Source organism: Schistocerca serialis, chromosome 3, assembly GCF_023864345.2.
Source record: "Schistocerca serialis cubense isolate TAMUIC-IGC-003099 chromosome 3, iqSchSeri2.2, whole genome shotgun sequence".
NCBI classification, from domain to species: Eukaryota; Metazoa; Arthropoda; class Insecta; order Orthoptera; family Acrididae; genus Schistocerca; species Schistocerca serialis.
In genome coordinates, this window is record NC_064640.1 from 137,762,972 (window position 1) to 137,835,060 (window position 72,089).

General features: G+C 39.2%; 1 protein-coding gene across 1 annotated transcript; it reads right to left on the reverse strand.

The window, feature by feature from the left end:
• Positions 1-23,590: 23,590 nt before the first annotated feature.
• On the reverse strand, positions 23,591-55,374 carry LOC126469845 (omega-amidase NIT2). The gene is made up of 6 exons (XM_050097141.1): positions 55,074-55,374; positions 48,012-48,158; positions 46,069-46,253; positions 28,171-28,339; positions 27,858-28,091; positions 23,591-23,962 (listed from the first exon to the last, which is right to left on the reverse strand). The coding sequence occupies exons 1-6, from the start codon at positions 55,084-55,086 to the stop codon at positions 23,874-23,876; spliced, it is 837 nt and encodes a 278-aa protein (XP_049953098.1). The 5' UTR covers positions 55,087-55,374; the 3' UTR covers positions 23,591-23,873.
• Positions 55,375-72,089: the final 16,715 nt, after the last annotated feature.

A 72,089-nucleotide genomic window follows, 5' to 3' on the forward strand; every position in this document is an offset into this window, starting at 1 on the left:
GAGCAAAAAAAAACGTGTCCGGTGAGGCCCAAGACAAGAATAACGACCGCTGCAGAGAGTCATCCGACACCTGAAAGGCCGTGAAATGTTGTTTCAGATGATGTAGGCATGTTTCCCAATCCTCTTTTGCGTCGTTGAATGGTGGGAAAGACGGTGGACGTGGGAACGTGTCTGAAAGCGAGGCACCTGGGAGATGAGGTGGGAGGGAATCCCGCTTATTGACCCCGTCCGAGAGCAAGTGCACCGACGTCTGTAAGACCTCCAACTGCTGCTGCAACTGTCGCATGAGCTGCTGCTGTTGCTCTAAGAGAGTGAGTAATTTCTCTTCCATACTCCTATGTGCCGTTTACCTCGTCACCAATGTAGGAACCAAACCCAACCATGGGAACGCCTTGGGGTGCGGATCGGAGCCGCCAGGCGGGGAAGCCACCAGCGGTGGAGCATGCACCACCGGGTAAACACAAGGACGAGCCGGACGACAGACCAACGACAACCGACAACAATCGACAATGACCGACTATGACCGACACAACAAGGAAGAGATAAACAGCGGAGGCTTGTAGAAACCACAACACCAAACACCAACAGTAAATCCACTCGGAACCAGAGACAGGCAAATGTCAACAACAAGCTACTGCCAGAACGCAGTACCGCCGAGATAGAGACACAATCCAGAGCAAGTACCAGACTGACTGGACTAGGGCAGAGCAGGTCCCTATATACGAAACCGGAGGGAGCGGCTATTGGCTGCGGTCTGCACATGGTGTAGTGGTGGCACCCTCGTTGCGTGAGAGCCGCTGCGCAGACGACCCGCCGCGGACACGGAGCCCTCTATGGGCTGGCCACGTCCATTTGTTCTGGCACGTGTTCGACTTCCACGGCAGGAGGTACTAGATATTCAACAGTACAGACATGTACCAAGTGTAGAGATTACTGATGTAGAGCTTAATTCTGTATGGCTACAGAAAAGGTGTGCTCACATGGCAGGGAGAAGAGTCCTATGAAAATGGGCTGCAAGAAGATTGCAGCTTGTCCAGTTTTTATTCCTTGCATTTTAAGACAAAAGGAATGTATGAAACAGGGAAAAGAATTTAGTACATCTACATCTGCATCTACATCTACATCCATACTCCACAAATGACTGTATGTTGCATGGTGGAAGATATCAGATCCCAGTAGTAGTCATTTTCTTCCTATTCCTTATCTTTACAGCTCTTACATGAAATTTACATTGGCAGCAGTACTGTCATTCTAGTCTATTCCAAATGCTGGTTTTCATCCAGGGTTTCCCATTTGAGTTCATGAAGTACCTCCTTAATACTTGTGTGCTGATCAAGCCTACTGGTTCAAATGGTTCAAATGACTCTGAGCACTATGCGACTTAACTTCTGAGGTCATCAGTCGCCTAGAACTTAGAACTAATTAAACCTAACTAACCTAAGGACATCACACACATCCATGCCCGAGGCAGGATTCGAACCTGCGACCGTAGCGGTCACGCGGTTCCAGACTGAAGCGCCTTTAACCGCACGGCCACACCGGCCGGCAAGCCTACTGGTAACAAATCTAGAAGCCCACCTCCGAATTGATTGGATGTCTTGCCTTAATCCTAGCTGGCAGAGATCCCAAACGCTAAAGCAATACTCAAGAATGGGTTGCTCTAGTGTTCTATACTTGGTCACCTTCACAAATGAACTGCACATCCCTAAAATTTCCCCAATAAACCAAAGTCAGCTATCGTCTTCCCTACTACTGTCATTACGTGCTTGTTCCATTTCATATTGCTTTGCAACTTTATGTCTAGATATTTAGTCATGTCAAGCAGCATACTACTAACAATGTATTGAAAATTACAGAGTTTTTTCCCTACTCATCTACATTTACTTACATATTTTTACATTCAGAGCAAGCTGCCATTCATCACAACAACTAGAAATTTTATCTAAGTCATCTTGTATCCTCCTACAGTAACTGAATGATAATACCTTCCTGAACACCACAATGTCATCAGAAAATGGCTGCAGATTGCATCACGATCTGTCCATCAGATCATCTATGCATATAGAAAATAAGATTGGTCTTATTGCACTTCCCTGGGGTAGTCCTGACAATATTCTTGTGTCTTATGAATACTTGCCATCAAGGACAGTGTACTGGGTTCTATTACCCAAAAAGTCTTTGAGCTACTCACGTATCTGGGAACCTATTCCATATGCTTGTGCCTTCATTAACAGTCTGCAGTGGGCACCATGACAAACACTTTCCAGAAATGTAGGAATACGGAATCTGCCTGTTGCCCTTCATACATGGTTTGCAGTATTTGTGTGAGGAAGGAGTAAGCTGAGTTTTGCAGGAGTGATACTTTCTAAACCTGTGCTCATTTGTGGACAGAATCTTTTCCATCTCAAGGATATTTATTATATTTAGACTGCAAATATGTTCAAGAATTCTGTACCAAACCTATTTTAATGATATTGGTCTGTAATTTTGTGAGTCCGTTCTTTTACCCTTCTTATATACAGGAGTCACCTGCACTTTTTTCCCAATTGCTTGGGACTTTGTACTATATGACAGGCTCACAATAAATGTAAGTTGTGTAAGGGGTCATTGTTGTAGAGTATTCACTGTAAAATCAAACTGGGATTCCATTCAGACCTAATGACCTATTTATTTTCAACTCTTTCAGTTGCTTCTCTAGACCAGGGATGCCTATTATTATGTCCTCTACAAGGGAGTCTGTGTGATGGTCAAATGATGGTATGTTTTTTATGATCATCCTGTGTGAATGATTTCTTAAATGCAAAATTTAAAACTTCAGCTTTCCTTTTGCTGTCTTCCATAGCCACACCAGACTGTTTGGTGAGTGGCTGGATAGAAACCTACAAATCACTTAGTGATTTTATATAGGACCAGAATTTTCTCAGATTCTTGGCAAGATGTTTTGCTAAGGTATGATGGTGGTGGAGATGGTGTGTACAGTGCTCACTAGTAGTGGTACGGGGTAACCACTACCATGCAGTGTACAGTGGTTTGTAGAGTGTATGTAAATGTAGTAATTGTTGTGTGCTTTGTGCATCAATCTTTTTACAGATGCATGAAGTTCTATTGACCTGCACCTTTCATCATTCATACATTTTTTCTTGAACAGTACAACACCCTCCTACCTCAGGATTTTCTGAATATTGTTATTAAACCACAGTGGGTCTTTCCATCCTTAATCCACTTACCTGGCACATATTCCTCCAGGGCATGATTTACGATCTGTCTGAACTTTGCCCATAATTTCCTATCAAGCACTGCTAAACACAGAAATATTGTTACTGAATTATGGGTGAGACACACAGCAATGAGTCTTGTGTGGCTGTACAAAGATAGGCAGTAGTGCAAATTGATGATAGCAGATTAGATAGGTTACTTCAAGATTAATGTAATTTAAATGTTAATCAGTGTAATAAAAAGAAAAATCTGAAGCAAGGAAGCAAAGCAATCAGTTAAGAGTGATGGCACTAAGAAATAAAATAAAATTATATCTTTTGTACAAAAATGAGTTGGACAAGACATGTATAAAAGAGAGTAGGAAGAAAAAGAAACCAATATATGAAACTGGGAGAAACTTTGAGAAGTCACAAGAATGGAAGCAAACATAGCATATGTAGATTAGTGTAGAACTGCAAACAGCTTACCCACAGCTCAACACCACAGGTGAATGTATTATTGAATGTACAGAAGTAGGTTGTCAGACAGCAGACTGGGAGGAGAAAATAAAAATCAGGAGAGCAGGTGGAACACAATCAGCTTGTGGATTTATAAAAATAAGTTGCTGCAAGAACCAAAGCAAGATATCATAATTCAAGAGAGTGATTTGCACACACAACAAAAGGTGATGATTTAGATCTAATGAAAAGCAGCTACAGATGATATACCCAAATCTAGCATTTAGTAAAATAAAGAATGTTTTAGAGTTTCCCCTAAAGGTAAAACCTGACTATTTTGAAAACAATATTCACGAGACTTCACAAGAACATGTGAATCCAAATAAAATTTGAAATAAATCTTAGGACACCATGACGATAGCAACTATAGAGGAAATGAAAAATGTCCTCATTGCTCTTAGATATGTGGTGAGGAGGTGAGCTAAGGTTGTCCTCAATGGTCAGTCAGTTATGGTTCCAGTACTGGAGGTGTTATGGAGAAGAAACATTTCTCAAAATGTGAAATAGTTTCTTGATCTTACATGAAAAGTCCTCACAAGGCAAAAGGCTACAGTCAATCTGGATAGTGTCTGCAGAAATCTTGTACAGACTCATTGATGTTTAACATATAAAATCTCTTTAACTAATTACAGAGGGGAAAGATTGTCAAAACACTGCTAAAATGGTTAGCAATCCAAAGCAGATGCTGTTTACAGTGCAGGAAAAGGCCAAGTAGTTTTATGGTTATGAGTGAATTACTCAGATTAGCAGAATAGAAGGGGATCAATGTAGCAAAATTATAATTCTATTAATATAGCAAGGGAAATAGTTGATCAGGAGCCTGAAGGCTGCCATTATTGTCTTTAATAAGAATTTGATGCTTTCAAAGTTGGGTCAGATTTGCAATGAACACAGGCTCAATGTGTAAGTTATTGGAACATCTGCAGAATAGGTGATAACAAATAATTATTTTCAATATACGGATGATGATGCTGAATATTTAGACCATATGGAGACTGCACTTCATGTGGCTGGCATAAAAAAAAGTAATATCATGACTATGGGTCCCAATTTGCACTCTACATTATGAAACAGCAACTGCACTGAGGCTAGGGGACTAAACCTAATGGATGCATTCAATGAATTAGATTTAATGTCTGTGAGCAGGTCTAAGAATTCACTGATGTATCAAAACAGAAGACATAATACTTGCCTCAAGAGAAGCTTTTGAGGGTACAGTATTATAGAATGGTGGGTAGATTATAGTCAACTATAAGCAATCACGAGCAGTATGCATAGTTGTGAAGTGAGTCCATCATCCAAGCTGCCTTTTACATGTAGAGAAGATCCCCAACACTCAATTTCCTGGCAGACTGTGTGGATATAGAGCCATACTGAAGGGACTGGAATGAGAAAAAATCCCAGCTCCTGCCCAGGGTTGAAACCAGGACCTCAAGTGCTGGTGTCTAGCTCTCTAGCCGTTTTTTCCCCTGAGGAGTAGAAAAGGGATTCAAAAACAGAAGCAAAATTGCCACCATCACATTTCCCCTTAAAAAAAAAATATATATATATATATCCACTTGTGGTGTTGGCCCCTATCTAATCCTACTACCAAGAGAAAGGATAAAGGGATGGAAACTGCAGGGGAACCATGAAAATTAAACATAATTTTTTTAAATTTATGAACACCTTGAGTAGTGGGGCCGACAGAGTAGCAGGTCCTGCGTTACAAGGCATGACCAAATTTGTGTTCTCATAGAGTGAGTATAGATTCTGTTATCAGTTATGTTCAGTTTGGGTAGGTTCAGATCAGTTTTCAGCTTCTCATGGCTTGGACATTCCAGCTGCGAGGCTGGCCATTAAAGATGGTCCCTAAGAAATTGAAGAAGTATTGCTGATAGTGTGGGTTGCATGTTAGGACACGGTGTCATTCATTGAGATAATGGCAAGATTTAGCACTGATTTATTGCCAGAATTAAAAAGCTAACAGATTGTGTGGCCACAGATCCAGTTCACAGAGTGAGATTTGGTGGTGGGGTAAAAAGTCCCCTCAGGGAATAAAAGTGTGTTGATCTGAGTGGGTGTTTGGTTTGTAAAACATGCCAAAATATGCCATGCAAGTGTTCAGATATCGGACGCTGAACCACAGAAGAATCAGTGGTCATCTGTGTTGTCTATTCCACAGTGCGTGCTGAGGGGCGAGTTAGCTAGATGGGTGCAATGCAGCTGATGTCGATTGACTTGTTTGCCATTCACTGTGATATACCATGCTGATTGGACATCTCATTAGAGAAACTGTGCATGGACTGCTTTCCATATATGCTGCCACATATACAGGGGATACTTAATTTCGGTGAGGTTGGGTGGGTTGCACTGTTGCAACACTTTGTAAACTGTTTAAAGACCAGTACACATAATTGAAGTCCATGAAAAATTGTCGGATATGATGAAAGGGTGAATGGATTGGTCAATACCAAAATTGGGTCAGGCAAAGAGACTGGCATAAAGTCTTGGAATAGGAGTCCAATGAGAGAGATGCTGTGGGCAATGGTGCCAGAGTTTTAGTTAGAAGCTGATGTACAGCACTGTGACTCTGGTCAGCACATGTATTAGTTCTACCCCACCACGGTCATGTGGGAGTCATACTGCACTTTGAATAACATCCTTGAGTTGACAAAAGAGCCCACTGCCATCAACAAACATCAGACAAGAAGGGTTGGGAATATAAATAACTGAGCCACGTATGGTATATGGGAGGCATGATAAATATTCACATATTGTGCACATTGGTCAATGTTGGGGCTCATAGCTGGTGATTTGCAAGGCTTGCTCTGATGGTCTGTAGCAAACACCTACCATTAATAGCCATTGAGAGACAGAGATGGCTGTGAATTCAATTCCAAGACATTGAATGATGGCGGCGATGCTAAGGGGGCTGACGCTTCTCTCTGGTAGGCCCTCACCAATGAACAAAACCTTGGCTTTGGACACATTGAGAGAGCTGCCTGATACCTCACTGTAAGTTGCCACCCAGGTCAGGGCTGCTCAAACTTCATTCTCACTGTGCAAATAAAGTACTAGGTCATTTGCATAGGTGTTGCAACAGAAATGGTGCCCATGCAACATCCCAAATATTGGCGCAGTCCCTTAAGCATATAAAATCATGGAAAGGGAGCAGCCTTGCCACACAAATCATGGTACGACCAGGGGTGGCATGAGGCGACTGCTGTACATGATTTTGGAGGTCGTGCTGGTCAAAAGGCGCAAAACTATCATGACAATAGCGCTGGAGGAACATGTATGCTGAAGGACTGTCAGCAAATGGGAGTGGTCAACATGGTCGAAGGCCTGGCTAAAGTCCACCAATGCCAAGGCAACGGGGAGATGTTGATGATGAGCAAATGCTATCATGTCTCAGTAATGGCAAAGGGCTGTATGAATATTGTTGTTGCCTCCTAGGGAAGTCTAGTCACAGGATGTGATGTAATGTGCGGCCTTCTTGATTCATTATGCCAGCAGCCATCTAAATATTTTTATATAGTTGTGATTGGTTAATAATCATGGCCCCTCAATCACTCATGCAGTTTGTGAATGGACATAATGAAGCCATTGAGAAAGGCATTAGGGACTATGGTCATCAGGGACATCAGTTCTTGTGCCATGGTTGTCCATGTGGAAGCCAGCAAAGAATTTAAACTTTTGTAAAGTTTGATCAGGGACCCGCCAGTTCCAGGGGATCTGTTATCAGATCCCATAGCATTGAGTACTTCATCTGTGGTCATGTCTTTCTGGAGTTCATGCACTACCTCCACTGGAAAGTGCTCATAGTAAGTTGTGCAATCTCTGTGATCAGTTCCGCAGAATGCGATACAGCTGCATACAATCTGGTGAATTGGTTGTGAAGAGCACAACTGATGGTTTCTTGTATCTCATGCTGGTCGCCTTCTGAATCAGTGAGGGCATGGATCAAAGCCCTGCATTGTCATTGTCTTTCCTGGAGGATGTGGTACATTAACAGATGTTCTTGAGATGTACGATTAGAGGTTCAAGATCAGACTACAGTTCCTTCTAGATGACAGTGCATAATCAAGGAGAACTGTACCTTTGTTTGATGTACCATCATCTCCTGAGCTGTTGAGAAAGACATTGTCTCACAGACATAAAGAATGGAGTATTGAAAGTGCAAGGTACCAGTTCACCATGCCTTGACTTTCTTACCATAACTCATCAATGTTTGACGGAGGGTCAGCTTTGCACAGGAGAGCCATCAAGATAAGGGGAGTCATAGGCATTGGGATGACTGTGGCATAGTGCCCATGCATCCTCGACTATACGGTGACAGTCTGGGATCGTCATGTTGGCGACACTGAATTTCCACAAACCAAGACTATGCCAGACACACTGTTGGAGGAGAGTGACATTGCAGATGTATACTTCATGGTCTGAAAAGGCCATGGGCCAGACTTCTACATGGTGGATGCCATCAGAAAGCGAGCTGGTAAGGTAGATGTGTCCAGGTGTCAATGAGTTGTGGGTGATCGATGACCACCGAGAGAGCCGCACAAGATGAATACTGCAGGAGTTGGCCAGTAGTTCCTTGTTTCAAGTTGGAGTCCTTGAGCACCAAATTGGCTTGTGGGCCTGTAAAGAGTGGTGTGACCTTCTTGACAAAAATGTATGTTGGTTATGACAGCGGCTAGAGCCAAATAGGGCAAGTGCCATACCCCAGGCAGTGGGTAGGTATACGAAGCCCTCAGCAGGGAGCCCAATGTGTAGGAGGATGGAGACGCCACTACCAGTGTCAGAGGCATGAGAAATATGGGCAGTGTGCCCAGTGGGCACTTCGAAGCCAGTGACCAACACTTCCTGTAGGAGTGCAATATCAACATCTGCATTGTATAAGGTGTCTCAGAACATGACCAGTTTGTCAGGAGCACAGATGGTGGCAAGATTCATTGTGGTGACACAATATTGCTGTGTGCAGTCCATTGCAGTTGATGCAGAATTTCTTATGGAAGCCGCTGGGTCCTCTGCAGTGGCTATGGTTACTGGCAGGGCACCAGGTCAGGCATCTCCATGGGGTGCACCCACTCTGACACGCTGGCAAACTGATCCATTCCGTCTTCAATGTCATGGGCCCAGGATGCTGAAGTTGAATACATTTGACGCTCATGTACTCTTGGAATGGGTGAAGTGAGTGCCGCGACAAAAGCTGTGGGGGGATCAATTTTACTCATATACTGCCTACACTGAGTACATGTTCTGGATTGAGAGAGGATCTGTCACAGAAGGTGTGCCAGGACTGGCCGCACTGTTTCATTGGACACAATATGGGAGGTCTTTGTCAGACATCCGGTTGTCATCTCACGAGGACATCTGAAGGAGGGCATTGTCGGAGGGTGTTCGAGATTATTCCTTGCTCTTCTGTGGCTACTACTTTTTCCTAATGTGTTGTTCCAAATCAGAATGTGGTCACCCATCATCTGATGCCGTACTCGTCTGGATAAAGGCAGAAGTCAGCACGACATTTGTCTTCTGTCATGGTCCTCAGATTGGATGATCCTGATAAGAGCACTGGAAGTGACCCAGAGGTGATCTCATCAGTGTGTTGTGATGCAGTGAGTGGTGTCGAAGAGTCTTCATGCATGTACTGGAGTGGTATGGCAGGGTTCCATGCCACCACTGCGCAGGTAATGGTGAGGGACATGAGCGTCAATGCCAGGGTCGCTTCACTCAATGGTATCTGTATCGGACATCGGTGTACACATTCAGACCAGACATGTCCTTCCCGGCCACATCCTTTGCATGGTTGTGGTTGGCTATCGCACATTATGATGGCACAACACTTAGAAGGTGGAACGGGTCTACTAAAGAGACTGCTTACACCACACTTGTCAGCCCTATTCTGGAGTATTGCTGTGCAGTATGGGATCTGCATCAGATGGGACTCACAGATGAAATTGCAAAAGTTCAAAGAATGGCAGCTTATTTTGTACTATTGTGAAATAGGAGAGATAGTGCCACACACATGATACATGAAATGGAGTGGAAAGCATGAAAACAAAGGCGTTTTTCACTGCGATGGGATCTTCACACGAAATTTCAATCACCAGTTTTCTCCTATGATTGTGAAAACATTCTGTTGGAACCCACCTACATAGGGAGAAATGATAACCACAATAAAGTAAGAGAAATCAGAGCTCGCTCAGAAAAATTTAAGTGCTCGTTTTTCCTGCATGCTGTGCAAGAGTGGAACAGTAGAGAGACAGCTTGAAGGTGGTTCATTGAACCCTCTGATTATTATGAATAGGAGAGTAATCACGTAAATGTAGATGTAGAGGAATCATAAAGGATAATGGAATGTGTTTCGTCAGCTCAATTTTGATCTGCTGGGTGCCACTTAACACTGGGTAGGTTGTAATTGTTTACCACTTCTCTACAAGATGGCAGTGACCACTTCTTGAGGTACTTTGAATGGGATCTCAAACACCTGCAAGGTCGGGTGAACGAATCTCTCATAGTCCACTGTCATTGCACCTACATATCCATCAGAGTGTTCAAATTTTAGTCTAGTGACATGTTGTTTGACAACTTCAGCACATAGAGCACACAGAGACAGCAAACAGCTTGGATGAACAGTTGACAGAATGGATAGTGCCTTGAAAAGAGGTTATAAGATTAATATCAACAGAAGTAAAACAAGGGTACTAAATCAGGTGATGCTGAGGGAATTAGATTAGGAAATGAGACAAAGTAGTAGATGAGTTTTGCTGTTTGGACAGCAAAGTAACTGATGATAGCAGCAGTAAAGAGGATATAAAATGTAGACTGGCTATAGTAAGAAAAGTATTTCTGAAAAAGAGCAATTTTCTGACATCAAATACAAATTTAAGTGTTAGGGAGTCTTTTCTGAAAGTGTTTGTCTGGAGTGGAGCCCTGTAAAAAAGCGAAAATTGGATGCTTAGCAGTTAAGGCAAGAAGAGAATAAAAACTTTTTAAATGTGGTGCTGTAGAAGAATGCTAAGTAGATTGTGTAATTAATGAGGAGGTATTCAATCAAATGGGAGGAAAAGAAATTTTACGACACACCTTGATTAAAAGAAAGGTGTGGTATTGTCCAGAGATCATGGTGCCACACCAAAGTCGGCAACGCAATTCAATACCACAGACATTAGTGAGGACTCACTGCAATCTATGGTAGTATCCAGTAGACCACACCTCCCTCTTAGCATCAACAGCACTCTCGCACTGAGGTCAACACAGTATTGAGCATTCAAGAGCTTCCCAGTTTGAGACCTCAACCCTAGCAGTCATCATCATCATCGAGTAGGACAGTTACAGTTAAAATTTCAGACAAACTTGTAGTGCTCCTAATGTTGAAAATTGAACTGCAAGAGAACAGTTTGTTAATGAGTGCATCAAGTGATGTTTTGTTAGTCAATGACAGTTTTAAATTATCCAGTACTCCCATGGCAAAAAGAAGTGTGTCAAAGTTAAATAAATCTTTTATTCTTTAATGTGAACTAATATCTCATGTGTTCTAGTGTAATGAACCTTCTTCCAGAGCAATCAAAGAACCCACAGTTGTGGCCAGACAAAGTAGTTTCACCTGGTTGCAGCAAATAGTGACAATGACCAGCATTTAACTGACTCGTAATACACGTCAGCTGTCCTGCCTGTTGCGCATATCATTTTTTTGTAAATTTTGTTGCTTTGCCTCTGTTCACTAGTATTGTGTGTCCTATGCCATTTCAACATGTCTGAGCTGCCACAGAAAATGTCTCTAACCAAAACTGCACAGTTTCAGGTGCAGCAGATAGAATGCCTGCTGCTCACTGTCAGCCAATTGGTGTAACTACTCAAAAAACAAGCAGCAGTGCCATCGGCAGCTGCTCCAGAATTGTACCCATACCACAGCCAGAACAAAGAATGGTTGGACTTCAGGGTGTAATTAGAGGCACACTTCACCATCTACAAAATAACAGTTATAGAACACAATGCTTTTGTCCAGTGTGGGTCCTGCGGGGTGTAACCTCTGAGCTAATTTGTATGCCAAAACTGTTCCCAAGAAAGCCACATATAATGGTTTATGAATTGCTAGATGAATATGATGACAGTCAAATCCATGTAACAGCTGCATGGTATAAATTTTTTTTTCTGAAGCAACCATATGGTAAGACAGTCAAACAGTGGACCGCGAAACTCAAAGGTTTCACCAGGCATTTCAAGCTTAAATATTTGTGTGAAATTAACTATAGTAAAGTAATGTTGCATGATGGCATTACACAGAATGAATCTGATGCATGCTTTCATGCTTGACTCTAATTTAAAAACAGTACTGTCCAGAGTGGAATCTCAAACAATTGTGGAGTCAACAGAGGTTGATTTTGAGGCTCCAAGTATTTTCTTTGTTCATAGTGCACCAGATACTCAGTCTCATGTAACTCAGTCTCATGTACAGAATAGTGTTCAGGTGACTCAGAATTGAGCTCAGACAAGCAGTAAAAACAGTAAGAACAGAAGACGTAAAACTTTCAGGCTTGTAGTACACAGAGTGTGTTAGAAATCTCTGAAAGAAAACTGTGCCCTCAGTGTTTTTTGAGGCATGATTAGAAAGGTTGTCTGAGGCATAAAGCTAGTTGCTTTCAGTGTGTATGTGAAGATCATATTCAGATTTTGTGCTTACATAGCAGGCAAGGAAAAAACAACAGCTGCCATCGTGCTATCAGATGCTCTGGTGCAAGCCAACCCAAGTACTATGATATCGTTTGACTCTTGTTTTGCAATATGCAGGCAGGGGAACAAACTTTTTGTTCATGTAAAAGTGGGAAATAAGAGAATTAAATTGGAATTCTATACTTGTGCTTCTGTTTCCCTGATAAATAAAGAAACTTATGTCAGAATCGGTAGCTCACTGCTAAAGCTGCCTACTTCTATTTTGTCTGACTACAATGGACAAGAAATTCCAGTCCTTGGTTAGTGTAGCTTTCCAGCAACTTTTCAGAGAGTGACAAAGTGGGTTTCTTTTCATGATATTGTCATCACAGGTCATACATCTACTGAATATTTAAGAAATTTAGTCTGTCTGTTTCAAGTTCTTTCTACAGCTGGCTTAAAATGCAAGAAGGAAAAGTGTTCCTTCTTTCAGGAAAAATTTAACTTTTTGGTCATGTAATAAATGCACAGGGTATACATCAAACTACATTGCCCTTGGCTGCGATCAGAGATCTGCCAGTACTCCATAATATTAAGGAGCTACAGTCAGTTATTGGTATGTTTACCTATTATTTCAAATTTATTCTTAACACTGTGCCAATTGCTGCACTGTTTAACCAGCTTCATTGAAAGATTGTTCCTTTTGTGTGATCCAAAGAGTACCAGAATACATTTCATCAACTGAAAGAGGCATTTTTGAGTCGTATATTTTTTATTCACTTCGACCCAGCTTAGCCTCTCATGTTAGCTGTGGAGCATCTTCTTGTGGGATCAGAGCAGCACTCCCCAATAAAATTGGTTCTTCTGACAGTCCTATTGCTTCTGCTCCCAAAACTGTTAACAAATCATGGAGTAACTACAGTCAGCTTGAAAAAGAGATGCTCACCATTATCTATGGTGTTATGAAATTCCATCAGTATTTGTACAGTCAGAAGTTCTATTTGCTAGCAAGATCATCAGCCTTTGACTGCCTTGTTCAAGCCTGTCCCCCTCAGACAATGCAAAAATCACAACATTGGGCTCTGACACTGTCTAATTATCACTATGAGTCATTATACAGCCTCAATACCCAACATCTGAATGCTGACATGTCTTAGTTACTGATCAGTACTGACACAGCATTTGTTTCATCTGAGGAATCATGTTTTCAGATCAATTCTCAGGATATTGAATGTCTTCAAATTTTTCCACTCAACTTTCAGTGTGTTACTGAGGCAACTGCTTCTGATGCAGCTCTTCAGGTTGTTTTGCAATATATTCACCATGGATGGCCATGCAGTTTGAAAGAAATTCCCCGCCCAGTGGCATAATGTTATTTTTTGCCTTGTCACACACTTTCCATGCAGTTTGAAAGAAATTCCCCACCCAGTGGCATAATGTTATTTTTTGCCTTGTCACACACTTTCCATGTGATCAGGTGTTGTACTATTGAATACAGAGAATGATGATGCATGGGCTGTCATTTCTCAGTCCCTATCTTTATTGTACCAAGATCATTAGGGAGTAGTTTGCATGAAGCAACTTGCCTGTCATCATTGTACTTGGCGGGGCATGGACACTCAGATTGAGCAAATGATCCCTCATTGCAGAGTTTATGAGGAAAATCAGTCAGCTTCACAACATTTTATGAGTGGCCATTTCCATACAGATTGTGGTAGCATTCATAATGATTTCACAGGTCCATTCTGGAACACATCATGGTTGTTGGTGGTAGATGTTTACAGTAAGTTTCCTTTTGTTATCCCCATGACAATCACCTCTACTGCAAGTACAGTATCTGCTTTGTCTTCTATTTTTTGTCTTGAAGGTCTCCCTGAGGTCATTGTCTTGGACAATGATCCATAATTCATGCCAGCCAATTTCCAACAGTTTTGTGCCGTCAATGGAATACACAATGTGACCTATGCACCTTTTCATCCACCGTCTAATGATGGAGCTGAATGGTTCATTTGAACATTTAAAAGTCAAATGGAAAAACTCTGTTACTCCAACGCACAGGACCAGGCATTGATAGCTTTCCTGTCCTCCTATCGCTCCTTGCCATGTGACAGGGCATTGCTGGTAGAATTGTTACATGGTCAAAGGCACCATTCTCTGTTACATCCTGTTGGCCGCCATGGAAACAATTCATTCTGCCAGCCTGGGCAAAGTTTCAGCTGCAGGATGCAGTCTTTTACAAAGTCCTTGGCAAGAAACTGTCTTGGGTGTGTGGAGTGATTACCAAAGCTATCACACACATGTCTTATGTCTTCCCTGCTTCTGCTGGGCTACTGTGGCACCAACTGCACCATGCATATGAGTATGTCACAGGTTCTGCTGTAGAATATTTGTCCACAGACCCAGCATCTCACTGGGGTCCTCATCTGCAGTCGCAGCCATCTCTGTGCTGGCTGCAGCTTATACCATTCATTGTGGTGCCCATGGACGTGCACACTCCATTGCTGCTGCCACTGATATCACCAGTGCCGGCACCCACCCAACTGCCCAAACTGAATCTGTGGACGAGCTGGCACCAGAAGGGCACCCCAGTAGATCCCCTTTCTGTCCAGCCACTCATAGTGTCTACATTTCTGGATGCAGTCACCCTGCATCTGGTTTTTCGGTTGGTGTTCCTGGATGCCCTCACGGTGGATACCTGGATCCAGGCAGTGAGGCACCATCAGCCACAGTTACCCTCCCTGCCTCCTCATCTGTATCCACATTCAGTCCTCCCATCACTGTCATCACGTGCATCCACACTACACAATGACAGAGCAGAGGTTTGGGAGGGGGAGGGGGGTGGGGGTGGGGGGAGGGAGGAATGTGCTATCGTCCAGAGACTGCAGTGCCACATCAAAGTCAGCAATGCAAATCGATACCACAGACATTAACAAAAACTCACTGCAATCCACAATGACATATGGGAGGCACTCTAGGAGACCACCACTTCCTCTCAGCAACAGCAGCATCCAAACACTGACGACCGTACAGTATTAAGCATGCAAGAGCTCGTCCAATTCGAGACCTCAGCCACAGCAGCCAACATCATCACATAGGACAGTGACAGTTAAAGTTTTAGTTGAACTTGTAGTGTTGTTAATGTTGAAAACTGTACTGCAAGAGAACAGTTTGTTAATTAGTGCATCAAGTGATATTTGCTAGTCCATGACAATTTTTAACTATCCAGTACTCCTGTGGCAACAAAGTGTGTCAAAGTTACATAAATCTTTTATTCATTAATTTGGACGAATATTTCATGTGTTCTAGTGTGATAAGCCTTCTCCCAGAGCAATCAAAGAACCCACAGTTTTGGTCAGATGAAAGCAGTGTCACCTGATCACAACAATGGGATTATTCAGTAGGACTCATCCTGAGGCATCAAGAAATCATCAGTTCAGTAACAGAGGGAAGTGGGAGGGTGGGGGGAGGGTAAAAATTGTAGAGGGAGACGAGCAGATGAATACAGTAAGCATGTACAAATGGATGTAGGTTGCAGTAGTTATTCAGAGGCAAAAAGACTTGCACAGAATAGGACGAGTGTGGTGAGCTCCTTCAAACCAGTCTTCAGGCAGAAGACCACAAAATCTGGAAGCAGATCAGTGAAATATTATGCTGCAATTTATGTAACAACACAAACTGTGATCTGGAATTATAGTGGACCTCTAATTTTTCTTTAGTAGTTAGCATGGTTTTTCATTGCCACTTGATGGCAAACCTTACATATGATGGCAAATAAATGAATAATATAAATGTAATGACTCACTGTGGTGATTCTCTTTTGGATAGTGCACTATCTGATATATGAACCCAAACAGCAAACTGGTTGACCAGACTAAGTAATAGCGGCAAGGACAGGAACATGTAATGAGAAGGTTTACTTTGTTGGATGACAAGACAATATAATTACTTCAGCCAAAAGTAACTTATAATTACTGAAGTAGGGGAGGCAAAGGTACAGCCCTGCATCAAAATTTGTGTAGTAAGGTCCATGGGGAGGAGAAATAAGTGGGATGCTTTTGCACAGTCTCTGTACTGAACTTTGCATGTCAAACACTAAGGGAGACACCCCCCCCCCCCCAAAAAAAAAAAAAAAAAAAAAAAAAAAAAAAAAAAAAAAAAAAATAAGAGCATGCTATTTGCTTCTTATTTCCTTTGTACCTAGGTGGTTGCCCCAAATGATTGAGTTGCAAGTTGAGAGTTGCCCTTTCGACATATCTCACTGTTTATGGACTTGTAGGGGGCGTCTGTAACATCAGAGAAGCCCATTGTAATGTACTTTGAAAGTTTAAGATCTCTTTATTGGGCTTATAAAATTTTCACTGTATCATTCCAGATCACAGTTTATTTATTTTTGATAACAGGTTTTAGCCACTATAGTCCATCATTGAATCTAAAAAGCTGTTGCAACAACTGTTGTTTACCATCAAGTGAGCTGACAACATGCAACAGCTGCTACACAGCTTTCTGGATACGAAGATGCTTATTTTCATTTGCCTGTGACATACAGTAATTCTTCCCATTTAAAAAGAGTATTTTTGATTCAGAAATGGGCAGTTGGAGCAATATGTGGTGTAAGATTGCAAAGCTCAGGTGTTGACCCCTGTTCATGAGTCTAGAGAATTCTGACATTTGCATCCCATATCTATTTCCCTTAACGTCATTAGTAGTTAACAATATGAGCTTATTTCCAAGAATTAACTGCTTTCACTCAATTAATATGCGGCAGCAATCCAATCTGCATTTGGAGTGCACCTCCTTGACTCTTGTGCAGAAAGGCATGCAGTATTCTGCTGTATCCATTTTTAGAAAGCTACCATGGTTCAGAAAATCTTAGCAGTATTCCTCATACATTCAAGTCCAAACGGAAGAATTTGCTCATGGATCAGTCCTTCTATTCTGATGGGGAGTTCTCATTAAAAAAAAGCTAATTGCTGTGTTAATTGTGAATTATGGTAATATCCAGGGCTATTACAAATGATTGAAGCGATTTCATAAATTCACTGTAGCTCCATTCATTGACATATGGTCACGACACACTACAGATACGTAGAAAAATTCATAAAGTTTTGTTCGGCTGAAGCCGCACTTCAGGTTTCTGCCACCAGAGCGCTCGAGAGTGCAGTGAGACAAAATGGCGACAGGAGCCGAGAAAGCGTATGTCGTGCTTGAAATGCACTCACATCAGTCAGTCAGTGCAACGACACTTCAGGACGAAGTGCAACAAAGATCCGCCAACTGCTAACTCCATTCGGCGATGGTATGCGCAGTTTAAAGCTTCTGGATGTTTCTGTAAGGGGAAATCAACGGGTCGGCCTGCAGTGAGCGAAGAAACGGTTGAACGCGTGCGGGCAAGTTTCACGCGTAGCCCGCGGAAGTCGACGAATAAAGCAAGCAGGGAGCTAAACGTACCACAGGCGACGGTTTGGAAAATCTTACAGAAAAGGCTAAAGCAGAAGCCTTACCGTTTACAACTGCTACAAGCCCTGACACCCGATGACAATGTCAAACGCTTTGAATTTTCGGCGCGGTTGCAACAGCTCATGGAAGAGGATGCGTTCAGTGCGAAACTTGGTTTCAGTGGTGAAGCAACATTTTTTCTGAATGGTGAAGTGAACAGACACAATGTGCGAATCCTCACGCATTCGTGCAGCAAATTCGCAATTCACCAAAAGTTAACGTGTTTCGTGCAATCTCACGGTTTAAAGTTTACGGCTCTTTTTCTTTCTATCTGGACATGCTGGAAAATTGGCTCATGCCACAACTGGAGACCGACAGCGCCAACTTCATCTTTCAACTGGATGGTGCTCCACCGCACTTCAATCATGATGTTCGGCATTTCTTAAACAGGAGATTGGAAAACCGATGGATCGGATGTGGTGGGGATCATGATCAGCAATTCATGTCATGGCCTCCACGCTCTCCCGACTTAACCCCATGCGATTTCTTTCTGTGGGGTTATGTGAAAGATTCAGTGTTTAAACCTCCTCTACCAAGAAACGTGCCAGAACTGCGAGCTCGCATCAACGATGCTTTCGAACTCATCGATGGGGACATGCTGCGCCGAGTGTGGGAGGAACTTGATTATCGGCTTGATGTCTGCCGAATCACTAAAGGGGCACATATCGAACATTTGTGAATGCCTAAAAAAACTTTTTGAATTTTTGTATGTGTGTGCAAAGCATTGTGAAAATATCTCAAATAATAAAGTTATTGTAGAGCTGTGAAATCGCTTCAATCATTCGTAATAACCCTGTACACACACAGTTTGTCATCTGCAAAAGGATTCATCTACATTTTATTTTATCTATGTCAATTTCCTGTACTGACTTGTACTATGACCATGGAGATATGCTCCTCAGTTTGGACCTACAGAACTAGATATGTAACAAAAATAAAAAAATAAAAAAGAATCTATACTTCCTGAAACCCATCATCAAAAATAAATAAATTGTGTTGTAGACTGTGTTACTCAGACAACTTTAATATCAAGGCACGGTTCACCTGCTGACTGTGTATGATCCTTATCCTGAGAACCTCTTCAGAATCATGAAAGAGTATGTGAATGTAGAATTGATGGATTCGCAGATTATGTAGTATTCTACTGTCCCCTGTAAAACAGATACAAACAAGAGATGGAATGAAAGTATCGATTAAAATATTATAGTCAAATATCCAGAATTACGAGAAGTTGTAAATAACACAGTAGATGCCATTTCTAATCAACTGCAAAGAAAGTACTTCTTTGGATGTCACACCAACCTGTAAGACAGATTTTGAAGGCATCACATTCCCAATTTCAGTGTCAGACAAACTGAAAGAGTGAATTATGATGTAATTAAAGGAATGGCACTTGCAGAAATGCTAGGGGATACAACACATTGTGCTGGAGTGCCTGCTTTGCTTGCATCAAACACAATTTCATGACCATCCATGGCCATTGTCATCATCTACTGAAATGCCAACAGCCGCAGGCAAGTGCAGTGGATGACCCCTGAACATTTACCTCAGAACTGAGCAATGGATTCGAATTTAGTATCTTTACAGTATCTTGATAGCTTTATTTATTTCTAAAATGCAAGCAGTATTTACTGTGTGATATTAACCTATCACAGACTTTACTACTGGAACCATGCATGAATTTCACAGATTTGGTGAAGTATGCCAGTAGCAGTAGGTCTAGTTCCTACTGCAAAAAACACTATACGTGTATGAGTAGATCTGAAAGTTTCCAAGACATTCTCACAATTGGCAAACAGGTGGTGGGAAACAGTGGGTGAAGATAACTTTTTCTTTTTTTAGTAGAGTAGACTTATTCATAATTAGTTATTGTATATAGTGTTCCTTGTTTGTCTTTAATACTGTAAATTTCTAAAGCCTAATTAACTGTACATCATATAAGATGATGAAATAATTTTGGTCTTGTAATTTCGAAACTTTAGTGAGCACAATGAAAACAATTTTTGAATACAAGGTAATGGGTTTAATACATGCAACAATTCAAATGTAGACCAATAAAAACTCCTGAGACGACAGGTCAGCCATTACCCCAAATGATTGTAGCAAATAAGAATTATTAGCACTGATCGAAAAGTAGTTCTGTTCGTGGGATGCTTTGTTCAGAACATCAGTTGTGTCAAATACTCTCAGTATCTGTCACTCAAGGAGTAGCTGGATTTCATATTCTGAGGAGGAGGTATTCACACTCCAAAAATGTTTGTTTCAGTTTATGTCTAAAATTCTAGAAAAGCAAAGCATTAAATATAAAAACTACTTAATGGTGGGTTGTGGATGATACTTTGTATACCCCTATAATTTCTCCTTCATTGTTCCAGTCACAAATGGTGCACAGGGACAATTGTTGGTAAGCCTGTGAGTGAGCTTGAATCTGTCTAATTTTACCTCTGTGATCTTCTTGTGAGATATACATAGGAGGAGGCAATATACTGGTTGACTCTTCCAAGAAAGTACACTCACAGAATATGCCTGAAGATTTTCTCTCTGTTGAGAATTAAATGCCATGTTCTAATTGCTAGCAACTGTTCACTCCAGCCACAAAGTTGTTCTTATTTTCTAAATGCTGGTATGTTCTTAGTTGGGCAACTGTGAATACTTTTGATGTCCATCATTCTGACATTCATGTTACACAGAGATTTCTTTATTATTGTGTACATGGTTTTGTGGACCATAAGCAAAAATTACCATCAGATCATACAAACAAAAGTCTAGGTGATTGAAAAAAGGCTGATGTTTCTGGACATTTATGATCAAATAAATATGTATGTCCACTCCTGCTAAATTTGTCTACGCTCTTATGTCCATTTGAAATCTGACTTCCTGGTTGAAAATGAAAATTAACAAGTATAGTTTTGTCAATGACTGAGAATCTGGAAAACAGTAATAATAATGTTGATGTTCGTGCCTATAGACCTGTATTTCTGAGCTTGTTTTCCTTTGTGACTGTCATACAGTGGCTATATGACCTTTCATCTTGCAGTAACGGTGCATCACTTCGCAGAATGGACAAGAGGTAGTACTATGACTTAATATAGTCAGAGCATGGTGGATTTTGTAGCAAAACTGCATCTTATTTGTGCCATAGCAAAACTGCATCTTATTTGTGCCATAGTGGACACAATGCTGAGTCGCATTTTTCCTGCTCATGAGAGTCTGGCTGCTTCTCAGTGTTCGGCTGCTGTCACCTTGTGCTAAACATACTATCCATTTACTGTCCTGACTAGTAAAAGGAACACTATGTTATTCCTGGTTTTACATATTCTGATGAACTAGAAAGCAGATTTCTGATTTTTTGCAGTTTCTAAACTGTACATTATCTGTCAATTACTATTTCAAATGACTTAAAATTGTTGAGAGCTTCTGAATATGTAATTTAGGGAAGAGTCTATAGATTTCAATGCCTCTTGCTGTATTTCCTTTCCTAGAGCTAGGCATAGTACTACAACTTGGATTAATGTATTCGTATCAGATTCTTGATAATGCTGAACTGCAATCAATAATGGTAAAGTCTGTGCTGGTTGCTGTGAAAGCTAGTGGAATTTCATTCAAGAGATGACAACATTGCTTAACTACATAAGTATGTGCTTAACTTGTTACATATTTCATTTAAAGACAAATTTACAGTATCAGCTAAGGGTGCTTGTTTGTAAAGAAGACTAAAGATCTCTCGGTTTGGCTTATATGAAGAAAACGATTTTTGAACTTCATCATGCGTTAGCTTGAAGGTGGCAAAATGTTGCCACAGATGGTGCAACTATGAATCCCAACCTTCTTTAAGAGTGGTCAAGACATGCAAACACTAGAAGTGGCACGTGAGATAGTGAAGTAAATGTCTAAGTTTGCTGTAGCTTGACAAATAGGTCTACCTGCTGCTGTTGGGATTGTCACTGTTGTGACATGTGCTGTTGTTACAGTTTATAGTGTTTTCCTTGACATGCCAGTTGCTGTCGATGTTCTAAGAATGTGAGAAATGCCTGATGTATTGTTTGGCACTTTTTTATCCAGGGGGGACTACATGAGCTTTACACTGTTCTGCACATGAAAACCCATGACGTTACTGTCCTTGTTGATCACAGGTGAATATTGAAAGCCCTTAACACATCTGATGTTACTGTAGTAACAGTTAATCAGTATCATATGATTGGCAGCTACACTGAATACTCATACATAGAGAAAACTGTGTGTAGTACAGTGCTGGAAGTACACTGATAAAATCACTGAATAAGTGTTATCAAAAGAGAACCCATTAAGGTATCTGGTCATCATAAGTAGTGCACAGAGAAAAATACGAATGAACATCTAAATCATAAACAAATGGTGCACAGAAGCTGTCATAGAATAACAAGCCACGACAATGCTACATCTTAAACGCTAGTGAGGCCCAAGCGAGGCCAGCTAAGGTGGCGCATGCTTATTTATGTGCATACAATGGTGGGTGGCTCTGCCCAGAGGACACACCTCCTGTGAAGCAACTGGTGGTGATGTATTTGCCCTTTACAGCAAAACTGTTTCCATTAGCTCTGTTTCTGTGTCAGCACTGATGTTACTGGTCGCACTAGTACACCCATAGACTATCCACAGACGCAGCAACAGAACACTGGTGGCACTGAACCTATTTCTCTATAAAATGTTAGTTCGGAAATATTTTGTTGCAACAGTTGGCATTTGTCCCGAATTCAGTCCGTGTTTTTGCTGATTACTTGTTCATGATGTTTCAATGATGGAAAAAGTATTGTTACATGGTAAAAATGCACTTGACCATGATGTGCAGGGAGTAAATTACTGAACAACAAATACTTTAGTACATGTTCTTCCACTGTATCCAAACAACACAAATTTTATTTACATCTCGATATTTGCAAAGTCCCTCTACGTTTTAGTAGTCAGCAGTACAACAGCATAAATATGGAATCCTACACTATTTAAGAAAGAACTAAATCCACTAAATAATGAGACAGAATTTCTGACTAGTACTTACCTTAAGGAGTGAAATATTTACATACAAAAGTAAAAAATATATGATGGTATCAAAGCTTTCAGAACTATTTATTCCTTCCTTGGGGAGGAGAGAAGGTTGAATTGGTAAGTCACACAGATCCAGGGTGAGGCACACACCTGAAGTGAGGATGTGGGTGGGGTCTGAGTGACCTGCCCCTCCTTTTTAATGAAACGTGTTGCCCTTCTTTGGAAATTCTCTATTTATAAATTCTGTCTGGTAAGAGTCAAAGACTATCATTTTCACTCTAGAATATCAAAGCTCCATGCTTTACTGTACTTTTTTAATTAAGTTAATAACATGTAATAGCATAGTCTATGACCTTACACCATTCACACTGAGATCTAACTCAATAAAAATCAAATAAATGAATGATAGCAGACTACATGAAAATTGTGACTTTGTTGATAGATAAATCCACAGTTAAGAATTTAATCATGATCTTTAAGATCCATAGATAATTTCTTCAAGAAGCTTCATGCCTAATTTTACAATTTAGAGGACATTTTCTTTCTAACAATAACCAAAATTAATTTTCTGGTGGAAACTGGGATTTTCATAAAATCACCAAAACCAGTTTGTTTTGAGTTGACACAAACAAAAAACTGAAAATCTCTTCAGAAACACCAGAGGAATTACAGCTGATGACTTTTAGGAGGGAATGTAATTGGTGACATCATCAAAGTCTAGAAAATACAAATTTTTTGTTCCTGATAAGGCATCCCAACAGAAACATTTATTTTCAAATCAAAATTCATTCACAATGACACCATCCCTTAGATACATCATATCAAAAATATTATTTTAGATTGTTTTCATATCAGTAGATCAATGGCAGTTACAGGTGTAGTAGGCCAGTTGAACAGCAGAGATTCCGAATACATAGTACAGATTTTCCATTTCATTACAAATTATTTGTAACTACACAAAAGCATGGCACCAAACAAATAATTTTACACGGCAAAAATCAGTCAGATTTAACCTTTTTTAACAGTGTCATACAAATCAGTTCGTCTCTGCATAGAAATTGGTATCTGTTGCCTTACTTCTTTCACAGTGGATAAATCTGAAAAGAATTTTGTGTTTAAATTAATGAACATAATCAGTTCAAAAGCAACAACAATAAATAAATTAGAGACTATTGCAGTCAAACTGGAAAAACAATAAGGATGTTTCTTTCATGTATGGTATATTCATTCACGAGTTGTTAAATTAGCAGTGTATACAAATCTATGGAGAAAGCAGAGGAGAAAGGAGGATAAAAACAATGAATTCTAATGGTTGAATGAGTGCAAGCGATATGATGGATGGTGAAAAGTAACAAGAACCACACACAAAAACTGGAAAAAATTTTAGGGTAAACCAGAAAAATGAAGGTTCAGGAATAACAACATACAGCCGTTACATTAAGTTCAATTTAGATCACATTTTTCTTTTGTTAGTCACTGTTCATTTTGTGTATTGGAAAAGTAGCATTTTCTGGTTGTGGAGTAAAGGTTACTTATGTTCATCATCTGATAACATGACAGGTGAATTTTATGGAACAATAACTGAGAAAGTGCTTGCTTTTCAATGGAAACTAGTCACACACCTATTTTTCAAATGCAAGTTAAATAATTATAGATAAAGGAATCTTTTATATGTGTGCATATGTATTCAACGCAGTGTTAGAGAATATTAAATGTCTTGTCGGATGGTAGAGTTCAAGAGTGAATTAAAGAACTCTGCCTTAGGCTGCTACTACTACTCTGCTCAAGAATATTTTCACATGAACGTGATGTAATCTAATTTAAAACGGTTATAACATACTTAATATTATTATTGTAATACTACTATATTTGATAAAGTTAAGTTTAGCTATTGTATTGTACTTGAAGAGTATCTTCACAGGGATTCTTAAAATTAGTATTTATGTTATAATTCAAATTATGTAAATACTCTAGGAGTAAAGGAGACCATTCATGAAATAGCAGAGGTGGTGAGACAGGCACACGCAAAAGAGAAAGAAAATCATGTTTGGTGCATGCATTAATGCAATACCTGTCTTATGTTCCCAACAGAACTGGAAAGTGATGTTAATTCACTTGCTATTATTCTACTCTTCTTAAATAACTATTTTTTTCACTTTCATCTGACTGTGTTTGTACACAGAACACTGTACATACAATATTTCTCATTAATTTATTTTTCAGGTGGTACTGATTACAATGATATAGTTAATTTTGCTGGAAAGCATGTTAATAAAGAAACTGACAGTTGAAATTATTACTACATTGTGTAATGGTCAAAGTATTAGAAGTTCTGAAAGAATTGACATCACTCATTAGAAAGCCCTCAATTCATTCTTTCTGGCAATCTCTTTCAGTTTTCCAAAAACTAATTTAATTAGAAACTAACTACCTGTAATTAGAGATCAGTCACACTCAACTTTACTTTTGTGAATTGAGCCACTGTACTTGTTAAATTCCACGACTGTACTTTATATCTGTGTTGCTGTAATTTTTCTAAACCAGATAACACTCTTCATTATTTAGTTAAGTCATTAATTAGTACAAATTAACATAATTCAAATATAGTAACTTTACTTGTAAATTGGTAATTCACAGTGGAGGCACACAATTTAGTTCTAAAATCTTTATTTACTTTGTTAACTACCCATGTGTTGCTAAAGAAAGTACTTGTTTTTAAAGAAAGTACTTGTTGAAACCTATACCGCACCTTCTCCAGTAAATTTTCACCTTATAGTTTTATAAACAAATATGTAAGTTCCGAAATCATAGAACATCATTATGTTAGTCTTTATATACTTTGCCCCATATCAAAAATAGTCATTCAGAGGCTAGCATTCAGTATGTTAACAATATATAGTTACTGATGTTGTATGTTTGGGAAACTCTATGATAAAAATGCAGTTGTGCATAAACATCAATCATACAGTACTTCAAGATTACTATCTGGTGGAATTACAGTGTTAATTTCTCTGTGTCAACTATATGCATTTCTTTGCAGTTTTATTAGTTATCGCAAAGCCTACTGAGTCCAGTGACTGTGTGATTTGACACTAACTTTGTGATGTCTACCTGTCAGAGTACATATGTGAAATTGCCCTGTATACACTTAACCATGGTCAGTCTGATTTGGAGGTGAGAGTTGACTGACACTGGTCACCATGTTGCTATGAATGTTAATAAATGTGGAAAGCAGTTATGGTAATTATATTGAGAAATCATCATAAAACTAGTTTACAGCAATTTGGTGAACTTCTGCTGATGGGACACTGAGAGCAATTCAGTGATCACAGGATAGTACACTTACAAACTCATGTGGTGTGATAAAGTTCACAAGCCACTATATTCACCTGTGAGCAACTGAAGTGGAGAAATGTTCTGTGTTTCAGAAAGAGCAATCCCATCACCACAGTGAAGGGAATAGTTAAACACGTCATATGACTCACATGCCACAATTATTCAGCAAGGCATTCAAATACAGTTAGATCATGTAGTCATGTTGTATGGGATATCTGATCTCTGATGACATGAAGGCTCTGGATTTTTTGCTTGTTACAATGTCAATGGCATACCCTGGGTACATTGATTTGTGCTAAATGGACACAGCCAGAGGCAACTGCCACGGGCTACAACAATATGTTTCCAACTATCGCAGTTTGTAACAGCAGATACCTAAGCCACTGTACAAGAGATCATTCACAAATTCAGTGTTGAATAGCAACAGATGAACAGCAATGCCATCCAGAACCAGCACTTTGCTCCAGGGCACAGAAATCACCATCACATAGGTATAGCTCCATTTACTGCATGTTATAGGATACAGAGATTAACAGTGACTCAGAAGTATAACCACTTGATACTTAAAGCATGGAAAAAGGTTGTCTGTAGTCACAAGTTGTGGTACATGTGAGTACACACCGAGAGCTGAGAGGAATAGGAGTTCATCAAAAACTATTTAGGGTGACACATGCTGTTTACTGCAGGGCAGGTGGTGGAGGTATTCCCATGTGGAGGATGTTTACATGGGATGATTGGAGCCCCTGATATCTGTGCCATCATCTCTCATCAGTTATCAACACAAGAATGTACTTTTTGATCACGTGAATCCTCACATCATCTTACAGGTGATCTGTAGCTTCAGCAAGTCAACACTGTGTTCATCACCATCAAGTTGGATCAGAATGGTCTGAAGAACACTCCACAGACAGAAGGGCGCTTTGGTGATCCCCAGGTTATCTGACTATTATCTTATTGAATGCAAATAGCATGCCATTGAGCAAGAATCTCCAATGAATCTCTGTGAGTTGTGGATGGTGGCTGAGCAGTTATGAATCAGGATAATGCCCCAAAACTTAGATGTCTCCTGGAGTCTGTACCAAGATGCCTTGCCATTGCATTCCAAATGAAATGGCTTGGTATATGCCACTAATTAACAGTCTTTAATTCAGTTGCTCCTAAGTGTATTCTCTGTAAAGTCACTGAAAAATTTAAATTTCATCTCATAAACCTTAGTTTGCAGTTGTACATTTTAAGAAGTTAAGGTAAGAATTTAATGAGGCAATCAAAGCAGTCTTCATCTGGTTACTTTAGCCTCCTTGCTGAAATTCTACTTTACAGTTATAGTTAATTTTAGTTTTCTCTTGCTTCATAGAATGAAACATCAGTGACTGAAATAACAAAACTTCAGAGAAAAGGATATAGGATTAGTGTGAATTGTATCAATGATATTTATGGACGTCTATATCTTATGGTCAGTGTATCTTTGTTGAATATGACTTTATAAGTGTATGTCTTACGAATTATCTACAGATAAACATTTAGGGTAAACCACAGGAAAATGTTGTCAACTTATTTAAGACTGAGTTTCAAAAATTGTGAAGTAACTTAATGTAGACAGAACATTTAGAAGATACTTGACTACATAAGACATCACATTTTTCTTGTAAAACGTACCAATATCACCATACAGAATTTCTTCTGAAAATTCTCCTTCAACTACTACTTTGCCCCAGGGATCAACAAGAGTAGAATGGCCCCATGAAGTATAATCTGAACCTTTCTCAGTCAATGGTGCAACGCCAGCAACATACACCTGGTTGTCCACAGCTCTAGCTCTCTGTAGCAGCTGCCAATGTAAAGGTCCCGTTGTCATGTTAAATGCTCCTGGATACACCAATAGCTGACAACCTAAAATATAGGAATACTTTTTTACAAATGTAACTTGATGAATATAAGTATACTACCAAAACTGCAAAACAAAACATACCCATGTTTCTATAGATGCGAGCCATTTCTTCAAATCTAATGTCATAGCATATTCCAACACCTATTTTACACATCTCTGTTTCAAATACAGTTAGCTGGTTTCCTGGTGATAGTGTCTCAGATTCCTTGAATGTTATTCCACCAGGTATATCAATATCAAAGAGGTGGACCTTAGAAACAGAAAACAAAAATATTCATTAAACATTGAGGAGAAGGAGTAATTCAGCAGTACACATTGATTGTGATTATTATTACAATTAATTATACATGACAGGTGCATTCAACAATCAACGTGCCCAACCATACAGTTGAAGAGAGAACTTTTACACAGCAAAAAATGAATAAGATGAAGAATTCTCATTTCCTTTTTTATTCAAAACATAGATACGTGTTACTAATTCATATCAAATAAGCAAAACAAAATGTTACTGCTTACTCATTGTCCCACCACTATAAATGATAAAAACATTTTCAGAGATCAGCTCAAATCCATATATTAACTCAATATTAAAAATTACACAACCATAAAAATCTTAAAATCATGAAGTCTAATATGCACCAGACAATACACAAATGCAGAATGCTCAGTGGAAACAATGGCAGTGATGATCTGTGGTACAAACTGTTACTTACAGACTAGTTCTGTACCTATTTTAATGCATGAAAGGAATACAAAGAAGGTAATCCTTCAGTCTGAAAAGTATCCTGTACTGACAATAAAAAAGTGACATAAACTCTTTTGAGGGAAAGGTTAACAATAACTCAAATACACTACTCTTTGAGTACTTTAAGTTGAGTCTTGCATGTGTGTAGGATATCTAGCTATTGAGCCATGTGTATATGTAGAATACTTGGCTATTAAAAGGAGGTAAGGGATAGGATGTTAATGTAATGGCATGTCAAGTAACAGGCTTGAAAATGTTGTTCCTAATGATGCATAAAACAGCCACAACTACAAAAAAAGTTATGGTATGCCTGACCAACAAAATTGCACATAATGCATCTTGAGATTTTAAACAAACAAAAAATAAATAAAAAATTGGTCAGTAGGAGCAGCAACAATATATTGCTGGCAGTAAAGGCAAAGAATAAATGGGAGGTGTTGTAACCCTATATAGTGAGCATGCACAATCAATCAGCACACGCCTCTGCAGCCAGCCTACAGTCCTTATGTATTTTTACTGCTCCTCGAAGCCTAGGAGCTGACAGCTTCATTGGTACCAGTGTTCTCTTGGTATATACATTAGGAAATACTTTTGTGGTCATGAGAATTTTCCTAATATTTGCTGCATATTTGGCTGTTAAGTCAAACATCCTTTTATGTATATTGTTCTCATCTAGAAACTGATGAGATAAAGAATTCTCATTTCCTTTTTTATTCAAAACATAGATAAGTGTTACCAATTCATATCAAATAAGTAAAATAAAATGCTACTACCTACTCATTGTCCCATTGTCCTCGATGGTGAGTGTTCATCAGAGGTGAGGGTATCATCTGGAGTGCCCCTAGGGAAGTGTGGTAGGTCCGCTGTTGTTTTCTATCTACATAAATGATCTTTTGGATAGGGTGGATAGCAATGTGCGGCTGTTTACTGATGATGCTGTGGTGTACGGGAAGGTGTCGTCGTTGAGTGACTGTAGGACGATACAAGATGACTAGGACAGGATTTGTGATTGGTGTAAAGAATGGCAGCTAACTCTAAATATAGATAAATGTAAATTAATGCAGATGAATAGGAAAAAGAATCCCGTAATGTTTGAATACTCCATTAGTAGTGTAGCGCTTGACACAGTCACGTCGATTAAATATTAGGGCGTAACATTTCAGAGCGATATGAAGTGGGACAAGCATGTAATGGCAGTTGTGGGGAAGGCGGATAGTCGTCTTCGGTTCATTGGTAGAATTTTGGGAAGATGTGGTTCATCTGTAAAGGAGACCGCTTATAAAACACTAATACGACCTATTCTTGAGTACTGCTCGAGTGTTTGGGATCCCTATCAGGTCGGATTGAGGGAGGACATAGAAGCAATTCAGAGGCAGGCTGCTAGATTTGTTACTGGTAGGTTTGATCATCATGCAAGTGTTACTAAAATGCTTCAGGAACTCAGGTGAGAGTGTCTGGAGGAAAGGAGGCATTCTTTTCGTGAATCACTACTGAGGAAATTTAGAGAACCAGCATTTGAGGCTGACTGCAGTACAATTTTACTGCCGCCAACTTACATTTCGCGGAAAGACCACAAAGATAAGACAAGAGAGATTAGGGCTCGTACAGAGGCATATAGGCAGTCATTTTTCCCTCATTCTATTTGGGAGTGGAACAGGGAGAGAAGATGCTAGTTGTGGTACGAGGTACTCTCCACCACGCACCGTATGGTGGATTGCGGAGTATGTATGTAGATGTAGATGTAGATGAACTTAATATGCATACTAGTCTCCAATATAACAACAGCTAACTTAGATTTATCAGCTTGCATTATAAGCACACCATTATCCATAAACTTCCTATAGATATTCTTAACAATAATATTCTCTGAGCACCATGTCATCAAAAGAGTCAGAAGTACTCAAGTCCTCTGAATAAGACATTACTACTTTGTTTACACCTACGGTTACCTCGCTGTGCAGTGCAGTAGGCAGCAGCCTGCCATCTAAGGTCTAAACTGTATGAGGTATTAGTAAACTTAGCTGTGATGCTATCAAATGTGTGTTACATGAGAGTGCTTTGTCCAGGAGTTTCAGTTCATTATGGTAAACTTGATATTTTGTAAGTTACCTGTTTCAGAAAAAAATCTGATACGGGTGTACTATTACTGTACGGAATTCTACCATAAAGTTTTTTTTTTTTTTTTATTTTTATTTTATTTTGATGGCCTCGCACTAAGGGGTTCCTGACATAACATAAATATTGGTCTATATGCTGCATAACCAAGTCGATCTGTTGGCTGTTTATCAGCATCAAGAGGAGGAGGTGTGCTTGATCCAAGTTCCGATTTATACAGCCCTTCTTGATGTACAATGACCATAATTCATTGTGTATACAAAATAACATAATGTTGCGAGAGTTTGTTACCGAGACCAAAATATTTATATGAAACATGTGTTTTACACAGTTAGAAACAATACTGTTTACTGAACTGAATATTAGCTGGCACTTTCACTACGCTTTTCTTTAAGTTCAAGGATTTGAAGTAAGTCCATTTTACCATGCTAGGCAGATTTCAACATGTAACTTTAAAATCAGGACAACCACAGTTGAAATTCTGCATGATTAATAAAAACTTTTCCACACAGGCTGTTTAAGTCCTTTATTGAAAGGTCTCTACCAGTTTTGAGTCTTAAAATACATCATCAGGTGACCTGTACATTGGAGGAATAACATATTTACTCCTCAGAATAACCAATTTTTTTTAAAAAAAAACTAAGTGATCATAATCACATAAAGCTGCTAAGACTAATACAATTACATTAGCTTTTAAATCATTGTATTATACAGGAAAAACAGTCATTGCCAAGTCCCACTGTTCATCATCAAATCAATAAAAATAAGGAACTCACTGTAAAGTAATGGTCCAAGTTAAAATGATTGGGCCCAAAAAGCAACTTATTAAATAAGGGCATATCTCAGTAACTATGGTAAAAAAAAGAGTAAATATGTTATTCCTCTACTGTTCAGTTCACTTGATGATGCATATTTTAAGAATATGAAACTGATCGTGACCTTTGAACACAGAACTTTAACAGCCTGAGCGGAAGACTTATTATTCAACATGCAGAATTTCAGCTGTGGTTGCCCTCCTTTTATAATTATGAATGTGGATGCCACTGACTAATAATGAATGTCTGTTTGTTGCCCTAAAGGATGAGGGCATTACTATCATCTGTTACGACAGTAAGCCCACCGATGCCGTAATCCAAGGCACAGGAAAGTTGAAATTTCTAGGTAAATGTCATGGGTACAGTGCTCAAATGGTGGTGCAGTTGAGCATGTAATACAAATCAAAATCTCCAGTAGTGACATTGTACCTAACCTACACATGGAAATTGACTGCTGCACTGTAAATAATGAATAGAAGGATACCAGAAAACTTAAGCTGAACTTGCCGATACCATATCAGGAAATAAGTTCTATCAGTAACTTCTTGATAACTCAGTTCACTTTCTGGAGTTACATGGGCTCTGGCACAGTACTTATAGATATTATATGCTATCTTTGTAAATACTATAAGTATAATATAGATTGTTTTGAATTCATATTCACTACGTTGTGTGATGACTGCTGCAAGCAAATATGTGTTAGGAAGACTATTGTAAATCAGCAACCAGATAGGGACATAGTGCAGTGTCATCCTGCTTCAATGACATTGAGACACAACAAAGATATAATTTTTTAAAGCTCCAGTATGCCTGTTAGGCATGTCTGAACTGAAACTAGATATGTAAAGTGTGAAGATAAATCACAGCTTCTAAATGCTATAGCTAAGATAGACAAGGTGCAAAATAAATTGTAATCATGATATGAAGTGTCAATTATTGTAAAAGTAAATGTCCATCTCACTCGGGCAAAATATTTGTAATCATGGTAGAAAGCATCCATCATTGTAAAGTTATTATGTATTTTCTTCAGCTAACCAGAATTATAATCATAGTAGGCCATAATTAACTGTGCAAAAAAAGTATTCATTCATGCTAAGGCAAGCTAACAGAATAAAACTTACATAAAAATTTGTAGTCACAGAGGACAGAGCCAGCACGAGGAATATAACAACCGTGTCACCTGTGGCACTCCAGTTGGCCACAGAACAGCAAGTCAGAGTGACTTCATGTATAGCAAGCCTCAGTTTGAGACTTATAATTTACTATGACTTTGCTGTGCTCCATAATAGCCATGTGTGCCTTCCTCCAAGGGAAGCCTAGCACACTTTCAAGCATTCGCTCAGGTGAGCAGTAAAGACTGTTACTCAAGTACTGTCTTTTTTTGCTTGTATTTTATTGACTAAGTTCTATAATGCTCAACACATTCAGTTAGCCAATACCACAGTTAGCTAAGTGAACGGACTTCCCTGTATATTGTCAATCAGTGTCTAGACCATTCACTGGACACAACAGTGATAGTCCTGATACTTAGATGTTGGTGATAGTCCAACACTTTTCTCACTGAAGAACAACTAGAAAGTTTTTCAGTTCTGATGTCTATTTTTCAGTATTTGAAGGCAATGTCCCACTCAAAACTTGAATAAAAAAAGAGACCATCCTTTACAAAGGGTTCATGCATTTTTTCAAGGTTTTCTGTGCACCTTTAATCTGAAATGTACATAAAATTTTATTATGTAAAATAAATGGGTCCAGATTACTCTGTATTTTGTCATGTGACATCTCAAAGAACCAGAAACTTATTTAACCAGCGATCAAGACACATTAGAAGTTAAGATGCACCCCACTCTGATAATGACTTTATAAATATACCCACCACCACTACAAGCTCCATTTTAAGTAGAAATGGAAACTTGGATATTGGTTGCATGTCTTCATTCCAGCCAAGTACACTGGCATCACATGGGCAAAGTCTCATGCAATCGTATGGACTCCCAGCTTTCTATGTACACCAGTGACTGTGGAACTCTAACCTCTCTGTGACGTACTAGTAACTATCTTAATGATCCACCCGAAATGGGACACTGTCTTGGCCTTCAATTCAGGAGATATACAAATAGCAGGGCACTAGTTAAGAGACGTAACTTATTACATAATAGGTATACAAAAAATAAATCCAGAGATATTAACAGAAATGTGCTCAACCACTGGAAGGGCAATGAGTGAAGTCTTCCATGACTACCAAATGAATGATAATTAAGGAACTGTTTCAAAACAGTACAAAGTTTTGCTTATAGGATGAGGCCGTTAGTGACACAAAAATCTGTGTCTAGACATTTGAACAAGACAAAAACTGATAAAATACAAAGCAAAAACAGAAGTCAAAATGTTGAATTGTGTGTTTGTATGAATAAATTGCATAGTAATCAACAGTACCGAAATTGAGAAGCTACCAAAGCTTAATGACGTTTCATGGAACCTTTGTCAAGTTCTATACAGGATTTGCAAATGAATTGGCTCCACTATTGATCATATATACTACCAATCTCTTGAACACAAAAATATTTCCAGTGACTGGAAAAGAATGCAGGTCACTCTAACCTACACAAAAGGAAGAGGAACTGAGTCACAAAACTACCATACCATATTATTCCCATCTTCTTATAATAGAATCCTAGAGCACATTCTGAGTTCAGACTTAATTACCTAACTGGAAAAAATAACCTTCTCCAGGGAAATGAGCACATGGTCTGAAAAGGCCGAGCTTGGAAAACACAACTTGTTCTCTTCATATGGCTGTTGTTGTGGTCTTCTATCCAAAGACTGGTCTCATGCAGCTCTCCATTCTAGTCTATCTTATACAAGCCTCTCCATCTACAAATAACTACTGCAATCTACAGCCTTTGAGCCTGCTTACTGCATTCATCCCTTGGTCTCCCTCATTTTTACCCCCACACTTCCCCATTACCAGACTGATGATTCCTTGGTGCTTCAGGATGTCTTCTATCAAATGATTCCTTCTTTTAATCAAGTTATGTAATAAATTTCTTTTTTCCCCAACTTGGTTCTGTAGCTCCTCATTAGTTACTCTATCTACAATTCTAATCTTCAGCATTCTTCAGCCGCACCAAAATTCAAAAGATTCTATTTTCTTCTTCTCTGAACTACTTACCATTCACATTTCACTTCTGTACAAGGCTACACTGCAGATAAAAACATCCAGAAAAGACTTCCTAACATTCATAATAGATTTTAACACCTTCCTCTTTAATGCCTCATTTGCTAATATAGTCCCCTCAGAAATGTCTGATTTAATTTGAATATATTGCATTACCCTTTTGTTAATGTTCATTTTATAAGCACTTTTCAAGACACTATCCATTCTAGTCAATTGCTCTTCCAAGTCGTTTTCTGTCTGACAGAATTAAAATGTCATTTGCAAACCTCAAAGTTTTTATTTTTTCTACTTGAACTTTAATTCCCTTTACAAAGCTCTAGTTGGTTTCCTTTACAGCTATCTCTATATACAGACTGAATAACATTGGGGATATGCTACAACCCTATCTCACAGAATAGTCTTTCGTATGTGGTGGGTCCACAGCCTCAAGATGTAGCTACATTTCTCTGGAACGCAAACTGACCTTCCACAAGGTAAGCCTCTACCAGTTTCTCTATACTTCTGTAAATAATTTGTGTTAGTATTTTGCAACCACGACTTATGAAAGTTATAGTTTATTAATATTCACACCTTTCAGAACCTGCCATCTTTGGAATTAGGAATTAGAATTATTACATTCTTCTTGAAGTCTGAGGGTATGTCACCTGTCTCATGTATCTCACACTTCAGGTGGAATAGTTTTGTCCTGGCTGCATTCCCAGGATTCTCAATAATTCTTGGGCTATGTTATCTGTTGTGACTCGCCGATCTTTCAAAGTGCTGCCACACAGTTACGCGTGTCCTCTACATGCGGTGCTGTCTGCCAGCCATGCAGCAGCAGCGCCACCTAAACGGCCAGCCAGCCAGCGGCTGCTAGACTTGGACTCAGTTATGATTTGACTGTTAAAGTGTACACACATCTTATTCTGTTTACTTGATCTGTGACTTTCATGTATTGCGTCTTCCTTGAAATATATTTGTTCAACTTGAAGTTATAACAATTGGCAACGAGGTAGTGATTTTTCTTTTCCATCGTTGACCCACGTGTTTCCATGGCTACTTTAGAGCAACTATTGCAAGGTCTCATAGAACAGCAAACGCTTCTCACAAATGCGATTAGTGATTTCATCACAGCATCAAATGTGAGGCATCTCTCGTCATTGTCTCTACTACTTTTCCTCCCTACGACGAGATGGCAGAAGACTGGTCTGATTACGAAAAATGTCTTCGACGGCACTTCTTGGCATTTCATGTCGCGGACGAACAAACACGTAAGTCTCTGTTCCTTTCATGGATTTCACCTCAAATGTATCGGTTGTTGTCGCAATTGGCTCCTTTGAAAGATCCTGCGTCTTTGTTCTTTGCTGAAATGTGCTCACTTCTGTCCGTCTATTTTCAAAAGCAAATGCATGTGGTAGCCTCTCGCGTTGCCTTTTATCGTTGTCAAAAACAACCGAATCAATCCTATCACACTTGGGCTGCTGAACTTCACAGCCTCAGTAGAAAGTGTCAATTTGTTACTGAGGTTCACAAAGAATCCTACACCGATTCCATGGTATGAGATGCTATTATCCGATCGGCACCCGACAAAGAAGTTAGGGAACGTGCCCTTCAGTTGGCAAATCCGACTCTAGATGAAGTTCTATCCATCGCCCAGTCTTTTGAAATTTCTCGCGCCACTGGAGCGCAAACAGAGGCATGGGGCAATGTTGGGGAAATACAACCTCTGTGCGATGTTGACAAAACGTGTGGTGTGTCCCTGCCGGCCGACGTGGCTGCAGTATTAGCTCCCAAGCGCAGCCTCGGCCTAACCATAAACAAACCTCTAAGAAACTGCAGCAAAACCCACGGCAACTTCCTTCATGTCCGCGGTGTTTTACAAAACATTCACGAGAAGATTGTTTACAACGTTGGGCCGTGTGTCACAAATGCAAAAAAAGGGGTCATGTGTCATCCATTTGCAAATCCGACCGCATACATGATGTTCATAAACATGACGCTGATTCTGATTCTGCGTTGTCTGTCAATTGTACTTCTTCCCTTTCAGGGAAGTTATTCCTCACTGTCCAAATACTTGGTTGAGATGTTCGCATGCAGGTGGATACTGGTTCTGCTGCCACTATCATCAATTCTCAGACGTATCTTCAGTTGGGTTCTCCAATCCTGTCACCTGTCACTAGGCAATTACGGACTTACAATAAACAGAATATTTCTCTCTTGGGACAATTTGATGCTGAGGTATCTTACAAATCTATCGTTCGCACTGTTCCCATATTTGTGGTCGACCATAGTAACGCGGAGAATCTTTTTGGTTTCGATGCCTTTCGCGTTTTTGGGCTTAATATCTGAGCTGTTGACATTGATATAACTGTTTCTCTTTTCTCCAAAGGTCTCTCTAATTTTCTTATAGGCAGCACCTACCTTTCCTTTAGTTTTGCATGCTTCTACAGCCTTTCAATTGTCCTCTAGTCATACCTGCTTAGCCATTTTGCTCTTACTTTCAATCTCATTTTTAGATGTCTGTATTCCTCCTAAGCTGGCTGCGGTGGCCAAATGGTTCTAGGCGCTTCAGTCTGGAACTGCGGGACTGCTACGGTCGCAGGTTCGAATCCTGCCTCGGGCATGGATGTGTGTGATGTCCTTAGGTTAGTTAGGTTTAAGTAGTTCTAAGTTCTAGGGGGCTGATGACCTCAGATGTTAAGTCCCATAGTACTCAGATCCATTCCTCCTAAATGCCAAATACAGAGGATACCAGGATGGCCTGGTGTTTCTTGACTTCCAGAAGACTTTTTATTCAGTATTACATCAACACCTAAGGAAAATGGGTTTATATGGGATACCTAAACATGTTTGCAACTGGATCAAAAACTTCTTGGCAGGCACAATGTAACATATTACAGTTATATATGGCGACTGAAGTAATGCCCAAGGGAAGTGTAATAGGGCTATTACTGCTCATGTTATTCATTAATGACTTAGCAGACAGTAATAGCTAAACTATCAGACTTTTCGTTAGGAAAATCTACCTGATAAAATTTGAGAATACACACACACACACACACACACACACACACACACACACACACACACACACACTCTCTCTCTCTCTCTCTCTCTCTCTCTCTCTCTCTCTCTCGGTAAATGTGGATAACACGAATGAATTTAGTATGAACCCAACAATTCACAACCACAACACTTATCCACAAAGGTTATGTAGACATCCCTTGCTAGGGTTCAGAAGGACGTTTTACTTTCTGGTGCAGGTTCCTAGAGTACATCAGGAAGGAAACTGAAAATCCCTAAATATTTAAAAACAAAGTAAAAGAATATCTCATTAGCAACTCCTGCTACAATGTATCAGAATACCAGGACTCAAGAATGCGAATTCCATGTAACCCTAACATTTGTATTAGATACATCCTTACTTTCCCAGTATATAGATATGACTGTGGTCCTTGCTAAGTCACATAAATGCATTTTTTGCTATGTTAGAGAAGAACAGGAGCTAAGTAGCATGGGAGGTGCAGGAGCAATGGCTTTTTTCTAAAGTAGCTGTTTTTCTCCCAACAAAGTAGTCTAGAGGTTAATACCATAATTATAGTTTAAGTGCACTAGTCATAATTTGTTGTTAATATACTATACAGAAGTAGCTACTGCCTGTTAACATATAAGTTGACTTATTTCACATCCCTGAAGGCTCTTCTTCATCGTGGAACTTACAGAACACACTATCAAACAGTTACCTGTTGTGTACATTACTTAACATGGTGGGGGGCCAGCTTTTAAAGACAGAAAAGCTCTATAACACTCTTGTGACCATCCAAATTTGTTCCTGCATTAGGAATAAATTTCCCATAGTAGTTCACTTTTCCCATGAAAACTTGCAGTTCTTTCTGGTTTTAAGGTGTAGATAATTCATCGACACACTTAACATGATTATTCATTAGGTTTAACTTCTCCTAACTTCGTATGTATCTTAAATATTCAACTCTTGCTTCAAGGAAAAAACAGCACTTATTTAAGTTATATTTTAATCCATTAGCTGGCAACAGACTGAATAATGTTTCTGGGTTTTTTGTAGGCTGTTCCTCTTTATCTCCCTTCAATAATAATATTGTCAAGAAAATTAATTCACTGAGGGTCATGTTAATCAACGGTTACAAATAATGCTGGAAGAATTTTGTCACTCAAGTTTCCTGATTGTGCTACTGTAATACGGGGTGATTTCAACATGCTATGTATAGAAAGGCAGAGTCATGCGATCAAAAATGGTGCTGCATACAGGGGTTCATCTGACATTATTCTGAATGTCTTGTCCAAAAATTGCTCACTCATAAAGGTAACATCTTAGACCTCCTAGCAACAAACAGACCTGGAACTTTCAAATCAGTTAACATAGAGGAGGCTATCAGTGAACATAAAGCTGTGATAGCATCTATGACTACAGCTATTACAAGGAATGTTGAGGAGAATAGGAAAATATGTTTGCTTAGCAAGAGTGATAGGATAAAAATCGCCGAGTATCTGAGTAGTCGACATCAAATATTCAGTGCTGAGAATGAGGATGCAGAGCACAAATGGAAAAAAAATTCAAAACCATCATGCACTATGCCTTGACAAGCTTGTTTCAAGCAAGGTCTTAAGGGATGGAAAAGATGCACCATGGTTTCCTAATCTTGTTAGAAAACTGCTTGTACACAGAGAGAGGTTCATCACAGATTCAAGAGAAGTCAAAACATAGCTGACAAATAAAAGCTGAATGAAACAAAAATAAGGGTAACAAGAGCAATCATTGCTGCCTTCAGTGACTATGAAAGTAACCTTCTGCCAACCGATCTGACTAAAAGCAATAAGAAGTTTTGGTCTTACATTTATTTATTTATTCATCTGTTGAACAATATACATTGTATGGATGATGTGAAATGTTCGTACAATAATTCTTATTAAAATAAACATTCCTCTTACAGTATTTATAGCTCCTATACTTAGTTCTCCTTTTTTAATCATGCCATAAATTGTTACATAGCACAAAGTTCATGAACATTAAGTTACTATTTATGGTTATTTTTAATATTCATTTACAGTGTGCAAGCTATTATTTAGTAAATATTTTTTTAGGCTTTGGTGCTGAAGATGTGTGGATCACTCGAATCTTTTATTTCTTGTGGCAGTCTAGTGTACAATTTTATTCCATGGTATAATACACTATTTTGAGTTTTTGACTTGTTTCTTCTATTTATAAGTAAATAAGTTAGCATATCAAAATCATCTATTCAATCACTCAGGAATCATACTGGTACCAAAATGGAAGATAACAGAGAGAAGTCTAAAGTATTGAATTTGGTCCTCTGAAATTGTTTCACCAAAGAAGAGCCTCCTTTCAATCACTGTATGAACACCAAAAGGGCAGATATTAAGGTAAGGGATCACAGAATACAAAAGACACTACAGATGCTTAGTAGTGGAAAGACATCAGGGGCAGGTTAGATACCTGCAAGATTCTGCAGAGATTAAGCTAAAGAGCAGCACTTTATCGTAGGTCACTGGAGTGACAGAGGGTACCTAGCAAATGGAAGAAGTGCAGGTCATTCCCATTTTCAAGAAGGGTCGTAGGACAGATGCACATAAATATAGACCTGTATCTCTGACATCAACCCACTGTAGAATTACGGAGCACAGTCTATGGATGTATGTATTGACGATTTTGGAGAATGAAAATCTCCTCCACAAAAATCAACATAGATTCCACAGAGATCTTGCAAAGCTCAGTTCACTCTGTTCCTCCATGAGATCCACAGTGCTGTAGACATCAGCACTTGGGTTAATTCCATGTTCTTAGATTTCAGGAAGGAATCTGCACAGCCATACTTAGTGAAAAAGTATGAACTTACAATGTATCAGACCAGATTTGTGAACGAATTTAAGACATCCTTGCAGAGAAAATTCAACATGTTAGTCTTAATGGAACAAAATGGATAGATGTAAACATAATTTCAGGAATACCCCAGGAAGTGTTATAGAACCATTGCTGTATATATGATCTACTAGAAAATGTTGGAAAATCCACATGGGGCTATTCACAGATGATGCAGTCATCTACAACAATGTAGCAATGCCAGAAGAGTGTAGCAATTCACAAAAAGGCCTGCAGAGGATTGATGAATGGTGCAGGGACTGGCAGTTGACCCTGAACATGAATAATTGTCCTTTTCCTTATATTGTTGGTATTGCAACCTGGAGTTTCCATTGTTTAATTGTAATATGTTGTGCATACAAAGGATAAGAAATCCACTATTGTACAACTACACTATTGATGACAAATTCCTTGAAACAGTACCTAGCATAAAATATTTAGAAGTAATCATTCAGAGTGACCTTAAGTGGTATGAACACATTAACACAAATAGTAGTTCAACTGAAATTCAGAGGAAGAATCTTCAGGAAATGTAACTTACCAACAAAAGAAGTGGCCTACAAAACACTTGTTTGATTGACTCTTGAGTACTGCTCATCACTCTGGGATCCTTACCAGGTAAGACTAACAGAAGAGATAGAGAAGAGCCCACAAATAATAGTGTGTTTCATCACAGAATCATTAAGACAGCACAAGAGTATTATCAAGGTACTCCACAAACTCTAGTGCTAGATGCTACAAGAAAGGCATTGTTCATCATGGAGTGATTTACTATTGTAATTCTGACAGAGTACATTCCAAAAACAGAAAGTCTCTGAAAAGCCAGTTTCAGAAAAAAATACTGGTTCCAGGCTAGTTTTGATGTGAATTCTTTGGGAATGAGGAAGAGGACACATATCAAATTATCAGATTTACTGTAGTTCAAAGAGGCCACATAGGCAAAGGTTCCCACATCACTTACAATTTATGACCAGGCATGTAGGAGGTTCATACAATTTCTGCAGATTTGAAGGAAAGATCAATTCTTCAGTGCTACATGTGCTTTGTAGTTTAATTTACATTCCAGTTCTGGTTCAAACATTGATTACATAGTTCTTTTAGGTTACTGTGTAGCATATAACCCTTAGTTCTCTATGACATGAATCTGAAAAGCAAAACTAAAAAAAAATTATAAAGCCAAAAATTCTCTCCTTTGTGGAAGACACAGTGATGAGAAATGTCAGACCTGCTTTAATTTCTTGTATGATACGGTCATTGTTATTTGTTCTATGAGGTGAAATTCCTTTTCATTATAATTCAGGAGATGTTTCTCAGTTTGCTGTAATGGCAGACAATCTATTTTACTGTACATATCTTAACCATTTAAGGAAACCACTGCATAGCTATCCAGCTAGAATTTCATAGGTGTGCCAGGCAAGCATTGCATAGTGGGCAATTTGTTCATCAATTCCATTTACAGATTAATAATGGGCTCAACACGGTTTAAAATATGTTGCTGTCATGGATGAGCTGCTACCATGCTGTGGTGCTTTCATTTTTAAACAAGAGCTAAGTGGCACCACTTCTGACAACATGCATACACCATGTTTTGATGTAGACAGCAGTTACAGCTGTATGCACTAAAACAGCTGGTATATGCCAAAAAGATTGAATCATACTATTTGTGTTATCCATTTACATTGTTGTCAGAATTTACTGTAGCTGACAATTATGATGAAAAATTGTAGTAGTTTGTAAAATGAAGATTTGGTGTTGGTCTTTTACTGTTGTTTGACCTTCACTGCAATTTAACGGTTATTTCATGTACTGGACAAGTTCCAAACTTTATGTTCATGATCAACAGTCTCCTACACATATGTGAAAGGCACATTACTTTAGATTATTATAAAAAAAATCTAAATTTTAAAAGCAAAAAAGTTAAATCATATAGATACCTGCACTAGTAGAAATAAAAATGTTAATGACATTAGACACATTACACAGGGTGTTTCCATGAAAGCACGCAAAAATTTAACAGGACATAGAGGATGCTCCACAGAACAATTTGAGGTAGAGAACCTGGGGTCAGAGAAGCCAGCTTAATTTACATTAGTTAAGTTAACTGCAAATACCAACATTGACACAATGAACAAACCATTTGTACTGCATCTTACAAAAGTGCTGAAACTGATGGTCATCAACCTCAATGCAGGCATGACATCTCCAAACAAGATTCTGATGCACCCTGACAAATATCCCTGGTGCATTTAAAATCCAATCAGAGGCAGCTACAATTCTGGCAACTAATTCCATCGCCGTATCCGCTGGGGTCTCATACACAAGTGACTTTAGACATCCCCATAGGAAATAATCCAGGGGACTCAGGTCGGATGACCTTCCACTCCATGGGATAGGACCTTCCCTTCTAATCAGGCGAACAGGAAATACGTCCTAGTAATCAGGCTCATTGTCCTCATTTCCTTGCACAAAACGAAGAATGTACATGCAAACTTTTATGTGTGTTGGTTGTAAATAAGCTGGAAAACAGTAATGCTAGGCAAAGAAGTAGAAAAGTTTACTTCCATATCTCCTTATTAACATGGCATCTCCAACCCCACGTTCCCTGCCTCAAATTGCTCAGTGGAGCATTCTCTATGCCCCGTTACATTTTTTGAGTGCTGTTATGGAAATACCCTGCATTAGCTTCCAAGTACTCCTGGGCACAAATCTTGCAATGTAACATAAGGAAAACCAATGTATACAAAAATGTGCAGACATCATCATACATTGCATTATCCTGAGTCGACTGCAAGAATACACAGAAAATTCTACTCTTTACCTACGTTATACATGTCCCTGTATACACACATACATACATAAATACAGAAACTGGGCCTCATAAACACCATGTGTCTTGAAGTTAAATGATAAATACAGGGTGTAACTAAATTCCATTTACAGATGTTAAGGAGTGTAGTGAGGCCCAAGACAGTTAAGTTCGGTACAGGAAGTCACGTATGGAAATGTACAGTTTCCCTGCTACACAGAAAATACCACAACATGCATTCAGATCCCCTGCATTTTCAGTGCCACTGACTAGGGTATTATGTTGGTCATTCACAGATCACCTTATGTCCCATGCTCACTACAAGTTTGTTTACATGCCATTCAGTTGAATTTGTGATCTACTCAGAGAGGTTTGTACCTGCTGTTGTGCTGGTTGTCTTTGTTCACACTGTACTATCATGCACTAGTAATCATTCACTACAGCACAGAATGCAAGCTGTATGTACATTTCATTTTTAGTGTGTTACTGGTGACCATAGTGAACTACATGTTTGCAGAATATACTGACATGATCTTACTGTACAGTGAAGTTCAATGCAATGGGAAGGCTGATCATCAGTTGTATGCACAGGGTTTTCCACATTGTGAGACACCTTTGCACTCCCTCTTTGGTACAATGTACCAGCAGGCCTCGGAAACATGTAAATTCCCCACTAGCAGGCCCGACTGTGGTGTTCCATGGCAGTGCCACATATCCAAGTTTGAAGAGGCTGTACTTCATGCAGTAGAATAAGATGCAATGATGAGTCCCAGAGACATAGCAGGTAGACTGACTGTGGATCACCAAACTGGCTGGCATGTTACACATGAACAGCAGTTACACCAGTACCACCCCCAGAAGTTACAGGCAATGCAGCCACAGGATTTTACATCATGAGCCCACTTCCACAGGTGGTTCTTGTAATGTTGTGTGGTGAAATCTGACCTCCCAAGGCAGATCCTTTTTACGGATTAAACCCAATTTACCAGGGAAGGTGTTCTCAATTACCACAACAGTCATGTGAGATGATGAAAATCAGGATGCTGCCTGCCACCATGGGTTTCAGGAACAATATGGTTTGAACACTTGGACAGGGATACTGGCTGGACATGTGACTGGGCAATACCTTAATCGACCACATCTTATGGGTGATACATACTTGTCATTTCTTGATGGCATGCTGCATGGGCCCTTGGAAGATGCACAACTGCATGTGCATCAAAACTTGTGGTTCCAGCATTATGGTATACCACCTCATTTCACATGTGTGTTCCGAGGTCATAGGACTAATGATTTGGGCAATAGTGGATAGGTGGTCACAGTGACCTGACTGTTTGGTCTGCATGTTTGCCTGACTTGAACCTGCTTGACTTCTACATGTTGGGTCACATGAAATCCTTGATTTACAAGACCACTGTGGGGTCTGAAGAAGACCTACTGGTATAGATTATGGTTACAGTGGGTGCCGGAGGACCAGGGATTGGTGATGAAGTGTAACTGAACATGGTACAAAGGTACCAGTGTTGCTGTTGGTAGTCATCACATGGAGCGTACTTACTAAGTAGACCTAGATAGCACACAGCAAGAGTCAGAGAGCAACATGTGCTGTAGTATTTTGTGAGTAGCAGGAAAACGATGTATTTCTGGACACGAGTTCCTATGCTAAACTTAACCATCTTGGTCCCCACTACAAGTCCTCAAAATCTGTACAGGAAATTTTATATTGCAACCTGTATATCCATATATGGACAAAAATAATTTTTTTATAAACAAAACATTTGGCTAAAGCATGATCCTTTCCCAAGTGTTTCACAATTTCTCTTGGGGTTTTTTCAGATTCTGAAGAAGTTTCAACTACATTTCCAGACTACAAATATTTCTCTACCATCCCACTCTCAAACAGCATGTGGGAGAAACAAACACCTAAATCTTTCCAAGCTAGTTCTGGCTTCTCTTATCTTATTATGATGGACATTTCTACCTATGTAAGTGGCAGTTAACAAAACGTTTTGGAATTCAAAATAACTAGCTAATGGTTAAAATTCATGGAAAGATCTCACTGTAACAAAATGCACCTCTGTTTCAATTATTCTCACCCCAGTTCACTTATCAAACCATAACACCACATCTGTTTTAGGGCAAACAGAGTAATGTGCTATACCTGATAAAGTATATGCTTCAGAACTGTTACTCTGAGATTATGTAAAAAGAGCATCACAAATTTTTGATACTGAAAAATCAACCTCATTGACATTCCTACAATCCCTAGTATTTATTCCTGTGGGTAAATATCATTATGTGTCAGACGGTTAATGCGCTACACATTTGCAACATGTTTAAAACTGTTCGATGAGCTGTGAATTTAACTTTACGTCTGTCTTTTGTGGAAATTTGTTTATTTACCAACTGGAATCAGTAGTTTCAAGTTACCTTTCGGTGTTTAGCCACCATCTGGCCGGATCTATTCCAGATTGTGCAAGTGTTATATAACTTATTTCCATCCCGTTCAGGAATAGACCCACCAATTAAATAGACATTATTTTCTTTAGCTGCTTGTGATAATGCTTTGCTTGTCTCACCACTGGGAATTTCCTCAGCATAACTGGAGAAATATTCTGAAATATGTCAATTAATAAATCAAACAATGGAAAGTCCAGGATGGAATGACAACAATATGGGAAGGATAGATTGCTACATATCATGCGGAGACGGCACTGACCCTCAGACAGGCACAATGAAAAAGACTGTGAAAGTAATAAAGCTTTCAGCTAAAGTCCTTCTGCAGTAGAAAACACACACATTCACACAAGTACAACACACATAGGCACTGTCTCAGGGCACTAGCATGTGAATATGTGCATGTTTCCTACTGGAGAATAAGGATTTTATCCAAATTAATATTTTAACAGTCTTTTTCATTGTGCCTGTATACAACTGAACACCTTTTCTATATGGAGAGTAGCAATCTGTCCTTCCAAATCGTCAACAAATAAATCAGAAAGCTACACAATAAAAACTTTAAGAATACAAAGGATACCAGCAAAACATAAAAGGATTCAGCTAAAACATTCTCATTCTCTCTCTCTCTCTCTCTCTCTCTCTCTCTCTCTCTCTTTCTCTCTGCCAAAACATTTCAAATTCTAGAAAGAGAAATGGTAGTAAAAAACAGTCCAAAGGTGTGATGTAAACTCAAAAGAAATCACAAAATCTTGGGATGGAACATAGACACAGAAAAGTTGGGAAAATTGAGAAACAAAATACAACAGAGAACTACCAAAACAGACAGAAGGAAAAATAAGATCATGGTTTCATTTCTCATTGACAACAAGGTCATTTGTGATGGAGGACATGCTCAAAATTGGGCATGATTAGGAAGGAAACTGGTTCTGTCATTTTAAGATGACACAATACAGAGACTGCTGAAAAGAAATAAAAATGAAGAGGTGGGATGATTTTAGAAAAGAATGAGGAAGCAAGGAAGAAAGAAAACATCAAGTAGATGGTGAGAACAATGTGCATTTTGAGAAATTACTTGCCCTGTATGGAGCACTGGCATCGAATAGAGGAACTGAATAACCCTAGGGACAAAACAAGTAACCCAATGCCCATTGTTACATGTACAGTAAAATATAATGAAAATTTGTTTGTGTACGCTTAATTTGGCTGGGAGTTAGCTCCTATCATTCTCTTCCTCCTGGCAAACTTCCTGTTGGGTTTCACACCTACAAAAATTATCCTGCTGGCCAGTTCAAAGCTATATGACGCGTAAAACACTAGCTGCATAATAGTTAACAACAAACCATGACAACAGCATGAACATAATTCATAACTACTTAAAAGTCTGTACAAAATATTTCTGCTCTGAGAAAACAACTAGTGAATCCAGTCAAAATGTACAGCAGTGAGTAATTATGGAAGAAGCAGCACAGACTTTAAAAGTGCAAAATAAACCAGAAAACAATAACAGGTTTAACAATAAATGACTTCAGCTCAAAGTGCAAGAAACTCAACCAGCTTAAAAATTTCTGAACAGAGCATACTAAAAATACACAGTCACAGAAAGCAAGTATTGGTAATATTAAGCTACAATAACGGACAATAATAGCGGGTGCCATTTTATATATTACAATTTCATGTTCTGTTGTCAATGACATCATTCAGGATGGTGAACCTCCTCATCTTTTTTAATTAGGAAAGTAGAAATAATTGGCCAGTCTTAATTAATGAACCGTATAAGCATTATTTCACTTCTAACTTCAATTTCACCAATTATCTGCAAAAAGTTAGAAATTTTTCTCACACATTTAAAGCTGAGAGAGAGAGAGAGAGAGAGAGAGAGAGAGAGAGAGATACTGAAATTTCTGTGTTCTTACTTGTTCCATATGGTGAGTTGAAGCATTCAGGAAGAATGACAACATCAGATCCTTTTTCCTTCGCTTGCTTAATGAAGTCTATGGCTTTTTTTACATTATTTTCCTTTGTTCCACCAACCACAAGTTGAACCAGTGCAATTCTGAACTCTATGAAAAAAATAAAATAAAAAGATGATAATTTTATTAATAATCAGTGATGCCTCACACAAATGTTTCTCATATTTATATCACTAGTGACCCACTGCAGCTTTGCAGGGGTGGTTCTAAGTTTCTACTGTTGGACAAATCGTCTGGCATAGTGGTGATAAATTACACACACAAACCTTCCTCATCAATCAGTGAAACCTGTATCAAAATCCCTACACTATTCCTGACATTAGCCTTCACATTCAGTTAGAAAAATACCGCTGCAGACTTCAGTTTACAATATTTATAGGTGTGCAATGTGAAAGATTGAACCCATTGTAGAAGGAAAATTATTAATTTATACTAAGATTAATCTATTTTTAGTGATCACTGAAGACTGCAAATTGTACTAGATGTTTTACATGGGCTATGAATTTCTCGCTGTTTCTATGATGATTTGAGTGTTAAGTTTGCCTCTAGCTTTCATTTTTATAATATAGGAAAGGTTATTGTTTGATGTCCCACCAACATTTAGATCATTAACAACTGAGCACTACAGTACACTGGTAATGATGAAGAAGGAAATTGCTTGCGGCTTCACTGATGAAACTGTAACCATCACCTGCATGAAATTAGGAAAAACCATGAAAAACATAGATCTGGATAGTGTGTCAGGGATTTGTACTCCACTACAAAATACAATCCAGTGTCATAACCACTATATTTCAGATCATGAGAAATCTGATAAGCTTTATATTTTTAAGCCTTCCGCGGGCAAGTGCTCTACCGACTGAGCTACCCAAGCACGACTCACGCCCCGTCCTCACAGCTCTACTTCTGCCAGTACCTCGTCTCCTACCTTCCAAACTTTACAGAAGCTCTCCTGCGAACCTTGCAGAACTAGCACTCCTGAAAGAAAGGATATGTGGAGACATGGCTTAGCCATGCCCGCGAAAGGCAAAGGTCCCGAGTTCGAGTCTCGGTCCGGCACACAGTTTTAATCTGCCAGGAAGTTTCATATCAGCACACACTCCGCTGTAGAGAGAAAATTTCATTCTATGTACATCATTGTTCCTTTTCAACTGTAGTGGATTATTTGCAACAAACTTCATGAGGGAATAAATACACTGTCAAGCAGTAATGGGAATGCCCAACTCCTTAAACAGATCTCTACAAGACGATTATGAGTGAGAAGTACATATTATTCTTACAGCAGATATTTGAGCAATTGAGACTTTCTTTCTTAAAGGTGAGTAACTCAAGAACATTATTCCATACGAAATTTTGAATGAAAATTTGTCAACTTACTGATTTCTCTCTCCCCAAGATTTGCAATGATTCTAAGTGCAAATGTGGTTGACCTGGGTTGTTTTAAGAGTTCCAAAACATGCTTTTTCCAGTTAATATTCTCATCAATAAGGACACCTATTCTCATCAATATGGACACCTAAGAATTTTGAAGTTTCCACCCCATTTATTATTTCCTCTCCATGTGTTACAGTTATCATTGGTGTAGTACCCCTAGGTGTGCAGAATGGAATATGTTGTGTCTTTTTAAAACTGAGGGTGAGACAATTTGCGTAAAACCAGAGAATCACACTTTAAAGAATGTTGTTTACCATTTCTTCTACTTCTGTATGTATGTTTGGATTGCTTACAATAGTAGTGTAATCTGCAAAAAGAACTAATTCTGATTGTTAGATATCAGATGGAAGAGCATTTACTATACCATCAGTTCCATAAAACTTCAAATTATCTATGAGAATACTGTGAAGTACACAGTCAAATGCCTTAGATATGGCGCAGAAAATACCAAGTGGCTATGCAAAATTTGGTGAATGAACATGTAAATGGCATTCTCAGTACAGTAACTCTCCTAAAACACAAACTGGGATTTGCTAAGGATATCATTGTTGCAAAGATGAGATACTATTGCAGAACACCTCACCTTCTCAAAGATTTTGGAAAATGATGTCAACAGTGAAACATGTCAGTAGTTACTGACATCTCTCATATCACCTTTCTTAAAGAGGGGTTTAGCAGTGGTATATTTCAGTCTTTCTGGAAAAATGTCTTGATTTAGTGACGTGTTACATATTTCACATAAGACCAGGTTTATTATTTATATTTATTTATCCATCCATCCATTGACAATGTAAATGTAAAATACAGGCACAGATATACATAAATGTACACAGTTACCCACATAAGTACATACATACACTTCGTGCCTTACTGTATTTCACTGTTCTACTGAACATACTGTAAAATGGCTCTTAATTGTCAACAAAATTTACACATCATTTCAGGTATTCCTTTACAGTATAAAACACTTCCTAACAAATAATTTTTAAGGTATTCCTGCAGGCATATATTTCACTTTTGTCTTTGATTTCTAGTGGTAGTTTATTGTGCAGTTTAATTACATTATATAGGGCACTATTTTGGGTTTTTGTTTTGTTTCTATTGAGATGTAACTGGTGGGTGGATCTGGTTCGATGTTTGTGTAGAGACCTGTTTGTTAGATACTGATCAACATCTCTTTTAATGTGGATCAATATTTGCAAAATATACTCACATGGAACAGTCAAGATTCCCACTGATTTAAACAACTCAATGCAGTGAGTTCTCTTGCTACCTTTTCACAATGCATACAGCCCTTTTTTTTAGCTTAAAGATTATCTGTCTGTTCTGCTCATTTGTTCCCAACAACATTATCCCATAACTCATCACAGAATGAACATATGCAAAATACATTGTTCCAGTGTGTTAGCTACTACACACAGAATTTGTTATTCTAACTGCAAAGCATGCTGAAGCTGTTTATTTCCCAAGGGCAGTAACACGCTCAGCCCGTTTTAGTTGTGCATCAACATGCTTCACTAGAAGTTTTGTTTGTAATACACACTCTATGAGCTGATATTTCACTTTTAAAGAGTTATTTTTGTGTTTTCCGCTGATGTGGAAACTAATGCTTTCTTTTTATGCGGAAACAAACACTGTCTTTTTTTTTTACATTTAAAGTTAATTTGTTTTGTCTACCCATCTGCATATGTGCATAAGTGTTTCTTCAGCTTTGTACATTTGTTGATGTTTTACTGATTAGAATGTTACTGTCATCAGCAAACAGTATGGTTTCACTACGTTTGACACTCTGGGTGAAAATCATTGATATATATCTAGAAAAGTATTGATCCAAGGACACTTCCAGGGGGACTCCAATATTAATGTATTCTGGGTTAGAAATGCATTTTATGACATGACCGGAGTTTTTTATTTTTTTAAAAGGTATGAACGAAACCACTTATTTCTTATTTGGTACCCCTCTTATACCTAGAGCTTCCAGTTTATTTATCAGAATTGTGTGGTCTACTCTACCAAAGGCTTTGCTGAAGTCTGTGCCAGAGTTCATCAGTCATAATACCTGGTGAGTGAAATATGCCAGTCCTCAAGCAATCCTTGCCACAGGTTTTCATTTGGGAAGAGATCTGGAAACTGTGCTGGCCAAGGCAAAAGTCAAATGCTCTTTATGTGTTGGTAGGAGAGGACAGCATGAGCAATGTGTGGTACTGAATTATCTTGTTGAAAGATAACATCTTGGAGACAGCGCACAGCCTCTGGCCTTAACACTCCAAAAATTTACTGCTTGTAGAATAAATTACCAGTTACACTAACCAGAGGTGGTCATTTTGTGTACTCAATGGCATCCCATACCACCATGTCAGCATGAAGGTGACAAACACAGTCTGGCAATGTCCATTCTCCTTGGAGCTGGCACATGTGGAGACATCCATTGTGATGCTGACTACAGAATGGGACTCGTATGAAAACATGATGTGGTGCCACTCATGTGTCCAGTACTGTTGTCAGGTGTACCACTATCAATGAGACTCGCTCTGCTGTCGCATCAGGGGAAACTGCAACATGATCATCATGCTCACAGTCTGTGGAGATTCAGACATCATTGCACTTTTTGTGTGGATACTTGTATTGCTGCAGAGACGACCATTTCCTGAATAAAAGTATGTGATATGGCTGTAAGGTCCTGCACAGCAGAGTAAACAATGTGTCTGTCCTCTCAAGCACTAATAACATGGGGACACTGACATTCTGCATGACATTTAGTATGGCCCCCTTGAGCGCATTGATACCACATTCGCATGACAGTTGGGGGTTTCAACCAATGCGAGGAGCAACATGGCAGAATTACAAACCTCTGTCTTGATAGGCAATGATTCTGCCACTGTTGAATTCTGACATGTGCTGTTATACATTTATTCTTCTTACATGAAGCCTAACTTGATGATCTCACAAGTAACCAACTTTCAAATGTGATTTCTGGATGAAAAGCCTCATCTTATCTTCTATAATGTAATTGGCATTACTAAAATGTACCAACCAACTTTCAAACGTGATTTCTGAATGAAAAGCCTCATCTTATCTTCTATAATGTAATTGGCATTACTAAAATGTACTTTCTGTTGAAACGCTCATTATATCTGCATCCAAGCATGTAGTACACTTCATACCAATTTGAAGTTTTTTGCATGTTGCCTTCAGGGAACTGCAATTTTAACGGCTACTAGGGTATATACCTTTGCTACCATGCTTGTAACTGCTTTGACTGCAGAAACACTTCAGCTCAACCAATTTTCTGAGCAACTAAGTATGACATTAGATTCAAACTATTCGCTCATCTGTTTATGCATACAGTATTTTATCATCATTTATATTATAGATATACGTGAAATATGTTCATACTTAACCAGGGTGCCATGTCTCCTTTATTGTGAACTGGTTTGACAACAGAAATTTTCAATAATTATCTTAATTTAATATTTTATTAATTATTTTAATCAAAGAGATTACACTGTCTTTACTTGGCATATTTAATGATTTGAGAGGATATAATTCTCTTCTCTAGAATTACTTAGCTTAGCTACTAGTTCATGGAGTATTTTGTTACACAAATCCACAAAAATTTGTTTATTGTTCATTACTGGTAGTGTGTGTCTGTCTTTCTCGCACCTGAAATTACACTGTCATCTCTTTTGTAAAACTCTAGCACAGAGTAAAGGGTATACATGGGCTCCTAGACAGGTCAGGATAACAAAATATGTACACATTCACAAACTCTGGAGTTAAGGTTCTCTACATTCAAAGAAAAGTTGCTGTGCTTTCATGTTAAAAATTCTTGTACAGAAAAAAACAGTTCTTTATGACAAACCGCTTTAGTTTGCTCTGTAATATTGACTTTGGAGTGATTTGTACTTCTTCTAGTGTGTTATAGCATATTTTAACACAACAGTAGAGTACACTTTCTTGATAGGATGATGTTTTGGAAAACAGATTTTGATTGTCCTCTGGTACTATAACAGTGAATATCATCTTTTTGCATTGTTTTACAAGTTTTCATGAGAGAGTTCCTGTTGAGTAAGTGTGTTTCATGGATAAAAATACGTGAAACATATATAACGCCAACCTCAGTGAAACAAAATTCACAATTTTCTACTTTTTTAAAGCCATAAATTACCTACAACACACTTTTTACATTCTAAATATGTTTATGTCCTGAGTATCATTTCCTCAGATACATAAGAAAGCAGTGAATGAAACTGTGCATGGTATGTATTGTTTGTTTACTCGTTGTATCCTCTATTATTTGGTTTGCTGAATTCAGAGATCCCAAATTTTCTTAGGGCGCGAGTTTCAACAATTTTCTCTTTAATGTTTCTTGGATACATTTATTTGTTTTTGAGCAAACTGATGTGAAGTTAAAGCTCACATTTTTTCAGTAGTTACAATTTGTTTGTTTCTGTTTGAATACGCATAAATTCAGAGTTTAATACCCTTCCATCAGCAAAAACATAGTACATTTTTGGAGGCTCGTACATTAAAGGTCGTCATCCACATGAACTAGACAGTTCCAGGATCAAAGCAGAATGATAAAAATCAACAGCTCAAGATAAATGTGCACAATATATTTAAAATAAGTATGCCTTATGACGATGGGGTTTGTAGATTTTAGAAGTCAGCAAATTTTTGAGAAACTGTATATTTGCATGACAACTGGAGAATGAACATTTAGAATGTTAGATGTCATTGTTTTTTGGTGTATGCCTACTTTATCATCACAATTTATTTGTTTCAATAAATTGTAAATGAACAAAAAAGGTACTAGCGTGAATCGTCTACAAATTACAGTGCAACGTAGATATGTTAAAAATGTGAAATTCAACAAAGAACACTCAACTTGTAAAACTTTAACACACAACCTAAAACAGAAAGTAAAATACGGCACAACTTACGGTATATGTCTGCCTAGAAAAAGGTCATATTAAAAAAGGAGCAATACTGAAAGCCCAGTAACATTACGTAAGATTTTAGATGAATTCATATCGCTACGTTTTTCTTACTTCGAAAATGATGGAAGAGATGCAGAAGAGGAATAGTGCAGAAAAAGGACTTGAATAGTCAGTAGTGCTTCAAACAGTACTGTTGAACATAATACAATTTCAAGCTTGATTCTTCCTTAAGTTTTTATTTTCACTTTCAACTCTTGACGGTGGATCGAGAGAAAAATGAGGTGGTACTTATATCAAGTTTCGGCATTTGTGTATGGCAGATTAAGAGTCAAATTATTGGTGCCCGAATTGTATACTCGAAATATTTTTTTTTCTGGTAGAATGTGACAACCTATAATGTAATTACACATAACTGCACTTCTCTGGTCAGAAAGTACGAAGAGTCAAGGGCTTGAAGTCTACAACGTACACATAGTTGATTATAAGCCTTGATTAAGGAACGAACTTGTTGAGAAACCTACCGCCCTAACTGAACATAAATGGATGCAACACACTAGAAGTGACGCCAAACACCGACTGCATCATTGTTGTACACAAACAGAAAATATAAGGATGGAAACAAATTTCTCACTGTTTGAAGACATCGTTGAAAACTGCCGGCGTTAGATGCTACCTTCAGCCGAATTCGCACGTTTCTGACAACGCACGATACGCAGGAATGACTTGTGAACAACAAAATCCTCTAATAATTCTGTTATCCGTTTAACACGTGACCGTCAAAGTTCAATGTCAACTGCACAGCTGGAAGAACACAATGTTTCGAAGAACCAAGACCGTGGATCCACTAGCTATTTTATTTATTACAATCTACGCTCATGGAAACAAACATCCAACCTTCCGTATAACATTTATATTTTTTATATCATCTAGTCATTCTCATTGAGCATGCGTTATCACGCCGCTCGTGTGTTTCTTTTTGTAGTTGTGGCGATGTTAATTTGTAAACACTTCAATCAGCTGTCTCATTTCTGTCTGAACGTCTGTAGTGCGTGTTAAATGTTGCACCTACTGTAGCATAGATAGCGCAACCTGTATTTGGTATTTGGCGCTTGTTCAAATTGGTGTGGGGCGGTTTGAAGACGTGCAAAAATATCTAGAAGAACTATAACTCTAAAACGAGAAGAATACTCCAAATTATTGGTCATAATATCGTACCTGTGGTGTAATGGACGCTGTTTTGTACAGAACATCAAAATATCAGAAGTGTTAAGGTCTCCGTAAACGCGCAAGCCTGTTCGTCAAATCAGCCCTTGCCTAGTCGCGGATTTGTCAAACAAATCCGCACAAGTATGTCAGTTTAACTATACTCTGAAGCAGACGCTGTTAGTGTTAGCGAGTCGTTTGACAGTAGTGAGAACAGCTACAAATGCAGACAAAGCAGTCCCGGCATTGATTTTGGCACTGTATTTAAAATAGAAGAAAACGAGACGTTGGTCCAGGGAATGCCTTAAAATAAGAGAGATTTACCTATAAAAATTTGCTAAAGGAAATATTACTCTCAGAACCCGATCATTACAGCAGCTTGCTTCTAATGGACAATTAAAGAAACTCGTTGAGGCTCTCGTAAAAAGAGGTAAATTGTCTGTTAAATTCGCTCTTATATAGCCACCATTGTGTCAAACAAGCCCGTACACGTACCAAGCACGCTTGTCTATTTAACGTTACATTTGAAGTAGACCCTTCTCGTGTGTACTGTATTTTGGACTAGTGGAAATGGCTACAAACGCAGAAAAGGTATTTCTGACATTGACTCTGGCACTATGTTTAAAGCAGCAGAAATCAAGAGATGGTCCAGGAAATGGTTTAAAATGAGGAAGAAATATATACATGAGAAACTGTTAATGTCAGTGTTACACCTGGCACCTGATGATTACATCAACTTTCTGCGGATCGACAGTGAAACTTTTAATAATTTGTTTAGACTTATTTCACCCTCACATTGAAAAAGAGGACAAAAGATACGAAATTTTATTCTCTTCTACTTGCTTCTCTAATGATCTCATTAAATTACCACAACGTAGGAACATATAACCCACATAGTCAGCGGAAGAACCGAAGAATTTCTATTTTGTTTATTTCATAGCACTCTCGCTTTTATGTTATGCGTTACATAGTGATTTTGTCGCTGATAACTTCGGCGTTGAGCGCCCATAAGCTGCTTCCTACAGTGATTTTGTTCGTAATCTCTTCTTGTGTAATATATTTTGGTAATTGTCAGTGCTTTTTTTTTAATCCTTTATCGTAGTTTCCATAGTTGTGGAAACTCACGATACAGTGAGATAAATTGTAATAAAACGATTTTTCGCCAAACATATTGTACAGTGCAATCTTTTCGTGGGCTGGTCACAAGGCCTGTCACTAGACTACACTGCTGCATGGTCCAGCTCAGTGACAAAGGGAGAGAACATACATTAAATCAATCATTTTGACTTCACATGTAGGTTGTTAGTTACATTACCTTTCATTTGACACGCCGCTCGACCTGATAAAATAATTATCTCAGAGATCGTTACCTTAATCTTCAATTATTTGACCTCAAATTAATTTCCCACGACGTTTTGGACCACTGTCAGCTTGCCTAAGCAGCAGACCAGGGGTTCGTGGGGGCGGACGAATTTTCAGTGTCCAAATTCAATTCATTCTACAATACCATAAGATTGCGAATATCTGCAGACGCTAGCCAGCCGTTAGTTTCAAATTCAGGCCACGGATACTCGCCGAGGAAGCCTACACTAGGGCCGGCCGTTTCCGTGGAATTTTCGCCACAGCAAGAGCACCAATCACTGGGCCGGGGCTCTGACCGATTCACAGGGGTGTTAACGGTAACAAGCCCCATTGGTTGGGTGGGCTATTCGTCCCTTTTATTGTTGGCGGATGCGTACTGTGTTGAGGGTTCCTCGGCCAGTAAAAGTGACGAAAGACTGCAAGAGAAGCCAGCTGGTACTAGTAAACTGAGTGGACCGGATGTGAACAGCAACGACGGTCGTCAGCTCGGAGCCAACCGCCATCTTGGCGTCGGTGATCAAGTTTAGTACATCGTTATCCGCGGTGGTCGTTCCACTCGCGAGATAATAATAAGTTCTATCAGTACCTACATTCAGCGGCATTCAGGGCTATACTGGTTATCGCGTGGCTCGCCATAGACAGGGTGCTGTTCAAAGTGATTACTGGGCTTCTATTACCTTTCTTGCTGATAATCAACATTCTTCGTGGTTTCTCTCCTCCCACTCTTGCACAGTTCAGAAGATTGACCAAGCTAATTCAAGGCTTTACTATCATTTTCTGTGTAGTATTTTTGACCTGCAGCAAGAAGAGATATGAACTGCTGTTTATAAATGTACTGTCATACTTGCAAATCAGGATAGCTTACGTTTCCTTTATGTGCTACTTGAAGTACAATATACTATAAATTTACCAGAAAAGAGACATTTTCTCTGGTATGTAGCTCTCTCTGTTCTCCCATTCATCATTTCAATTAACCATCAACTGAATCTCTGCTAGAAGAAAAGAAGTTCGGTGTCAGCTACTGTTGGGACACTGCCAACAGGTAGGTGGATGACAGATCTAACAGCTTTCAGAGAACAGAGAATTCGTCTGCACCAGTAAGCACCTTAATTAAAGTTCATTAGTTATCATGCCATTCCATCTAGCATACCACTAATGGCTACAATATGCGGCGAACCTTCGACACAAACAACTTCCGCCATCTTGTAAAACCCTCCGTCAATCAAAATTCCTCGCACACATGTCAAACACACTCTATGCTTCACAAGCACATCAAACAGCACCATACACAGTCAAATATTTGGCAAACATAGTGAAATTTGGCAGGCCCTTCACGATATGGAAACAGAGAACAACAGCAGCGGTCCTTGTGGCCTGGCAGTAAACTCTGAATATGAGAAAATATGGTGTGAAGATCTGTATTTTTAATTCGAAAAACGGAATTTAGGTGACAACATTTTTCATTTATATTTTATGGATGGATCTCATTGTCTAGTAGGCTTAACGTTTACAGTGGAGAAAATTCTTGTTCACTGATGCTAGTACACTTGCAGTGTATACCAGACTTGAGGTAAGATACGTTTAGTTTCGTTACTAACTTTTTCCTTGAGTAATCTGCACACCAGATCAAGAAACGACTCAAGTTAATAACTATTTAAATAATTTGTGGTTAAATGTGGTTCCATGCTGATCAATTACACATGAGTGTAGATAACACCACAATTATTTAACTTGATAATAGAAGTGACTATTTTATGCAAAAAGACAACACACACAGTCATAGACCTGGGCAGAAACTTCTCATATATAGCACACCCATGATATATTTAGGGATACCCAGTAGTTTTCAACCATACTGATGTAGTGTAGTTGTTAATCAGACTTAAATCGCTAACTGCAAAGGAATCTGTATTTGTGAATTTGATGAATAATAAATATTCTGTTGTAAAGGCCTGATCCTGGTGTTCTGCTGGACAGAGTGTCATTTTGTATGAATGTGTACCTAGTCACACAGTTGGAGAAAGAAGAAATGAAGCAAATTAAAATCAGGCTGATATCCTTAATGGAGCACAGTGGTAGTAGGAGATCTGAAGATAATTTGTTAAACAAACTGAAACCAGTGACAGCACAAATGTACTTATGATTGTGGCAGATAATAAATGCTATATAGAAGAAAATATGTAGATCTAGTGACTATAAAAGTTTTAGTCGGCTAGATATTGTGGATTTGGGGTTTCTTTAGGAGGTAAATCACTGCACCAACTAGAACACAGGCAGAGAAAACGAGTTAAAAATGAAACACATTTGGTCAAATAAATTGAAATTTTAAGTTTTATTCTATTTTCTACACGAAAATGTTCAGCCACCCATGTTTTTTGACATTTAATGCTGTCAATAACTTCTTATGCTAGCATAGACCAGTATGTACCCTGGTTCAAAGACATTTTATCTAGAAGATTGTCTAGGCTTGAATTACAACAAAAGTATCATCATATAGGGAAGCCTGAACATTGACTCCAAAAACTACATCTACATCTACATCTACATGATTACTCTGCAATTCACATTTAAGTGCTTGGCAGAGGGTTCATCGAACCACAATCATACTATCTCTCTACCATTCCACTCCCGAACAGCGCGCGGGAAAAACGAACACCTAAACCTTTCTGTTCGAGCTCTGATTTCTCTTATTTTATTTTGATCATTCCTACCTATGTAGGTTGGGCTCAACAAAATATTTTCGCATTCGGAAGAGAAAGTTGGTGACTGAAATTGCGTAAATAGATCTCGCCGCGACGAAAACCGTCTTTGCTTTAATGACTTCCATCCCAACTCGCGTATCGTATCTGCCACACTCTCTCCCCTATTACGTGATAATAGAAAACGAGCTGCCCTTTTTTGCACCCTTTCGATGTCCTCCGTCAATCCCACCTGGTAAGGATCCCACACCGCGCAGCAATATTCTAACAGAGGACGAACGAGTGTAGTGTAAGCTGTCTCTCTAGTAGACTTGTTGCATCTTCTAAGTGTCCTGCCAATGAAACGCAACCTTTGGCTCGCCTTCCCCACATATTATCAATGTGGGCTTTCCAACTGAAGTTGTTCGTAATTTTAACACCCAGGTACTTAGTTGAATTGACAGCCTTGAGAATTGTACTATTTATCGAGTAATCGAATTCCAACGGATTTCGTTTGGAACTTATGTGGATCACCTCACACTTTTCGTTATTTAGCGTCAACTGCCACCTGCCACACCATACAGCAATCTTTTCTAAATCGCTTTGCAACTGATACTGGTCTTCGGATGACCTTACTAGACGGTAAATTACAGCGTCATCTGCGAACAACCTAAGAGAACTGCTCAGATTGTCACCCACGTCATTTATATAGATCAGGAACAGCAGAGGTCCCAGGACGCTTCCCTGGGGAACACCTGATATCACTTCAGTTTTACTCAATGATTTGCCGTCTGTTACTACGAACTGCGACTTTCCTGACAGGAAATCACGAATCCAGTCGCACAACTGAGACGATACCCCATCGGCCCGCAGCTTGATTAGAAGTCACTTGTGAGGAACGGTGTCAAAAGCTTTCCAGAAATCTAGAAATACGGAATCAACTTGAGATCCCCTGTAGATAGCGGCCATTACTTCGTGCGAATAAAGAGCTAGCTGCGTTGCACAAGAACGATGTTTTCTGAAGCCATGCTGATTACATATCAATAGATCGTTCTCTTCGAGGTGATTCATGATGTTTGAATATAGCTGGCACTGCGCAGCGAAGGAATTGACTGCGTCTTGCCGCTTGTGTACTTTACATATGACCAGAATTTCTTCGGATTTTCTACCAAATTTCGAGACAATGTTTCGTTGTGGAACCTATTAAAGGCATCTCGCATTGAAGTCCGTGCCAAATTTCGCGCGTCTGTAAATTTTAGCCAATCTTCGGGATTTTGCGTTCTTCTGAACTTCGCATGCTTTTTCCGTTCTCACTGCAACAGCGTTCGGATCTGTTTTGTGTACCATGGGGGATCAGTTCCATCTTTTACCAGTTTATGAGGTATGAATCTCTCAATTGCTGTTGCTACTATATCTTTGAATTTGAGCCACATCTCGTCTACATTTGCATAGTCAGTTCGGAAGGAATGGAGATTGTCTGTTAGGAAGGCTTCTAGTGACACTTTATCCGCTTTTTAAATAAAATTATTTTGCGTTTGTTTCTGGTGGATTTGAAAGAAACGGTATTGAGCCTAGCTACAACGACCTTGTGATCACTAATCCCTGTATCAGTCATGATGCTCTCTATTAGCTCTGGATTGTTTGTGGCTAAGAGGTCAAGTGTGTTTTCGCAACCATTTACAATTCGCGTGGGTTCAAGGACTAACTACTCGAAATAATTTTCGGAGAAAGCATTTAGGACAACCTCGGAAGATGTGTTCTGCCTACCACCGGTTTTGAACAAGTATTTTTGCCAATATATCGAGGGAAGGTTGAAGTCCCCACCAACTATAACCGTATGAGTCGGGTATTTATTTGTTACGAGACTGAAATTTTCTCTGAACTGTTCAGCAACTATATCATCGGAGCCTGGGGGTCGATAGAAGGAGCCAATTATTAACTTAGTTCGGCTGTTAAGTATAACCTCCACCCTAATAATTCGCACGGAGTATCTACTTCGACTTCGCTACAAGATAAACCACTACTGACAGACACAAACACTCCACCATCAATTCTGCCTAATCTATCTTTCCTGAACACCGTCTCAGACTTCGTAAAAATTTCTGCAGAACTTATTTCAGGCGTTAGCCAGCTTTCTGTACCTATAACGATTTCAGCTTCAGTGCTTTCTATTAGCGATTGAAGCTCAGGGACTTTCCCAGCACAACTACAACAATTTACAACTACAATTCCGACTGTTCCTTGATCCAAGCACGTCCTGTATTTGCCATGCACCCTTTGAGATTGCAGCCCACCCCGTACTTTCCCGAGGCCTTCTAACCTAAAAAACCGCCCAGTCCACGCCACACAGCCTCCGCTACCCGTCAGCCGCCAGCTGAGTGTAGTGAACTCCTGACCTATTCAGCAGAACCCGAAACCCCACCACCCTATGGCGCAAGTCAAGGAATCTGCAGTCAACACGGTCGCAAAACCTTAAATAATTTACAGAACGGTGAGAGCTGCGTTTAAAGCTCATTCACTAACTTACAAAACAAGCCATTTGAATTTCACGACAGAAGTACAGCTAAACGTGATTTTTAAGTTTGGTAATGCATATTGCTCCACTGAGTAATACCAAAGATAGTTGGAAGATTTCATTGGCCTGTGTATGTTGTCATAGAACACTTGTCAGCTAGAAGAGCATTCAAACGTAACCATGAGTGGTCATACACAGTTCTATATGTGGTTTATTCTGCAACTCATTAAAACAGATTTCAGAATTAGGGCTCTGAAAGTAGCCACTGAATTTCTCAAAAGAGAAATCAGTAAATACAGTGATTCATACCTGCATATCAGAAGGCTATGAAGTGTGGGTGTTACAAGCAATTAGGAGTAGTGAAGCTAGTCTCAAGAAGAGCCAGCCGTCACCCCTGAACAACGAAATCACATTTAATATTTCTGTAACAAGTTTATTTTGACTGACAAAGGTAGTTAGCCACAGAAATTTTCAAAAGAGAAATCAGTAAATACAGTGAATCATATCTTCAAATCAGAAGGCAATGAAATTTTGGTGTTACATCACTGAATTTAATGGCAATACATAGTCTGGTCTGTGAGAAATAGAGACCTATGGCCCAAAATTCTAGTTGCAACCACTGAGTGGTAAATGGGGCAGTACTTGTATATGGGTGCATAAATTCGACCAGAGTGGGAAGTCTGCACCAATTTTAGCATAAGTGTTCGTCCAAACAGCAGAAATTAAAAATTTAACTGTCTGAATACATCTTTGTTCAGTGTCCAAACATTTTTTATATTCAAGATGGATGGCTAATTAATATTTTATGTTATTTGATGTAATGTGTTTAATTTTAAAGTAGATAATTTTGTCCTTCTACTATTGTAATTATAGCCATTATTATTCTTCTTGAAATTTAATGAACTATTTACAACAAAAATTTCATAAGAGAATATATGTACAGCAAAACTATATTTAGAATTGTCTATGATATGATTGTTGCTGAGTGCCAAATATTATACTTACTGCACTCTTTTCATCAATGGAATTTTTTTCTGTGGATTAGTTACACCAGGAATAATTTTATAACAGGTTTCTGAATTTAGTTACGAATACATGTAAATAATTGGTTAGTTCCATTCCCAGGCTCACAGTGACATGAAATGTAAATGTAGAAAAAGTGAGTTGTTTACGAATCTCTAAAATTAATCTTTTTTCAGTTTAAGTTCTCCTCAAGACACTGATGATTCCACCATACTTATTAGCTCTTGGCCATGTACTAAACTTTCCATTGGTTTTGCATCCACTGATTTGCAGAACTGAATATAATGTACGATTTTTTTTTTTTTAACTTTAAGGAGAAGCTGTTAGCGGAAACAACACTGAATGATCTTTCAAAGAAATAATTTATTATTCCTTTTGGTATAATATCTATTGAAACAGATTATAATGCTATTGTCATCTGGAAAAATAACTAATACTAATTTTTTCATATTAAACGAAAAGTCACCTATATATATGGGGTTGGATCTAAGCTATTGTCTAATAGAATTGTGTTGATGATTCCACCAGAGGCAGAGGTATCTCCCTCTTTACATTCGTTGGGGTATACAGCACAACTTCAAACGTTGTTTTCATTAAATATAGTGGATCCATTAATTAGCTACACAATTACTGCTATAGAAACTCAACTTTCCTAACAAAATATTGATTTACATCTACATCTACATCTACATTGATACTCCGCAAGCCACCCAACGGTGTGTGGCGGAGGGCACTTTACGTGCCACTGTCATTACCTCCCTTTCCTGTTCCAGTCGCGTATGGTTCGCGGGAAGAACGACTGTCTGAAAGCCTCCGTGCGCGCTCTAATCTCTCTAATTTTACATTCGTGATCTCCTCGGGAGGTATAAGTAGGGGGAAGCAATATATTCGATACCTCATCCAGAAACGCACCCTCTCGAAACCTGGCGAGCAAGCTACACCGCGATGCAGAGCGCCTCTCTTGCAGAGTCTGCCACTTGAGTTTATTAAACATCTCCGTAACGCTATCACCAAATAACCCTGTGACGAAACGCGCCGCTCTTCTTTGGATCTTCTCTATCTCCTCCGTCAAACCGATCTGGTATGGATCCCACACTGATGAGCAATACTCAAGTATAGGTCGAACGAGTGTTTTGTAAGCCACCTCCTGTGTTGATGGACTACATTTTCTAAGGACTCTCCCAATGAATCTCAACCTGGTACCCGCCTTACCAACAATTGATTTTATATGATCATTCCACTTCAAATCGTTCCGCACGCATACTCCCAGATATTTTATAGAAGTAACTGCTACCAGTGTTTGTTCCGCTATCAAATAATCATACAATAAAGGTTCCTTCTTCCTATGATTTACATGGTGAAATACTTTGTACAGGTCATAAAGTTCACTAAAAAGTAAAGTTCTGTTGTTTAATAGCTGTAAAATTTGATAATGAAATGTGTGAATGGTATTATCAATTGAGCAGGTTAGCTTCTTATGAGGTATGAGAACATGTATAAAACATACTTTCTATAAGTAGTTGAAAAGCAACATTTGCTTATGTCATGTGATTAACAAATCAGTAACATGTAGTTGTTGAAAATGAGTTGTACTTTAATTATTGTTCTGTAAAAATAAAAAAATGCAAAATAAAATCAACTACTGCTTTAAGCTCCTGTCGCTTTTCATCATCAACAGGAGGTGGCACCCATACTTCAATTTGCATACTAGGTTTAGTTTATGAACTAACACAGTCTCAAATTAATTAGTTTCCACATATTTGATGCTTATCAAGCGTCACAACGTTCTTTCCAAGTCTAGAAGGCGGCAAAAATACGTCAGCAACGCAAAAGAGTGCAATATTTACATCACGTATCACAATATTATTTTCCATATACACATATACCCATCAATTTGGTGCCTAAAACATTATTGTGCACTCTAAAGTAAGTACCCCAATACTGTTTTCGTGTCTAAATAGTTACAAATAATATGCTTATCAGACAGATGACATTAGAATTTAGGCATAAAAGTTTGATGTCATAAAACTAATCTTACCAAGCTTATAAATACAAAAAATACATGTCATCTAAACCACTACAGTAAGCAGGTAAACACAAAAACAAAAAAGTCAATCACAAGTATTGGATTCTGAATCTAATTAATCAGGTCTAGTTTTTAAATCACAATAAACCCACAAATTAAATACTTCCACATGCAAATTGCTCTACGATGCTTGTCAAGTGTTACAGTGGCCTGTCCATGGCTTAAATACACGGAGGGTGTTGAGAAAATGCTGTTGGTGGTTCGTAGAATGTACTGTCATTACCTTAAGTTTATACAACTTATTCGGTAATGTTTCAACACCAGTTTAGGGGGTAAGGAGACAGTGTATCATTAGAAAAATATAATTGATGATATTGATTGGAAATTATTACAAATGATTAGGTCTAGTCGAGGTTAAGTGCTAAAACTAACTGCTGCAATCGGAACTATGGCTCTCTAAAACGTTTACAGACTGTATGTCCTATGGGTATCACTGCTGGTTTGACTTACAGCCTAAAGTGGAATGTGAATAAGCAAAATAAACAATGACCACATCTCATGCTTAAGTTGATACATTTTTGGGTTAACTTGATTCAATTTTGGGCTAAGATGAAACATTCTGGGGTAAACTGATACATTTTAGGAGTAGGGACAAATTAAAATATTTTTGGGGTAAGTTGATACAATTCTAGTGTAAGTTGATACAATTCTAGGGTACGTTGATACATTTTTTACTGAAGTTGATATATTTTTGGGGAAAAACTGATACATTTGGGGGCAAATTGGTACACATTTGGCGGACAATTTGCAAATGCATTTGAACCATGTACATCCAAACAATTATGTAAAGCAGCATTTGCAAATTGTCCGCCAAAAGTGTACCAATTTGCCCCTATATATATACAGGGTGTTACAAAAAGGTATGGCCAAACGTTCAGGAAACATTCCCCACACACAAACAAAGAAAAAATGTTATGTGGAAATGTGTCCGGAAACGCTTAATTTCCATGTTACAGCTCATTTTATTACTTATCTTCAAATCACATTAATCATGGAATGGAAACACACAGCAACAGAACAATGTGTCAATCCTCATTTCAGTGGAAATGTTCTCTTTACGGATGAGGCTTCATTCCAACGTGATCAAATTGTAAATTTTCACAATCATCATGTGTGGGCTGACGAGAATCCGCACGCAATTGTGCAATCACGTCATCAACACAGATTTTCTGTGAACGTTTGGGCAGGCATTGTTGGTGATGTCTTGATTGGGCCCCATGCTCTTCCACATACGCTCAATGGAGCACGTTATCATGATTTCATACGGGATACTCTACCTGTGCTGCTAGAACATGTGCCTTTACGAGTACGACACAACATGTGGTTCATGCACGATGGAGCTCCTGCACATTTCAGTCGAAGTGTTCGTACGCTTCTCAACAACAGATTCGGTGACCGATGGATTGGTAGAGGCGAACCAATTCCATGGCCTCCACGCTCTCCTGACCTCACCCCTCTTGACTTTCATTTATGGGGGCATTTGAAAGCTCTTGTCTACGCAACCCCGGTACCAAATGTAGAGAGTCTCCGTGCTCGTAGTGTGGACGGCTATGATACAATACACCATTCTCCAGGGCTGCATCAGCGCATCAGGGATTCCATGCGACGGAGGGTGGATGCATGTATCCTCGCTAACGAAGGACATTTTGAACATTTCCTGTAACAAAGTGTTTGAAGTCACGCTGGTACGTTCTGCTGCTGTGTGTTTCCATTCCATGATTAATATGATTTGAAGAGAAGTAATAAAATGAGCTCTAACGTGAAAAGTAAGCGTTTCCGGACAAATGTCCACGTAACATATTTTCTTTCTTTGTGTGTGGGGAATGTTTCCTGAAAGTTTGGCCGTACCTTTTTGTAACATCCTGTATATATATATATATATATATATATATACAAGCACCACCCATTCCCCCAACCACATCCTATGTGTGGGTGATGGGGGCAAATTTGAAGTCTTCAATGGGAACTACCATTTTTTTTATTGTACGTTACGATCCTATGGCAAGATCCAAATACCCTTCGTCTGAAGCATTTTCTTCGTTTTGCCACAGGTGGCGCAGTAATCAGAGGAACAGAAATCGGTACACAATCGTAATTCAATTTCAATTTAAACATTACTTAATGGCCCTTGAATATCCTGTGGCACATGGGACCACATCACCATCCTGCAAGGGTATAGCCCCTGAATATCCAATAGCACATGGGGCCACATCTCCATGCTGCGAGGGTAGGACAGGCCGGTATTTCATAACCCCATAGGAAACAACATTGTATTCCTCCGGCATATGGAACAGGGTACCACCTTGGCCATGTAGCAAAGTAGAACGTATGATAACAGGCAGTACACTGCAACCGGAGCTCACGTATTGTGCAGATGTAGAAAAGATGGTAGCTCTAAACGCTACGAAACTTGTGCAGTGTTTATTGCCTGTACACCTAACTATTATTTGGAGAGCAGACATGCAAGTGAATGACAAATGTTTCAACCACAGAAGAAAAAACCGAAATGATCCTGATTTACGGAGACTGTCGGAAAAATTTTGAGGCTACTGTTGTCTGGTACGCCAAGCATTTTCCAGAGAAATCTCATTCTCATTCGTTCTTTTACAAGGCTGTGAGCGCATTTATGCCTAATCGCAGCATACAGACTGGCAAAACGAAACGTAGCAAACGTGTTACGGGAGAAGATAATGAAATAGCTGGTATTTGCTGAGGCACTACTTTCCGATGAGTCTACATTCACAAACCACGGTAACGTTAACTGCAATAACATGCATTACTGGAGTGTGGACAGTCCTCGCTGGTTATGACATGTTGACCACCGACGAAAGTATGGTGTGGCATCATGGGCAACAAACTCATTGGTCCGCATTTTATCGACGGCACGTTGAATGGACGCAAATATCGAACGTTTTAGGAACAGAAACTTCGGGTACTAGTGCAGAATGTTGCTCTCGACGTTCAGCAACGTCTGTGGTTTCAGGGTGATGGCTGCCCAGCACCTTACACAACTGAAGTACAGGAGATATTAGACTGTGTTTACACTGGTTGGTGGATTGGCAGAGGTGACCCTATTAATTTGCCTGCTAGGTCACCGGATTTGACGTCGCCAGGTTTATATCTGTGGGGATATTTAAAATTTAAGGTATACCAGCTTGTGTCAACAGGTCATGTAGATATGATCGACCACATCAGAAACGCCTGTGCTGACATTCACGCAGACATGCTTGCGTCCTGTCTACAGTCATGTAAAAAGTGGACCATTAATTGTATTGAAGTTGGAGGTACTGTGTTTGAATACTTTCTCTAATCGGAAAAGTAGAGTAGCATTCACCTTGAGCCACGGCCGCAGTGGCACGTCGAGCAGTCCACTGTTCGATATGTCAGAGGAGTACAACTTGCAAATGACGTTTAGAAGTAGAATTTATCAAATACTGGCCTGTCCTACTCTCGCAGCATGGAGATGGGGACCCACGCGAGATTGGATATTCAAGGGCCATTGAGTTGTATTTACATTTAAATTAAATTACGATTGTGTACCCATTTCTACTCCTCCTATTTAATGGGCCAACTGTGGCGAAACGAAGAAAATGCTTTAGACAAAAGGTTTGTAGATTCTGCCATAGAATCATGATCTGCAGGTTCACATCGAAGTTTTCAAAGTTTCCCACCACCATCTACTTATAGGGTGAAGTGGGGGGTCGACTGTGGTGTCATTGGATGTACCCCTTCGACACAAACAAATTTGAAGTATAAAGTTTTTGGCGTGTTGTGTAGTTTTCGAGAGATATTAAAATTTCTTTATTTAAAATCAACACCATATATATATATATATATATATATATATATATATATATATATATATATATCACAAAGCGAAAAAAGTAGTCCAATTAAAACATTGATATTTCTTTACGTACTACAAAAATGGGGGTTCCTATTTAAAAAAAACGCAGTTGATATCCGTTTGACCTATGGCAGCGCCATATAGCGGCCAACCATAGCGCCATCCCTTCAAGCTAGACGAGTTTCGTTCTTTGTAGTTTTTTCGTTTGATGCTTATTTCCTTATTTCGTGAGATATTTAGCCCGGTCGCTATCAATGGACCACCCTATATATATATATATATATATATATATATATATATATATATATATATATATATATATAGGGTGAGTCACCTAACATTACCACTGGATATATTTGGTAAACCACATCAAATACTGACGAATCGATTCCACAGACCGAACTTGAGGAGAGGGGCTAGTGTAATTGGTTAATACAAACCATAAAAAAATGCACGGAAGTATGTTTTTTAACACAAACCTACGTTTTTTTTAATGGAACCCCGTCAGTTTTGTTAGCACATCTGAACATATAAACAAATACGTAATCAGTGTCGTTTGTTGCATTGTAAAATGTTAATTACATCCGGAGATATTGTAACCTAAAGTTGACGCTTGAGTACCACTCCTCCGCTGTTCGATCGAATTACGTAGGGATCCAAAGGGAACGGTGATGGACCTTAGGTACAGAAGAGACTGGAACAGCACATTACGTCCACATGCTAACACCTTTTTATTGGTCTTTTTCACTGACGCACATGTACATTACCATGAGGGGTGAGGTACACGTACACACGTGGTTTCCGTTTTCAATTACGGAGTAGAATAGAGTGTGTCCCGACATGTCAGGCCAATAGATGTTCAATGTGGTGGCCATCATTTGCTGCACACAATTGCAATCTCTGGCGTAATGAATGTCGTACACGCTGCAGTACATCTCGTGTAATGCCGCCGCAGGCTGCCACAATACGTTGTTTCATATCCTCTGGGGTTGTAGGCACATCACGGTACACATTCCACAGAAAGAAGTCCAGAGGTGTAAGATCAGGAGAACGGACTGGCCAATTTATGCGTCCTCCACGTCCTATGAAACGTCTGTCGAACATCCTGTCAAGGGTCAGCCTAGTGTTAATTGCGGATGTGCAGGTGCACCATCATGCTGATACCACATACGTCGACGCGTTTCCAGTGGGACATTTTCGAGCAACGTTGGCAGATCATTCTGTAGAAACGCGATGTATGTTGCACCTGTTTGGGCCCCTGCAATGAGGTGAGGACCAATGAGGTGGTCGCCAATGATTCCGTACCATACATTTACAGTCCACGGTCGCTGTCGCTCTACCTGTCTGAGCCAGCGAGGATTGTCCACGGACCAGCAATGCATGTTCCGTAGTTTCACTGCCCCGTGATTTGTGAAACACGCTTCATCGGTAAACAGGTAGAACTGCAACGCATTCTCTGTTAATGCCCATTGACAGAATTGCACTCGATGATTGAAATCATCACCATGTAATTGCTGATGCAGCGACACATGAAACGGGTGAAAGCGGTGACAGTGCAGTATGTGCATGACACTACTTTGACTCAGTCCACCGGCTCTCGCAATGTCCCGTGTACTCATGTGTGGGTTCATGGCAACAGCAGCTAACACACCAACTGCACCCGCTTCTCCTGTGACGGGCCTGTTACGGACCCGTTTGCGTGCTACGACCATACCTGTTGCATACAGTTGGCGGTAGATGTTTTGCATTGTGTGGCACGTTGGATGCTCTCTGTCCGGGTACCGTTCTGCATACACCCTGCAGGCTTCAGCTGCATTTCGTCGACACTCGCCATAGATGAGTATCATCTCCGCCTTTTCAGAGTTCGAATACATCATGGTCACAGTTCCTACAACACTACAATATCACAAATTCAGAATAACAATAGCAGCAAGCGCTACATGCGGACACTGCGACAGCTAGACCAAACCACAATAGTGCACTACAGCCACACTCGTAAACACGGTCGTCATCGTAAACATGTCCCTGCAGATGATGCTCGCCGACCGTGGCCCGTGTTTGTTACAACACGCAACTGAACGTTGAAGGTTTCAAGCGTCAGCTTTAGGTTACAATATCTCCGGATGTAATAAACATTTTACAATGCAACAAACGGCACTGATTACGTATTTGTTTATATGTTCAGATGTGCTAACAAATCTAACGTGGTTCCATTTAAAAAAACGTAGGTCTGTGGAATCGGTTCTTTAGTATTTGATGTGGTTTACGAACTATATCCATCGGTACCGTTAGGTGACTCACCCTGTATATATATACACAGGGTGTTACAAAAAGGTACGGCCAAACTTTCAGGAAACATTCCTAAAACACAAAGAAATAAAATATGTTATGTGGACATGTGTCCGGAAATGCTTACTTTCCATGTTACAGCTCATTTTAATACTTCTCTTCAAATCACGTTAATCATGGAATGGAAACACACAGCAGCAGAACGTACCAGGGTGACTTCAAACACTTTGTTGCAGGAAATGTTCAAAATGTCCTCCGTTAGCGAGGATACATGCATCCACCCTCTGTCGCATAGAATCCTTGATGCGCTGATGCAGCCCTGGCGAATGGTGTATTGTATCATAGCCGTCCACAATACGAGCACGGAGACTCTCTACATTTGGTACCGGGGTTGCGTAGACAAGAGCTTTCAAGTGCCCCCATAAATGAAAGTCAAGAGGATTGAGGTCAGGAGAGCGTGGAGGCCATGGAATTGGTCCGCCTCTACCAATCCATCGGTCACCGAATCTGTTGTTGAGAAGCGTACGAACACTTCGACTGAAATGTGCAGGAGCTCCATCGTGCATAAACCACATGTTGTGTCGTACTTGTAAAGGCACATGTTCTAGTAGCACAGGTAGAGTATCCCGTATGAAATCATGATA

What these genes read in the sequence shown, in the direction of transcription:
- LOC126469845 (XM_050097141.1), bottom strand. An exon ending in TGGTGGCTAAACACCGAAAG is followed by an intron (nt 28,340 to 46,068) that starts GTAACTTGAAAC and finishes TCTGTTTCTAAG; the next exon opens with GTCCACCTCTTTGATATTGA. An exon ending in AATTCTGTATGGTGATATTG is followed by an intron (nt 23,963 to 27,857) that starts GTACGTTTTACA and finishes AATTCTTTTCAG; the next exon opens with ATTTATCCACTGTGAAAGAA.